Here is a 72,089-nt window from a genome sequence, read left to right on the forward strand (position 1 = left end):
GTGAAATCCATAGAATCATGGAACGATAACAATACAGATGGAAGTCATTACCTAACACGCCTGCAGAACGATGAAGTCAATTTTCATTTCTCTATTGTTGCTTTAGCCCCAATTAATTCAATATCACCACAATCAAACTTGTGTCCTCTGGAACAATTGACATCACATGGCGCACATTGTCACTAAACGATTGGGACAGTTAAGGATGATTTTATTTGTTCTTGGGATGTGAGCATCACTGGCAAGGCTAGCATTTATTGCCCATTCTTATATTTCCCATCAGAAAGTAGTGGTGAGCTGCCTTATTGAACTGAGTTATTTTGACTCAGCGACAGTGAAGGAACTATGATACCATTAGAAGACAAGATAGTGTATGACTTGAAAGGGAACTTGCAGGTGGTGATGTTCCTATGTGCTTGTTGCCCTTGTCCTTTTAGGTGGACAAGGAAACCCTGGGTTTGGAGCTGGCGTTGAAGGAGCCTTGGTGGATTGCTTCCATGCATCTTGTAGACGTGGAGGACTGGGTACTGATAAAAGGGGGTGCATTGCCCTGGATGGTGTCGAGCTTCTTGAGTGTTTTTGGAGTTGCATTCATCTCGTCAAGTGGAAAGTATTCCATCACAATCCCGATCTGTGACATGTACTTGATGGAGAGGCTTTGGGGAATCAGGGGGTGAGTTATTTGACATAGAATTCTCAGTCTGTGACCTGCTCTTGTAGCCATAGTATTTAGCTAGCCCAGTTAAGTTTCTGGTTAAGGTAAGCCCTAGGATGTCGACGGTGGAGAATTTAATGTCAAGGGGAAATGCTAGGATTCTCTCTTGTTGGAGATGTTCATTGCATGGCATTTGTATGTTACTTGTAACTTATCAGCTGAAACTTGGCTTTTGTGCAGGTCTTGCTGCATATGGACATGGACTGCTCAGTGTCAGAGGAGTTGCAATGGTACCGAACACTGTGAAAATCATCAAGGAGCATCCCCCTTCTGAACTTATGATGGTGGGAAGGTCCTTGATGAAGTAGCAAAAGATGGTTGGGCCTAGGGTACTACTTTGAGGAACTCCTACAATGATGTCCTGGTGATGAAATGATTGGCTTCCAACAACTACAGCCATCTCTCTTTGTGCTAGGCCAAACAAATGGAGCATTTTCCCCCTGATTTCCATTGATTTAGATTTTGCTAGGTCTCTGTGATGCCCATTTGGTCAAATGCTGCCTAGATGTCAAGGGCAGTCCCTCTCATCTCACCTCTTAAGGTCAACCCTTTAGTCCATGTTCGGACCAGGCTACAGTGATGTCAGGAGTTGGCCATGGGAGAATCCAAACTGAGCATCCGCTGAGCAGGTTAACTGCTGAGTAAATGCCACTGGATAACACTGTCAGTAACACCTTTCATCATTTCGCTCATGCACTGAGAGTTGATTTCCAACAATCCTGAGTTTATCAAATTATTGTTTACTATGTATAAACATATATTTAAACTAGTAAGGCAAAAGATAGAAAACTGAATCAAATCTTACACCATAACAGTTCAGTGAAATAGCAAAGTTGCTGGCATAAGGTATATTCCTTCAGTAATAAGTAATGGGGTAGGTTTCTATTTTATTAACATTGAACATCAATCCTTGCAAATGCAACTCATTTACTTAAAGCATGAATTTATCGTTTGAATGTGATCTTGTCATGGACTGACACTGGGATGGCAAGTCAGCATTCAGGAAATCAGCCATCCTTGATTTTAGGGAATATAACTGAGAGAATGCTGTTATGAATACTAAACTACCACAGAAAAGTAGAGTGAAAAAAATGCATCCTTCCATGCCTAAAGCGCTTCAACGCCAGTGTCTGCAGCAGCTCCCTATTCCAATGGTGTCAGGGAACGTGACAGCCACATATTGGAATTCCCATCCTCGGGGTCATCTTAAGTTCAAAGCTTGGAAGTTTGGGGTGACAAGTCAAATTTTCAAAATTTGAAACAGGAACCCAAGCAGCTTCGAGCCCATTCACATCTGACTGTCATATTTCCAGCCTGTCTATTGATCCGTGGTTCTCAATCCATGATTTCTTCCTGCTTCCTCTCCAGTCACAACCGTGATCTGATGGATCCCATCTCCTTTTATTTGCATTGCTTCTGGAAGCCAGGAAAACCCAGCCAATACAGTTTAAAAATCCCTGTTAGAATAGAGATTCAACAAGAATCAGAGCTACAAAAGGATATATTAGGTCAGATAGCCAAAGATTTGGTCAAAGTGATTGGGTGGTGGGATTTTCCTCTCCCAATTCTGAAGGGTGGGAATGGCAGAGGGGGCAAGAATCGAATGGTGTTGTGTTGTTCACCCTGGGGTAACACGGACTGCACACGATGCAGTTAACTGATCAAGTATACACCAAACATGGGCGTTGGTTCAATATAAGATTTATTGAACTTCAGTAACGAAGCACACAGCTGCCTGTGGGTTGACTCTCTACTACTCTAAGTAAACTAACATTAACTATCTAGACGAGGCTAGCTCTGATCCACGTGTAGAAGGTGTTGAATGATTTGTACACCCTGACTGTCACTACAGTTGTCACAGTGGAAAGAGGCAGAGTGCTGATGCCTCGTGTGTTTTATAGTTGGAAGCCCCCCTCTGGTGTCCTGTCTTGTGATTGGTCGTGTTCTGTTCTGTATGTTGATTGGCTCATCTGGGTGTCTGTCACTGCCTGCTTTTACCTCATGATGTGCATGGGTGCATATTATGACAAATGGGAGACCCAATATGCGTTTTATGCCGGTGGGAATTCCCTGTTCGATTGTCCCCGCCCATCACTAATGATGTATCAGAAATCCTCACTTTAAAAGTCAGGGTCGTCTTTTGCACCTAATTGAATATGCAGATCAGGCATTTATGTCTGATCATCCCTCCATTTTAGACTGTCCATTCATGTTGGCATGAGGGCATGTTGACATGAATTATGATAGGTCCCCCACGATGTGCACCTGGTGAACAGAACCTGTCGGAGGTGCACACGTAAGTACAGCCCCCCCAGGAGAGAGGATCATATCTGGGCAGTACCCTGGCACTGTCCCCATGGCACTGCTGTTGGCACTACCCAAGCAGTGCCGGAGGGTACATGGGGGAGGTGCCGGGGTTCTATGATCGGGGGGAGCAGTAGGAAATCCAGGCACTGCCCACATGGTACTGCCATTGGCACTACCCATTGGCAGTGCCAGTGGGTTCCATGAAGGGGGTGCCACGAGGATTCTTTGGTGGGGGCTCGGAGGGTTCCATGGTTTGAGGGGAAGTTCTGTGGTAGGAGTGTGTTCCAATTCTTGGAGAGGGGACGGGATGCTGTTGTTCTTTGTCTGGGGTGGATTTTCGTGTGTGTGTGGGGGGGGTGGAATTCCATTTCTGGGATGGATTCTGTTTCCATTGGGTGTTCAGTTATTTTATTTTTTTACATCGGGGCTCCCTTTTTAAACGGCACCCTAATTTCTCAGAAATCGTGGGATTCTCCGACCCCCGCTGGGCTGGAGAATCGCCGGGGGGGGGGGCGGCGTGAATCCCGCACCGCCGCCCTGATGCCGGCTGCCGGATTCTCCGGCGCTGGTTTTTCGGCGGGGGCGGGAATTGCGTCGTGCTGGTTGGGGGCCGTTGTCAGTGGGCTCTGCAATGGGCTGAGTGGCCGCCCGTTGTCGGCCAGTCCCGCCGGGGTAATTCAAACAAGGTCCTTACCGGCGGGACCTGGCTCTGCGGGCGGCCTGCGCAGTCCTCGGGAGGGGGGGCGCGGGTGGCCAGGCCCGCGATCGGGTCCCACCGATCCGCGGGTGGGCCTGTGCCATGTGGGCACTCTTTCCTTCCGTGCCGGCCGCTGTAAACGTCTGCCATGGCCGGCGCGGAGAGCACACGCTGCCGCTCCCGAGCATCCGCCAACTCGCGCCGGCCGGCGGAGGCCCTTCGGTGCCGGTTGGCGCGCCGCCAACCCCGCCGCCGCTGGCCTAGCCCCAGGTGGTGCGGAGGATTCAGCACCTTCTGGGCGGCCTGACGCTGGAGTGATTCACGCGACTGCTCGGTGCCGGTACGGACTGCCCCGCCGGTTAGGGGAGAATCCCTTCTGTCAGGGCTTGCCCCAGCATGACATTGTGGGACCCCGTCTCTTGGTTTTATTTGATAACGTGTCAAAATATATGGCGGGAAAAGCTGGCAGTGCAGCCGGTGGACTACACTCTGATTTTTCCACCCAAGTTACAGACTTTGCCAAAAAATGGCAAAATTCTGCCCACTGGTTTTACAAGAGGTAGAGAGAGAATTTCAGTTTGGATCTTGAGAGCCAAAACAAGGCGTCTAATGGAGGAATAATTAATATCAGCCAAAAATCGTTTCGTTATCTTCACAGGATCTGGGTGTTATTGACAGCATTTTATGCTCATCCCTAATTGCCCTTGGACTGAGTGGCTCACTCGGATATCAGAGGACATGAAGTGTCAACCACACTTCTGTGGGTAAGATTAGCACATTTCCTTCCCAATAGGCATTAATAAATCAGATTTTTTTTGCAGCAATTAATGATAGTTCCATGGCACCATTATTGAGACTAGATTTTCAATCCGGATTCTAACTAATTTAATGGATTGAATTCTGCCTAGTTGGAGATGGTTCTAGTTTAAGAATTTTAATTTTTTTGTAACCTATCTGACTCAAACCTACCCACTTTGAGGTTTGAAATCACCACCGATTATTCTGACTTTGTAAGTCAATTTTGTACAAGGGTTTTATTCCTCCACAGCAACCTTTCTGCTTAGGCTTGACTGATTTTTCCTGAGATATCACTAGCTTTATTGGTGAATATTAATAATGTCAGGAAGTTGCTGAGGATGTTTTTACGCAAGTTTTTTGAATTGAATACCATTGGTGGTGGCCCAGGTGGCAGGCTGGAAAAAGACGGTAACCCTGTCAACGGTATTTCCAGGCGTTCCAATACAGTTTTATAACCAGCAGGCAATTAACTGCCAACCTGAGCAAAGCCTGGCAGCTCGTCAGTCCCAGCAGCCCCACTGGGAGCTATGGCCACTATTGGAACTGCACTCAGAACATGGAGCTGGCCTGAAACATCAGTGAGTGGGTTGGGTTTGCTGAGGCAAGTTTGGCTGGCCGTAGTGAAATGGGGGAGCACAGCCATTGCTGAGGGTAGACAGCGGGAGGTACTTCAGCAGGGTTGGACGTCTATGGAGTGAACGTCTCTGATCAGAAGGGCCCTCCCCGAGCCCACCGGGAGCAGATAGTTTTTACTGGAATGCCAGAGGCTGCGGTAAGAGGCTCTAAGGGACCCTTAATTGGCCACTTAAAAGCCTCAATTGACCTCAAGAAACCTTGACCTTCTCTGCTCCTGACTGGAGTGCACAGAATCGGGAAGGCAAAGAGCATTTCAAACATTGCCTTTTCTCTTGAATCCATTGCACTCCCCCCCCCCCACCCCCCAACCATCTCCCCCTCGTCACTACCCGCTCCCATGGGCTGGATTAAATTCCGCCAAAGATACAAAGTGGTTGGACAATATTGTATTATTTCTATTATCTTAAAATGCTTTATACAACAGAAGTACAATTTGAAAGTATCATCGAACAATTTAAAACTTAAAGTATAGAATATTGATAACAAATTGAGGATAAGTCTTGGGTGCCAGACATGCTCTATGGACACCTCACTTTCAGCTACCATAAAGGTTACAATTGCTCTGAATGTTAATGAAAAGGGGCCATCCCAGGCCGCCACTGTAATAATAGCCAATAGCTTTGTGCATAAAGCAAATCACAGAACTATAGGTCATTACGGCGAGCTACTTCCCCATGGGAAAAGTAGCAGCAACATGGCAGGGCACTATAATTTGACAAACTGACAAAATTCACCCAGGCCCAAGGAGTCTTAGATCGAACCCGCCAGGGTCCCTTATTCCATGCCAGCACATACGTCAACAGGGAAGGCTTTGAGTTTCTCAATGTTAGTCTTGCTTGTGTCCATCAACATTACAACGTTGAAGTGAATATTTCCTTTCCTGACAGCTGCCACAATGCCTTCATTTGGAGACAATCCACTTTTACCAGCATTCATCCACCCAGGCAGCCTCCAGGTATTTAACTTTTGAAGAAGCATGAAATTACCCACATTGCAAAAAGACAATTCACAATTGGAAATGGAACTACTGCTGCGAGACCGCCTCCAGTATTAAGATTAAGCTGCAGTACACAAAGCAATGAGGTCAGCTCATTTCAATTACAGCAGACATGGCCATCCACTGTTTTTTTCACTCAAGGTTTCAATCTAGCTGAAAATTTAAGCTACATATCATATTTAGAGAGAATAATGGATACCTGGAAATAATGCCATCTAACTGCGATGTATCTAGGATGCCATAAATCATGGCAGCAAAGCTAGAATGTTTTGTAACAGTTGTCTAAACCACAGAACCTTTCTACATCCTTACCTTTATCAGTTTTCAACTCCCGAATCATGCGAAGAGACAGTTCCAAAGAACTTACATTTTTGTGGCAGCATTCATGTCGTCACTTGCTTCATAACAAGTGTAGCCACTATTTATTTGTAGTCAAATGCAGCAAAAATGTGTACAGTAAGGTTCGTTAAACAAATTAGAAGACCAAATAACATACTCTAGTAGTATTGGTTGAAGAATAAATCTTGACCAGGAAACTGGGAGAATGTCCCTAAATAGGGGGCGGGATTCTGTGATCCTGAGGCTAAGTGTTGAAGCCGTCGGAAACGCCGTCGCATGGCCTCAGGATCAGCAATTCTGGCCCTACATGGGGCCAGCAGGGCACTGGAGCGGTTCACGCCGCTCCAGCTGCCGATCCCGGCATCAACTGGGCGCCGCGAGATCCGCACATGCAAAGTGGCACCGGTACCAACCCACGCCTGCGCAGTGGCTTCCTTCAATGCGCCGGCCCCGACACAACATGGCGCAGGGCTACAGGGGCCGGCGCGAAGGAAAGGAGGCTCCCAGCCAGAGAGGCCGGTCCGCCGATCGGAGGGCCCCAATCGCAGGCCAGGCCTAATCGGAGCCCCCGCCCCCCCCGGGGTCAGACCCCACCTCCCTCTCCCATAGGAAAGTAAAGGACGTGCATTGATATGGTGCCTTTCATAACCTCAGGGCACCTTATAGCCAATAAGTACATTTGAAGTGCAGTCACTGTTGTAATACAGGAAGGACAGCAACCAAGCAGCGCATAGAAATGCCCTTCAAACAGCAATGACCAGATAATCTGTTGGTGGAAGAACACTGCGAGAGTTCTCCTGATCTTCTTCACATAATGCAATGGAATCTTTTAGGTCCATCTGCAGACTGCTGACAAAACAGGGAAGCCTCAGCACTGCAGTGAAGTGTGAGCTTAATCCTTATGCTCAAGCCTCTGGAGTGGGACTATAAACCTCCAATCTTCTGACTCAAAGGCCAGAAATCTATCACTTTGTCACAGCTGACAGCCAGAGATGGTGCACTAAAGAGTCCGGAAAGACTTGCTAACTCAGTCAAGAGTGCTCGTACTGAACCAAGACTCACACTTGACAATTGCTGTCCAGTTGGTCACTCTTCATATATGAAAATAGTCAGTGAACCCAGGACTTTCCCGCCTGCTTGTTGTTATAGCATTAACTCTGTGGTTGGTATCAGAAAAAAATGGCCAAAATTCCTGTTGGCTTTGCGTTGCAAATCGACACATTTTCGATAAGTGACGCAAATGCTCAGCCGAACTGGTGGGCAGCAAATCAATTAGAGGCCCCTGCTCTTTGGAGATCCCTACTGGGAGGCTCAACATTGAGGGAGACAGGCTCAGTTGCGTTCATTGCTTGGAGTCACATATGAAGAAACTGCACTGTGAAAAGGTTGCAGCTTGGAGCAACGCCTTCAGGAGAGGATTCGAGAAATTTGGCAAAAAAACCCCAAATGCGCTTCTTTTAAAAAAATCAATCTTACAGTTGGAATCTCCTCCATGAATCTTCAATCTTCTGAATCCATATTCATCAGATAATTCATCCCTATAATGTATAAATGGGGCATCATAGTGTAGCTACTTAAACGCTGTAGCTTCAAACATATTTCACAATTTGGAACAGCATCTTGATGTGATGTAATCTGTTTTTTTATGGCTGAAGAGTGTCTCTATGTTACTGCAACAGTGAGCACTGTATACATATCATTACAGGGTCAAACAAGCATGAGGTAGATTAAACACCAAGCCGTGAAATTTGATGAGGTCTGAAAATGGGTCTGGGGAGTCCACTGCATGATTAACCTATCGCCTCCAGTACAGACAGCACAAACAATTTGTGCTGTCTGTTCATTAAAATGGTTGAGTCAGCATTGAGTGCACTGTTGAGTGGCTGCATGCTTGGCCATGGGGTGCAAATTCCTGCACATCTTTGGACTGTGGGAGGAAACCGGAGCATCCGGAGGAAACCGAAGGAGACACGGGGAGGAAATGCAAACTCCACACAAACAGTCACCGGAGGTCGGGATTGAGCCCAGATCCTTGGAGCTGTGAGGCAGCAGAGCTAACCACTGTGCCACTGTGCCATATTAATATAGGGCTCAAATACTAAAGTGGCATTTAAAACATATTAACATCATTGACTCCTTAATGCAATTAACTACTTACCGATTTATAAACTGTATTGATTTCAGACAGTGAGGTATGTTGGTAGTTTCAGTTAGCTATTTGAACTGTTAACACCAAGACGAGTTCTTTCATCATAATAATTGTTACAAAAAATTATGTTCTTAACATGCACAACATATAACAGGAGAAATCATATTAAGGGGCGGGATTCTCCGTTGGCCGACGCCAAATCGGGAAAAGTAATAGGCGGAGAATAACCTCCGACGCCAACATCGCAGTATGCATCGGTTTGACGCCAAACTGTGATTCTCTGGCACCTCTAACATAGCGTAAATGAGTCACGTGCCGCGTGGTGTTTAAACGGTGTTTGCATATCATGAGCTGGCCTGACCCGGTAATCTCCGGGGCCTCCCCAATTCTCTGCCTCTGATGGGACGAGTTCATGACGGCACAGTTCACTTGTGGTTTCAGAAATCGTGAACCTGGCGTGGTGGCTGCTGAGAGAAAACGGAGGGACGTGACTGCGGGCTGCCGGCCGATACAATGGCTGTGCTGGTTGGGGGGGGGGGGACCCTGCCAGGGCCAGGAGAGGAGGGGAACAGGAGGAGCGGCCAGGGTGACCCCCCCCAGGGGATTGGTGCGGTGCACAGGCACTGACCAAAAGTGCGGTGGCCATCTTGTTGCGCACACACTGACAACCCACCACGGCCCCTGGTTCTACACAGTGACACCGGCCGTATCGGTGCGCCCGTCCCCGCACCCTGCCCCCCGCTACCCGCCCGTCCCCCCCTGAACTGCCACCCAACCTGCTGCCATCCAGCAGCGGTCCTCCCAGTTCCCGACCCACGGTAGCCCCCAGAGAGGGCAGTGCCAGTCAACGGTACCCTTGGCATCAGGGATGGGCGTGAGGGCTGGAGGCCCCCATGGTACCGGCCACCGATGAGGCAGGTGTGAGGTTGTGGGGGGGGGGGGGGGGGGACATGCGGGAGTGGAGCCCGCAATGCCAACCAGAGCCACTGTGTAGCCCATCTAACCTGGTTGGGCACGGGAGTAAGCACCATGCTAACATGTTGGTGTTTCACCCCTTGCAGAAAATGGCTTTTGGCGTTCGATCTGCAATGGTCCACCAGGCCAAGGAACAGGAGGGGCTAAGGAGGCGCCTGACATTCGAGGACATGCCGGACCGAGCATGCCGTCGAAGACTCTGGCTGAGCAGAGAGACAGTGCGGCACATCCGCCATATGATGGCACACCCGGCACCGCGGGGGCATGGGGGAGGACACCCGCTCCTGATGACCGTCAAGGTCGTCCTGAACTTCTACGCCATGGGGTCTTTCCAGGCGCCAAATGGGGACCTGTCCGGGATCTCCCAGACCTCGGTGCACAGGTTCATCCGCGCAGTCACGGAGGCCCTATGCCCAGCCGGATCAATACATCCATTTCAATGTGGACCCAGTCCACCATGATGCCTGGGCAGCGGGGTTTGCTGCCATCCCCTGGATGCCCCGGGTCCAGAGAGCGAAAGACTGGATGCATATCCTCCTACGGGTACCTGCAGATAACAGGCCTGTTATGGGCGAGGCGTTTTCAGAACCCCAAAATGTATCATGGAATTCAACCAACCTCCCCCTTTAATGTATTTGTTGCTGTTCTGAGCACACGGCTTGTTCCCTAGGTGTGGGATTACAATTATGGACACGTGGGTTTTTAAACACAAAACAATGTTTATTCCATGAATTCAACTTAACATCTTAAATAAACATTGGATCTCTTAACACCCCTTACTTCAAAGATAACTCTGAAAATATTACAACAGTAAATAAGTCCTCAAAATGTTCCTTCAAACTTCCAAGAGACTTAATACCTTTAAACAGAATCACATCAGGTTAAAGGCTTTACTATTATGAGTTTAAATCACCCAAATGATCCAGAGATAGTCTTTCATGGCAGAGATCACAGCAAATCCAGCTCACTGCAAACCACAGACACTCCCCAAGCTCTTTTCCTCCAAACTGCAACTAAAAACAGCAAAATAGATCAGCAAAATGGCTGATCTAAAGCCCAGCTCCACCCACACTCTGACATCACTGCATTTTCTTAAAGGTACATTGCGTAAATATCCATTTCTTAAAGGCACTCTCACATGAAAATCTCCCCCTCAAGAAAAAAAAACCCATCAACTGCAAGATGGTTTCATTTTTGATTTTTGCACCATCCACTAAGAAATGTACACAGTAAATATACCTTTCCGTTTTTTAAAAAAACAACACATGCAAACGAGGATAATAATATAGTCAATTTTTCTTTGTTCTTCTTCCTCCAATCGAAATCCTTCTCGATTGACAGTGTCTTTGAACAAAGTCTCTGCACGATCCATCCATTCCTCTACTCCTCGGCATTTCTCTTTAGAATCAGATACTTTAGTTCAATCTGACCACAGAGCCCCTTGCAATTCTCCAATACAGGAACATTGGTGATCACAGCTCCCAGGCAGTCAAATGCCTGTTGAAACTCTGCTGTCCAATGAAACTTTTGATGTTTCTTTAGCAAGTCCATCAGTGGAATAATCACGCCACAAAACTTTTGCACAAATGTTCGATCAAATCCACTCATGCTAAGAAATCGCATTATTTCCCTTCGTCTTGAGGGTATCGGAAACTCCTCAAGGAAAGTGATTCGGGCTTCTCCAAATTCACTTTCAGCTAGGTTCATCACCAAACCCGCCTCCTGAAGTCGATCGAAGAACTCCATACGATGTTTAAAATGTTCTTTCCATGGGCAAAATTCTCCTTCAATGGCGCGATGTCCGCCGACTGGCGCCAAATACGGTGCCAATCAGACGGGCATCGCGCCGGCCCAAAGGTGCGGAATGCTCCGCATCTTTGGGGGTCGAGCCCCAACATTGAGGGGCCAGGCTGGCGCCGGAGGGATTTCCGCCCCGCCAGCTGGCGGAAATGGCGTTTGTTGCCCCGCCAGCTGGCGGAAATGGCGTTTGTTGCCCCGCCAGCTGACGTGGAAATGCGGCGCATGCGCGGGAGCGTCAGCGGCCGCCGACAGTTTCCCGCGCATGCGCAGTGGGGAGAGTCTCTTCTGCCTCCGCCATGGTGGAGGCCGTGGCAGAGGCGGAAGGGAAAGAGTGGTGCCCCACGGCACAGGCCCGCCCGCGGATCGGTGGGCCCCGATCGCGGGCCAGGCCACCGTGGGGGCACCCCCCAGGGCCAGATCGCCCCGCGTCCCCCCCAGGACCCCGGAGCCCGCCCACGCCGCCTGGTCCCGCCGGTAAATACCAGGTTTAATAACGCCGGCGGGACAGGCAATTTCTGGGCGGGGCTTCGGCCCACCCGGGCCGGAGAATTGAGCGGGGGGTCCCGCCAACCGGCGTGGCCCGATTCCCGCCCCCGCCCAATCTCCGGTACCGGAGACTTCGGCGGGGGCGGGGGCAGGATTCACGGCGGCCAACGGCCATTCTCCGACCCGGCGGGGGGTCGGAGAATGATGCACCATGCCTTTCTATAGTCCACACACAACCGTTGGGTACCGTCTGGTTTAGGTACCATCATTATGGGTGAGCTCCATTGGCTGCAACCCACTTCAATTATGCCATGTTTAAGCATACTCTCAATCTCTCTCTGTTTCCCTGTGCCAATTTTAAAGGATTAAGTCTACATGGATGTTGTTTGCTAGGAACAGCATTTCCCACATCTACATCATGTATAGCCATTTTAGTACTTCCCAATTTATCTCTACAAACTTGCCCACGTGCTATCAATAACTCTTTCAGGTCAGTTCATTTTTCCTCTGGAAGGTAACTTAACAATTCATCCCAATTTTTAAGAACATCCTCATTTTCCAATTTAATTTGAGGTATGTCAAATTCACAGTCATCTGGATTTGGTTCGTCACTTTGAGATAGAATCATTAAAACCTCCTTTTCCTCTCCTTCCCTTTCAAAGTACCTTTTAAGCATATTCACATGACACACTCGGTGAGTCTTCCTTCTACCTGGTGTTTTTACCACATAATTCACCTCACTTAATTTCCTTTCAATCTGATACGGTTCACAAAACCTTGCTTTTAAAGGCTCACCTACCACTGGTAACAACACTAAAACTTTATCCCCACTGGCAAAACTACGAACTTTGGATTTCTTGTCCGCTACCCGTTTCATCACATTTTGTGCAACTTTCAAGTGTTGTCCAGCCAATTCACCTGCTCTATTTAATTGTTCCCTAAAATTTGACACGTAATCCAATCGTGTAATTTCCAATTTCTCACCCACCAATTTTTCCTTAATCAATTTATGTGGTCCTCTTACCTCATGACCAAAAATTAGTTCAAAAGGACTAAATTTGGTAGACTCATTAGATGCATCCCTAATTGCAAACAATACGAATGGAATTCCTTTATCCCAATCCTCTGGATAATCTTGACAATACGCCCTCAACATTGTCTTTAATGTCTGATGCCACCTTTCTAACGCTCCCTGCGATTCTGGATGGTACGCAGTTGATTTAAATTGTTTTATTCCTAAGCTATCCATAATTTCTTTGAATAACTTTGAAGTAAAATTTGATCCTTGATCCGATTGAATTTCTGTGGGTAGTCCATATCTAGTAAAGAATTTAAGTAACTCCTCCACAATCCTTTTAGCTGTAATATTACGTACTGGAATGGCCTCTGGAAACCTAGTAGACACATCCATTATAGTCAAAAGATATTGATTCCCACTTTTTGTTTTAGGAAGCGGCCCTACACAATCAATTATGATCCTCGTAAAAGGTTCTTCAAATGCTGGAATGGGTATTAAGGGCGCTTGTTTTATCACTGCTTGAGGTTTCCCTATCACTTGACATGTGTGACATGATTGACAAAATTTAACTACATCTTTATGTAGTCCAGGCCAATAAAAATATTTCTGGATTTTAGCTTGAGTTTTCCTTATTCCCAAATGACCTCCCACTGGTACCTCATGTGCAACTCGCAATACCTCCTTTCTATACCCTACCGGCAATACTACTTGATGAACTTCTGCCCACTTTTCATCCGCCTGCATATGTACAGGTCTCCATTTTCTCATCAAGACATCATTTTTACGGTAATAACACTCTGGTATACTCTCAGATTCCTCTTCCGTATATGCTTTCTGATATATCCGTTTTATTTCTACATCTTTCTGTTGTAACTCCGCCAATTTTCCTGGACTAAAAATATCCGTCTCATCTCCACCTGTTCTTGTTCTTTTTCAACCATCTGATCAAAAATCATTTCTGATAATTTCTGATAATTGCACTTCAACTTCATCTTCACTCTTTGATTTCTCCTCTTGTCTTAACCTGTGACTTTGCGACCTTGTTACTACACAAACTGGAAAAATCCCAGGATATTCAACCCATCAGTTGTCTGATTTTCCACTGGCTTATCAACCACAGTAGGCATCACTCCCACCTGCGACTTTTCATTTCTTTTCCACCCTCCTGGATTTCTTTTTTAATATGAGGTACACTCTCTTTATTGTCTCCCATCAGATCACCTTTACCTTTACCACTTGAGTATTTCTCATGTCCCTAGTTTCTATCCCTCACCGGCTGAAACTGATGTCGGAAACCAATCTTTGATTTATGAACTAATTCATAATCATCTGCCATTTCTGCTGCTAATCTCGCAGTTTTAACCCTCTGCTCTTCCACATGAGTTCTCACTACATCAGGAATTGAAACTTCCAAGAGACTTAACACCTTTAAACAGAATCACATCAGGTTAAAGGCTTTACTATATGAGTTTAAATCATCCAAATGATCCAGAGATAGTCTTTCATGGCAGAGATCACAGCAAATCCAGCTCACTGCAAAACATGAACTCAACTTAACATCTTAAATAAACATTGGATCTCTTAACACCCCTTACTTCAAAGATAACTCAGAAAATATTGCAACAGTAAATAATTCCTTAAAATGTTCCTTCAAACTTCCAAGAGACTTAACACCTTTAAACAGTATCACATCAGGTTAAAGGATATATACATTTCCTGTAGAATGGCAGAGATATATTAGCTTGGTTGCCTTCAGCTCCAGCAAAACAGCCAGGCACTTTTAAACTGCTCTCAGCAAAACCAGCCAGGCACTTTTTAGCTGCTCTCAGCAAAACCAGCCAGGCACTTTTCAAACTGCAAAACCAAACTGCAAAACTTGCAGATCTCTGGAAACACACACACTGCTTTTAAACTGAAACTAAAAACCTGCCAAAATGGCTGACCTAAAGCCCAGCTCCACCCACTCTCTGACATCACTGTTTTCTTAAAGGTACATTGGTTAAACATCCATGTCTTAAAGGTACTCTCACATGACAGGCCGCTGTACACAAAGTGAAAGGGGTACCACTCAATGAAGGTCCAGCTCGTCTGCGACCAACAGCTGCGCATCGTACACCTCTGTTCCCGATACCCGTGCAGTGTAGACGATTCCTTCAACCTGGAAACTCAGCGATGCCTGATATGTTCGAGGGGCACCTCCCCCCTCGGCTGAGGGGTTACCCGCTGCAGTCGTGGCTAATGACACCTATCCGGAAGCCACAGACTGAAGCGGAGACCGCTACAACAAAGCCCATGCAGCGACCGGGGATCTGATCGAGTGGTGCTTCGGAATCCTGAAGATGTTGGTCAGGTGATTGATTGATTGATTGATATTTATTGTCACACGTACCAAAGTAAGTGAAAAGTATTTTTCTGCGGCCAAGGGAACGTACACAGTTCGTACATAGTAGACAAAAGAATAATCGACAGAGTACAATGACAGTGGTGCATCAACAAATAGTGATTGGTTACAGTGTGGAACAAGAGCAGCAGAGGGCGTCGTGAATAGTGTTCTTACAGGGAACAGATCAGTCCAAGGGAGAGTCGTTGAGGAGTAACTTTGGGGAAGAACCTGTTCCTATGTCTGGATGTGTGGGTCTTCAGACTTCTGTATCTTCTGCCTGATGGAAGGGTCTGGAAGAAGGCAAAGCCTGGGTGTGAGGGGTCTCTGAAAGTGCTGTCTGCCTTTCTGAGGCAGCGGGAGGTGTAAACAGAATCAATGGGAGGATGGCCTGGACGACTCTGGAGGGGTCCTCCAGTACGAGGCTGAGAGGGTCGCCCGCATTGTGGTGGCCTGCTGCATCCTCCATACCATCGTGCAGCAGAGGGGCGATGTGTGGAGGAGGAGGAAGGGCAGGCCTTGTCCGACGAGGAGGATGCGGGGGATGGGGAGGGGGAGGGGAAGGACGAGCAGGACAAGGGTCCCGGGCAGGCATGGGAGGCTGCACCACGTGTGCCAGGGCCAACGCGCACGGGGTGCTCTGGTCGCCTCGAGATTCACCGGCAAGGAGGGAGGGGATGGAGGGGGGTGCTGGTCAGGGGCACGGACACCACATCCCAAACCCACACCCTCTCACTTCCCACCCGCCAACCCCCGCTTGCACCCCAGTCCGTTATACAAACCTACAGCGCTATGAGGTGGGGGCCCTGGGTTGGCAGTAACAGCGGGTCTGGTCAATTGGATGGAGAATGATGACAACCCATCCTGCGATGAGCTCTGGTGCTCCGCATCGTATGACAATGTCTCACTCATGCCCACGGTTGCACCGTCCACCTGGGTGATCCCTGCATACGGGCTGGCCATTCCATCTCAAAGTCCACTGAATCTCTGTGGTGGGGATGGTAGGGACGATCGGGGGGCAGGTGAGGTAGGAGGGTGGGGGGCACGGTCCACCCACAAGGCCTGCACCAATCCCCCCCCCCCCTCCCCGACCAGCCCGGACCAGCCCACCCCACAAACCCATCAGATAGAGCACTGAGGCAGGTTGTAATGGTGGTAAGGTGTAATGGTGTGAACAAATACTTACAGATATGTGCCCTAGCCCCTGTAACTAAGCTGTGCCCGGCATCCATGCCAACTGAACTGGTGTCTAACTTTCTGGCCTTACGGGCCCGAACACTATGCCTAGGTGGTTCCCCAGACAGTACTGCAGGAGTGGAGGCGGCCTGCTGTGACTCCTGCCCTGCGACAAGGGACCTTGTTGGCATGTATCCCATGGGGCAGCCCAGCCGGGATGGCATGGTGCTGCTTGTTCTGCCCGTTGCCCACCAGATGCGCCAGGGACTGGAAGGGGGGAGTCCGAGGTGCTGTGGTGTTCCGAAACCTTCCCTGCGGGAGTCACCGGCACGGGCCCGTCACCTCCTCCCCCCATGGGGTGCCCGATAGCCCGTGGATACTCCATGGGATGGGGGTGCAAGTGGAACCATCCCCTGAGGCACCTCGCCACCTGGCGCTGCCAGTCCTGGAGGCCCACTCTGGTCTCGATCAGGGTCTGCATGCTCGCGGCCATGGAGCATAAGTAGTGGCCCATCTCCATCTGGGACTGTACCACATCACGCTGTGATTGTGCCATCACCCTCTGTGTCAATGTTACATCAGCCAGTGACTGGGCCATCTCCCTCTGGGACTGGGCTACCTCCCTCAGAGTCTGTGCCATGCCGGCCAGCGCTTGGGCAATGCCGCCGACGTTCTTAGCCATGGCTCGCTGTGACTGGGCCATGCTGAGAAGCGTTGCTGCAATGTCCAGGTGGCTCTGGCACATGGCTGCCTGTGAGGGGGCAGCCCTGTCCTGAGCCTCGGCCACCGACTGCACAGGCCTTGGACATGCTGATCCACAGCCGGAACCGTCGCCCCCTAAGACCACCACCGCGGGGTCCACCATTACGGTGTTGGCCTGGATGGCACTGATGACTGGCACCACCCCCTGCTCCAGGTGCTGGATTCTCACCAACTTCCCCTCTTTGGTCCCTGGCTCTCTGACTGAATATGCATTGTGGTTAGGACTGGATGTTCCAGAAACCCGGGACCCATCTGGAAGGCAGCTGGTTCCTGGGGCAGGCCTGCCCTCCGACCGTCTCGCCCCTTGGGTGCTCCTACCTCCACCTGCTGTACCAGATGAACTGTGTGGTGTGCCCCTGGAGCCTCTTCACTAATGTGCTCAATCGAGGTGAGAGTCTCTGGGATGGTGGAGGGCGTAGGAGACAGCTGTGATGGAAAGTCAGTGTCATCCTCCGATTCGAGCTCCAGTGTGTCCTGAGTCTCGGGCGGAGGGCTGGTCTCTGGGCTGCTCTCCCCGTCATGCTCAGCTGGGGGGCACTGGCTGGGGGCAGGGGACACCGGATGGACCCACCCCATCTCCAGGTCCTGTAAGCCACAAGACAACATATATGATTAGACAGCGGGCCGGGGGGGGGGAGTGGGGGTGCGATGTGGAGGAGGGGGGTGCAGGTTGGTGGTGATGAGGGTGGTCTGGGGGTGAGGGCAGTGTGGAAGTGAGGGCGATGAGGGTGGTATGGTGTTATAGGATTTGGGGGGGGATGAGGGGATGTGGGGGTGGGGGGGGGAGTCTTGATAACGTGTCATGGGGAACCATGGACTGGATCCTCTGCCCCGCGGCGTCACATTTCTGTTTCAGCACGCCGGCAGGGTGCTCCGTTACGCCGGCTGGTCAATGGGGTTTCCCATTGTAGGGCAGCCCCATGCCATGGGGAGACCCTGGGCTGCCGGAAAAACAGAGCATCCCGCCGGTGGAGAATCCAGCCCCGCAACTCAGCAGGGTCTCACTTCCTCGCCTGTGACTGCACTCAACCCCGGCTACCTACGTTTCCTCTGGGCCGACGGCCATGTTCAGGGCCTTCTGCTCAGGCACGGTGAGGGGCCGCAGGTCTGATGGTCCCCCTCCGGTCTTCTCCCGCTCCCGGCGGTTGAGCACGGCCTTCCCCTGGGGAGTAGCGGGAGGGTGGAAATACATACAGCAAAACTTTTAGACGGTCCGCCGCATGCAGCCTAGGGGGTGGGTAGCTGGTGACCAAAGCCAAGATGGCTGGCATGGGTGCTAGCATGTGGGGCTGGGTGGGGGTTCGGCTGTTCCCGGGGAGGGGGGGGGCTGGTTACGGGTGTGTAGGAGGGGCAGGGTTAGTGCCAGGGGCATGGTGGTGCCAACTCACCCTGGCCGCCCTGAGGAGGTTGTGTAGATTTTTCCTGCACTGGTTGCCGGTCCGGATGACATTGCCCACAGCGCTGGCTGCCTCTGCCACCTGCGCCCAGGCATGGCGATCGGTGGCACCTGGCTGCCTTCCTCCCAGGCCGGGGTACAGGGTCATCCGCCTTGTAGTGTTGGGTGTTCTGATGTACAGATGAACCAACACGGTTGTATTTGGTACAACGCTGTTTTATTTCAACTTGTTATTTACAGTTCTGTCTTGATACTCTGCACGTGGTGACTCCCTGTGTGTGATGTTAATCAGGTCCTGTCCTTGTCCTGGTCTCCAGATCTACTGGCCACCAGGTGTCGTGTTTCTTCTCTTATACTGTCTCTGTCCTTGTCTATGATTGGTTTTCGTGTTGTGTGTGCTGGTTTGTCTGTTGGTGTGTCTATCATGATGTGTGTGTTTGAATATCATGATATCCCCCTTTTTTACAAAATTATGTGCCTACGTGGTTATAAATACGAATGTGTCGTGAGTGCATCTAAAAGTGTGTGTGCGTGATATTTACAGCAGGTGCATGTGGCGTAACTATATACATGGGGCGATGTCGGGTCTGTCATGCCAACGAGGTTGTACCATAACAAAACAGGAAGACGAAAAACTTTGAAGTGTGGTCCGGTCAAACGATATCTGGAATGATAAAACAGTAACATGTTACCATACAATAGTGTTTCAACTTTAACGTGTGAACAGTCTCATAAGTCCAATCCAGTAGGTGTGCGACAAATTTGGGTTGACCGTCAGGGTGGCACTCCATTCATCGGCCGGATTGATGGTGTTGACCCTGTTCACATCAATGACTGAAACCCGGAAGGCATCTTGGTCATCTGTGTAATTTGGCTGGATGTCCTGATGTACGGGCTGGACGGTCCTGACCTGTCTGCGAGGTTGTTGGAGATGTGTAGGATCCATCGGTTGAACCGCTCGACAGTAGGCAGCGTAGTGGCCCATCTTGCCACATCGTAGGTATTGTCGGTTTGTAGCAGGACATTGCCCTTTTAAATGTACAGCTCCACAGTTGCCGCACGTCATGACGTCACGGCGTTCGTTACGCCACTGCGCATGCGCAGTTCGGTCTTGCATCGGGTGCGCCTGTGCAGTGCGTCCCTCGATGTTGCCGTTGGTTTTGGCGCGCACAAGCGCGGGAGACCACGACAAGCGCGGGAAACAGCCGCCCTCGTCCGGGCCGCGGGCCGGGAGATAATCAATTGCCTGGATGCGTTCGGCCTCGTGGGCGGCCTGGCTTGTCGATTCGACGGCTAGGGACCACCTCCGTGCCGATTCGGGCGCCTGAAATTGGGCAAAACGGCTGGTTGCATTTTCATGGAGGACACAAGCTTCCATCGCAGATGCTAAGGTCAGGCCTTTACTTTTAAGAAGCTGCTGCGTAGGCCACTGGAGGCAACGCCAAAAACGATCTGGTCCCGGATCATGGATTCTGAGGTGTTGCCGTAATCGCAGGACTGCGCGAGTATGCGGAGGTGCGTCAGGAAGGGTTGAAAGAGCTCATCCTTACCTTGCAGGCGTTGCTGAAAGATATACCTTTCAAAACTTTCATTCACTTCAACGTTAAAGTACTGGTCTAGCTTGAGGAGGACCGTGTCATACTTGGATTGGTTCTCGCCTTCCGCGAACACCAGTGAGTTGAATACACTGATGGTGTGCTGACCTGCGGTGGTGAGGAGCATCGCAATCTTTGTTTCGTCCGAGGCACTCTGTTTCTCGTTGGCTCGCATGTACAGTTCAAGTCACTGCTTGAAAAGCTTCCAATTGGTGCCAAGGTTCCCAGCGACTTGCAACGGCTGTGGTTTGTTGGTGATGTCCATATCTCAGGATGGCAGGTTTGCCAGCAGGTATCGATCCACTCCTGTACCATGTAGTGTTGGGTGTTCTGATGTACAGATGAACCAACACGGTTGTATTTGGTACAACGCTGTTTTATTTCAACTTGTTATTTACAGTTCTGTCTTGATACTCTGCACGTGGTGACTCCCTGTGTGTGATGTTAATCAGGTCATGTCCTTGTCCTGGTCTCCAGATCTACTGGCCACCAGGTGTCGTGTTTCTTCTCTTATACTGTCTCTGTCCTTGTCTATGATTGGTTGTCGTGTTGTGTGTGCTGATTTGTCTGTTGGTGTGTCTATCATGATGTGCGTGTTTGAATATCATGACACGCCTCTTCTCTCCATCGCATCCAGGAGAGTCTCCAGCTCAGCGTTCCTGCACCGTGGCGCTGCTCTCCTGCCAGCCATCTTGTTGGTTGCGACGGTGTGTGTGTGGGGGGAGAATCGTTTAAGTGCAGCTGTGGCTCGTCAGCCTCACGAGTGCCAATCACGGACCCGGCGAATCCGGCACCGTTTTTAGTGGAATTTATTGTGTTCCACGTGGTGCCGGTGCTAGCCCGTTAATAATAGCGAAATTGGTGCAGATGTGGCGCCAATTTTTCTGTCGGAAAAGTCCACACGTGCTCCGCTGGTATCAACACTTAGCCTCAGAAACGGAGAATCCAGCCCAGGGATTGTATTCCCGAAGTCAGGTTTAAAAACAGATAACTGCAGACTTGGTTGCGAGTTTGCTCAAACTAAAAGGATGTACAAGTAGGTCAGCAGGGATTGTGAGCTGTCATGGAAGGTGTCAACATCAGCAGAGGCTGCATCATAATCAATGTCACCACTGTGTTGATGGGTAGGCAGCGAGCAAGAGTTAAATTTCTTTTCTTTGTAATTTGGTTAATGGCATTGAACCTTTTTCTCCATTTCATCCAACCATGTCGTGGGATCTCGGCTGGTCTACAACCTCTTCCTCATGGTGATGGAAATGTTGCTTGGAGGGCTTTCTGCTTCCTGAGGTGGAATCTGGGTTTCTCTCCTCCTGCCAGCTGCCTGAACCAGGACATCCAAAGTGATTTACAGATATTCAAGGCATTTGTTCTGTCAGAGGTGTTCCTTCCAGTCTGCAGCTAGAGGGCAACTCACCTTTAAGTGGTACTGAAGCCTTTAAGAGGCTCATGAAATTTCCCAACACTTCAAACAAACCTGTAGCCAATCAACGAAACAAATAATCGTAGATCTTGTTCCAACATGTGATGGGACTCGCACACAACATTCTGAGAATAGCACAGCCTATTTTATGGATTGCTCATCAGAGAGATACTGATATGCTGTCCTGGGTCTATAAACAATGGGAGCATGTGAGGATTCCTGGGGGGAAATCATCCTTTTTTTCATTATTAATTCACAGGATGCGAGCATCACTGGCTATGCCAGCATTTATTGCCCATTCCTAATTGTCCTTGAGAAGCTGGTGGTGAGCTGCCTTTTTGAACCGCTGCGGTCCATTTCGTGTAGGTACGCCCACAGCACTGTTAGGGAGGGAGTTCCAGGATTTTGACCCAGCGACCATGAAGGAACGGTGATATATTTCCAACTCAGGACGGTGAGTGACTTGGAGGGGAACTTCCAGGTGGTCGGGTTCCTATGCACCGACTACCCTTGTCCTTCTAGATGATAGCAGTCATGGCTTTGGAAGAGCTGCCTAAGGAGCCTTGGTGAGTTGAGCATTGTATCTTGCAGATGGTACACACTGCTGCTACTGTGTGTTGGTTATGGAGGGATTGAATCTTTGTGGAAGGGGTAGCAATCAAGCTTGTCTTGGGTGGTGTTGAGTTTCTTGAGTGTTGTTGGAACTGCACTCATACAGGCAAGTAGAGGGGATTCCGTCACACTCCTAACTTGTGCCTTGTGGAAAGTGGACAGATTTTGGGGAGTCAGGAGGTGAATTACTCACCGGAGAATCTTTAGCATCTGACCTGCTCTTGTAGCCACAATATTTAGTTTCTTGTCAGTCATAACTGTCAGGATGGGGGATTCAATAATGGTAATATTGCATGTCAGGGGGAGATGGTTACATTCTTTCTGTTGGAGATGGTCATTGCCTGGCACTTGTGTGGTGTGAATGTTACTTGCCACTATCAGTCCAAGCCTGTACATTGTCCAGGTCTTGCTGCATATGGACACAGACTGTTTAAGTACCTGAGAGGTTGCAAATGGGGAACATTGTGCAATTAGCAGTGAATATCCCGACGTCTGACTACATGGTGGAGGGAAAGTCATTGATGATGCAGCTTACGTTGGTTGGGCCCAGGGCACTGCACTGAGGACAGGTTCTCCATTGTGGTAAAGATATAGTCCTGAGTCTTGAGGTTTAGCCCAATATAATCCAGCACATATATTAGAGGCTCAGAGACATCAGGAGGCCAGAGTCTTTGGAGGGACTGGAGGACTTTGGAGGATTAGGAACACAGTGGAGCAGGGCAGAGTGCAGGGGATATTGGCGGTGTCTGCTAGGGGTTTGGCTGGGGGAGAGTAGAAAGGTCTTGTAAATAAGAGATTGTGGATTCTGGGTGTATTCGATTGTAGGGTGTGGGGTGTTGTGTTATGCTGCTTCGGATAACACAGGCTGCTACTTGATGCAGTCTTAACAAAAGGATGCTCCAGACTCTGAAACGAGTTCAACATGTTTATTGAACTATTAACACAGTTCTCAAATGAGTTCGACTCTCTGCTAATCTAACTGTAGTAACTCAGTCTAACTGTACCAGCTTGCTTTAAGCTATCTGCTGGGGTGTGATGCTGCTGACCAACCCTGTCTAACTCTCTAGATGTCTGTCTGTGGAAAGAGGCAGGGTGTGAGTGCCTCATCCCTTTTATAATGTTGATGTCATGCCCCCTTGTGGTGATGCCACCTCTGAGTGTCCTGACTGCCCATTGGTTGTGTCCAATTCTGAGTGTTCATTGGTTGCATGTTTGCATATCATGACATCTCCCCCTTTTCTTTTTCTTTTTTTAGATGTATATACATGTGAATGTGTCTGTTTAATGTGACTAACTGAGGAATACAGAACAGAACAAAAAAAAATGCTCAGAAGTCCAGTCTCTGAGGCTTGCGTCTGATCCTCGTCGACCGCCGGAGAGGTTTTTTTTTTAATCATAGAATTTACAGTGCAGAAGAAGGCCATTCGGCCCAGCGAGTCTGCACCGGCTCTTGGAAAGAGCACCCCACCCAAGGTCAACACCTCCACCCTATCCCCATAATCCAGTAACCCCTCCCAACACCAAGGACAATTTTGGACACTAAGGGCAATTTATCATGGCCAATCCACCTAACCTGCACATCTTTGGACTGTGGGAGGAAACCGGAGCACCCGGAGGAAACCCACGCACACACGGGGAGGATGTGCAGACTCCGCACAGCCAGTGACCCAAGCCGGAATCGAACCTAGGACCCTGGAGCTGTGAAGCAATTGTGCTGTCCACAATGTTACCGTGCTGCCCCACGGTGGTGGAGGGGATGACGGTTTCTTGACAGGCGAGTGGGAGGCATTTCTGGTGGCCTCGTGGTTCGAGGTGTCTGGAGATGGCAATTCGACATGTGGAAATGGAGGGGAAAGTGGTTGTGGGCAAGCAACTTTTCGCAGTGCCCTTCGATTCTGTAGTGATCTCTACGTGTGCATGTACACAAGGGGTTAATGTGTCATCAGTAGCACCACATGATCACTAGAGGGCCGGACCAACAGGGGTATAAAAGGCAGCCACATTGGGGCTCTCGCTCTCTCTTGGGTGCACGGTGATCAAAGCAACAGCAGATTAGTTTAGATAGCCAGTGGAGTTACGTATAGTTACCATAGTTAGATCTTGTTAACCTTATCACTAGTATCAAAGTTAAAGTAAAGAACTCGTGTAAATATTGTTGCAGTTACTCAATAAACCTTTTGTTACTACTGGAAGAGTTTGAATCTTCTTCATCGGGATTCAGAATACCTCATCACTAACCCAGGTTTGAGTAGCACATTTTACCTACCACGCAGGTAACAAAACAGATTCCTTTTCACAATGGAGCCATCAGCCATACGTATGACATAGGATCTGGGCATGGCCTGTCGAACAACGACAGCCGGAGAAGACCACCCACCATCCGGTATCTTGATCCTGACCGTGTCTGCCGGGGATAGCACATCCAGATCGGTGGCATGTGAGTCATAGCCCTGCTTCTGGCTGTCGCAAAGCTGCTGCATCTTCTGCAGCACCGGGAGGTGATCAAGGTTGGGCAGGTGTATGGCTGGAAGCGTCGTCTGCAGGTCCCTGTTCATCAGCAGTTGAGCTGGCGACATGCCAGTGGACAAGGGAGTCGCCCGGTACGCAAGTAGTGCGAGGTTTATGTCGGAAGCGGAGTCCGAGGCCTTGTGGATGAGCTGCTTAACGATGTGCACCCCTTTTTCGACTTTGCCATTGGACTGCGGATAGTGCGGACTGGAGGTGACGGGCCTGAAATTGTAGCTCTTGGCAAACGTGGACCATTCTTGACTGTGGAAGCACGGGCCATTGTCGCTCATGGCAGTATTCGGGATGGCATGCCATGAGAATGTCTCTTGACCCGCTTTGATGACGGTCCGTGAGGTGAGGTCTGGCAGTTTCAGCACTTCAGGATAGTTTGAAAAGTAATCGGTGATTAAGATATAGTCGCGACCATTCGCGTGGAATAGGTCAATGCCAACCTTGGACCACGGAGAGGTCTCTAGCTCATGTGGTTGGAGCGTCTCCTTGCTCTGCACTGGTTGGAACCTCTGACAGGTTTCCCAGTTCAGGACCATGTCCGTGATGTCCAGGTTGGTGCCGGACCAGTAGACAGCTTGCCGGGTCCTGCGTCTGCACTTTTCTACGCCCAGGTGTCGCTCTTGAATCTGCCGCAGCACCATGCTATGAAGATGTAGCGGGATGACTATCCTGTCCAGCTTGAGCAGGATGCCGTTGATCAGCGTCAGGTCATCCTTGACGTTGTAGAATTGAGGGCATTGCTCTTTCTGCCAGCCACTGCTGAGGTTGTAGATGACTCGCTGCAACTCGTCTCTTCTCGGATGAGATCGATCTTCTCATCTGTTGCCGGGAGAGTGCTTGCACACAGTTGTACCTGCAATTCAATGTGCTGGATGATCTCCAGTGGTTCACTGGGTGAGTTGACGGAGCGGGACAATCCATCGGCGATGATGAGCTCCTTGCCAGGTGTGTACACCAAATTGAAATCATACTTCCGGAGTTTGAGCAGAATTCTCTGCACACGAGGCGCCATGTCGTTCAGGTCCTTTTGGATGATCTGGACCAGAGGCCTATGATCCGTCTCAACAGTAAATGTCAGCAAGCCGTAGACATAATCATGAAATTTGAGGATGCCGGTGAGAAGACCTAAACACTCCTTCTCAATCTGCGCATATATGGTCTCAGTGGGTATCATTGCCTGTGACGCATATCATAGATTATCATAGAATCTACAGTACAGAAGGAGGCCATTCGGCCCATTGAGTCTGCACCGGCTCTTGGAAAGAGCACCCTACCCAAGGTCAACACCTCCACCCTATCCCCATAACCCAGTAACCCCACCCAACACTAAGGGCAATTTTGGACACTAAGGGCAATTTATCATGGCCAATCCACCTAACCTGCACATTTTTGGACTGTGGGAGGAAACCGGAGCACCCGGAGGAAACCCATGCACACACAGGGAGGATGCGCAGACTCCGCACAGACAGCGACGTAAGCCGGAATTGAACCTGGGACCCTGGAGCTGCGAAGCAATTGTGCTATCACAATGCTACCATATGCTACTGGTACCCAGGATGACGTGTCATCTCTTTGAAGCAACACCGCCCCAATGCCATCCTGACTCGCATCTGTGGCTATCTTGGTCTCTCAGTCTGGGTCAAAGAATGCAAGGACGGGTGCAGTGGTGAGCTTGGCTTTCAGCTCCAGCCACTCTGTTTGGTGCTCCGCCTTCCCCTCAAAGACGGTTGATTTTTTCACCAGGTTGCGTAGGGCCGTGGTGTGTGTGGCCAAATTCGGGATGAACTTGCCAAGGAAATTGACCATTCCCAGGAAGCGTAGTACTGCCTTCTTTTCCTCGGGGACTTTCATTGCCTTGATGGCTTTAATTTTGTCTGCTTCTGGGCGCACACCGTGTTGTGAAATCTGATCGCGCAGGATCTTTAGCGTGGATGTCCCGAAACAGCACTTGGACCTGTTTAGCTTGAGGCCATGTTCATGTATGCGTCAGAATACTTTCTTGAGTCGCGACACATGTTCCTCTGGGGTGGTGGACCAGATTATGATATCGTCAACGTAGACACGAACCCCTTCTATTCCCTCAATCATCTGTTCCATGATGCGATGGAAAATACCTGATGCCGAGATGATGCCAAATGGCATTCGGTTGTAGCAGAATCTGCCAAAAGGTGTGTTAAAGGTGCAGAGCCTTCTGCTGGATTCTTCAAGTTGGATTTGCCAAAATCCTTGGGATGCGTCCAATTTTTTGATGAAGCACGCGTGTGCCATCTCACTCGTGATTTCTTCCCTCTTCGGGATGGGGTAATGTTCCAGCATAATGTTTTTGTTTAGATTCTTGGGGTCAATGCAGATGTGTAGGTCCCCCGAAGGCTTCTTTACGCACACCATCGAGCTGACCCAGTTGGTTGGCTCAGTGACCTTGGAGATGATGCCTTTTTGTTGTAGACTTGTGAGCTCTGCCTTCAGGCACTCTCTCGGTGGAGCAGGAACAGGTCGTGGTGCGTGGACCACTTGCTTGGCATCAGGCCGCAGTAGAATCTTGTACATGTACGACAGCATGCCCATCCCGCTAAATACATCTGGGTACTGGGTTAGGATGTTGTCGATGCTGGCCTGAAGATCCGAATGGGACGGCGTTGTGGTGTAGACCCTTTGAATGAGGTTCAGTTGCTTGCAGGCGTGTGTACCTAGCAGGGACGCCCTGTCTGGGTTAACAATCTCGAAGCGTAAGCTTGCCTGTCGGTGTCGGCTGGACACCAGCAGATGGTAGGACCCCAGTGCCTTGATTGCGTCTCCATTGCAGTCCAGCAGTTTGCAGGCAGCTGGAAGGATTGTGGGGAGCTTCTTGATTCTCTTGAAGTCCACCTGCAAAATCAGGTTGGCGGAGGCACCTGTGTCCAGTTTGAACTGGATGGGGCAGTGATTGACCTTCATCACTGCATGCCATTCGTCCTCTGAATCCACGGCCAGGATTGATTGGACTTGCGATGTGTCCGGTGTGGCGTATTCGCACTTCGTAATAATGCCCACTCGGTAAGTGTTGTCCAGGTATTCATCATCTGGATCCGTCGCACTGCCTGGATCAGAGTCATGCATTCGGTGTTGCACACTTCTGGGGCGAAATTCTCCCCCAACGGCACGATGTCTGCCGACTGGCGCCAAACACGGCGCCAATCAGACGGGCATCGCGCCGGCCCAAAGGTGCAGAATGCTCCGCATCTTTGGCGGCCTAGCCCCAACATTGAGGGGCTAGGCTGACGCTGGAGGGATTTCCACCCCGCCAGCTGGCGGAAATGGCGTTTGTTGCCCCGCCAGCTGGCGCAGAAATGCGGCGCATGCGCGGGAGCGTCAGCGGCCGCTGACAGTTTCCCGGCGCATGCGCGGGAGCGTCAACGGCCGCTGTCAGTTTCCCGCGCATGCACAGTGGGGAGAGTCTCTTCCGCCTCCGCCATGGTGGAGGCCGTAGCGGAGGTGGAAGGGAAAGAGTGCCCCCACGGCACAGGCCCGCCCGCGGATTGGTGGGCCCCGATCGCGGGCCAGGCCACCGTGGGGGCACACCCCGGGGTCAGATCGCCCCGCGCCCCCCCCCCCCAGGACCCCGGAGCCCGCCCACGCCGCCTGGTCCCGCCGGTAACTACCAGGTTTGATTTACGCCGGCGGGACAGGCATTTTCTGGGCGGGACTTCGGCCCATCCGGGCCGGAGAATCCAGCGGGGAGTCCCGCCAACCGGCGCGGCCCGATTCCCGCCCCCGCCCAATCTCCGGTACCGGAGACTTCGGCGGGGGCGGGGGCAGGATTCACGGTGGCCTACGGCCATTCTCCGACCCGACGGGGGGTCGGAGAATGACGCCTCTGATGTGCTGCTGTCGGAATTGGGAGCGCTGGCTCCTGGACTGGTGGTGTAGATCTGCACAGGGCTGCATAGTGGTTTGGTTTCCCACAGTTTAAACAGCATTTGCCCCTTGCAGGGCAGTTTTTAAAAAATGGGCGGTGCCGCAGTTCGCACACATCATGACGTCGGCGTCAAGACGCTCAGTGCGTCGTTGCGCCTGCGCGGTGCGGTTCTCAGATTGCGCAAGCAGTCTAAAGTTAGTTAGATAGGAGTTGAAGGATTCGTCTTTACCTTGCATCCTCTGCTTGAAGATGTAGCGCTCGAAGATTTCGTTGGTGTCCACCTCGCAGTGGCTGTCAAATTTGTCCAGGATGGTTTGGTACTTCGTTTTGTCCTGCCCTTCGGAAAAGTGAAAGGAGTTGAAGATCTCTATCGCATGGTCACCCACAGTGGTGAGTAGAAGAGCTATCTTCCGAGCATCGGTCGCACCATTGAAGCCGGATGTTTCCACGTATGGTTAAAATTTCTTCTTGAATGATGGCCGGTTGGCACTAAGATTGCCGGTGGTCCTGAGCTGATGAGAAGTCTGTATCATGTCCATTGTGCCTGTATTCAGTAGCTGGTTGTCACGGATCTTGCTGAGTTGAACTAAATAGATTGAACAGTCACACCTGGTATCATGTTGTGTTATGCTGTTTCGGATAACACAGGCTGCTACTTGATGCAGTCTTAACAAAAGGATGCTCCAGACTCTGAAATGAGTTCAACGTGTTTATTGAACTATTAACACAGTTCTCAAATGAGTTTGACTCTCTGCTAATCTGACTATAGTACCTCAGTCTAACTGTACCAGCTTGCTCTAAGCCACGTGCTGGGGTGTGATGTTGCTGATCAACCCTGTCTAACTCTCTAGATGTCTGTCTGTGGAAAGAGGCAGGGTGTGAGTGCCTCATCACTTTTATAATGTTGATGTCATGCCCCCTTGTGGTGATGCCACCTCTGAGTGTCCTGACTGCCCATTGGTTGTGTCCAATTCTGAGTGTTCATTGGTTGCATGTTTGCATATCATGACATGGGAGAAGCCACTTAGTTGCACACATCTGGGGCGCGATTCTCCACTCCCGCGCCGGTTGGGAGAATCACCTGGCCCGCCAAAATTTCCCGGGATGCCGGTCCGACGCCCTCCCGCGATTCTCCCAAACGGCGGTAACGGCCCGGTCGCGTTTCGCGGGCCGCAGATCGAAGAATCGGCGGAGACACCCAAAATGGCGATTCTCCGGCACCCCCGCTATTCTCAGGCCCGGATGGGCCGAGCGGCCAGGCCAAAACGCCGGGTTCCCCCCGGCGCCGTCCACACCTGGTCGCTGCCGTCGTCAGCGGTGCGTGAACGCTGGGGGGGGCGGCCTGCGGGGGGGATCCTGCACCGGGGGGTACCTGAAATGTGGGGTGGCCCGCGATTGGTGCCCACCGATCGGCGGGCCGTCCTCTCTGAAGGAGGACCTCCTTCCTTCCGCGGCCCCACAAGATCCGTCCGGCACCTTCTTGCGGGGCGGACTTAGAGAGGACGGCCAACCCGCGCACGCGTGGATGACGCCCGTTATGCGGCGCCGGCCGCGTTATCTATGCGGCGCTGCCTTTATGCGCGTGACAAGGCCTGGCGCGTGTAGATGACGCGGCCCCGATCCTGGCCTATTGTCAAGGCCTGAATCGGTCGGGACCGGGGCCGTTTCGCACCGTCGTGAACCTCGACGGTGTTCATGACGGCGCGGCCACTTCGGCGCGTGAGTGGAGAATCCCGCCCATGGTATTTGGCAATACACTTACCCAAATCCAGGAGTCCTTATTTCTCTCGAGCCAATGGGTTTCCACAGGCCCTGGTGAAATTTAAAATGGAGTTTAAATCCAAGGCAACCTGAGCCATTTGTTGCAGACAAGAGAGGGATTAATTTAAACAGTCCTGATTTCACTCCTATTACCCCTCCGTGAATTGAAAGGTATTTTAAAAAAAAATTATTTCCCCCTTTATGAGGGGTGTCATAATACCCATGACCCTTAGGGCAGAATGTTGAGCCCGCACTCACTGCCCGTAAAATTGGCGGCGAGGGGGAAAACCGCGCAAGAATCGGGAACGCGATTCTCGCCGGAGGGATCGCATTTCCTAATTTTCCCCACCCCTCGCCAGCACATCACGAGATCTATGCCCACAAAGGACATGAACCTCATTATAATAAATGTCAATACATTTAAATATCATTAGCCGCCCCCCCGCCCTCCCCCCCCCACCCCCCTCCCCCCCCCACCCCACACCAAATGAATCCTCGTCACTAAATTTTCACACCTTGTCAGCCTAATTTCACATTGCCGAGGTTTACAACAAGTTTGGCCAGGCGTGAGGCAGTCGAGAGGATTTCGCCAGGGACACAGAGGTAAATATTGCCCCCGAGGGGTAGAGGGACATGCCAACCTGGCAGTGATAACCTGGTAGTGCCAACCTGTGCCGGGGGCAGTGCCAAAGGCAGTGGGAACCCATGCGGGTTGGGGGTTGCATTGATGTGTGGTGGGCGGGGGGGGTTGGGGAAGAGCGGAGACTAAGGGGGCTTTGCCGGCGATGAATGTTGGGGAAGTGGTGGTTGCCGATGATGAATATCAGGGGGAGCGTTGCCAATGATGATTGTCAGTTGGGTGGGGTTGGTTGCCACCAATGAATGTCGCCAGGCGGGGGGGGGGGGGGGGGTTGTTGGTGATGAAAGTCAAGAGTGAGGTGCGGGGGATCCCCTAAGACCTCCGTGATAGGGGCTGGGGGCTGTTCGGCTGCAGGGCAGGTTGGGTCAGCCTTTAAAGATGGCACCCTGCTCTGTTCAGAGCCACTTGCAAGCTCTAGGAAGCTACGCCCACCAGAGTGATGGCGTAAACCATGCCCACTCATTTTTCTTTGGCAAAGAAGCTCAAATTTTGTGGGAAAATTGGTCAGTGTAACTGGAGAGTTACACACCAGCTTTCTGTCTGAGCCTAACACGGCCAAATTCTGGTAAAATTCTGCCCTTAAATATGGAGTGTTCCAATCTCTATGAATAACTTGAACACAAGGTATGATAAAATAAAAAGGGTTTGTTTATTTCAAAAATATACCAAAACATGGAGATGCATTTCGCAATGTCCACCCGTTTTGTGCTCACACATTCCGAACTGAAAAGGGGAAGGAAGTATGTTCAGGGCAAGACTACGAATAAAATGCAATTTAGGGTTTTATGTGTGTCTAGACATCAGAATCAAAAGTGTAATGGAATGTTTCTTCAGAGACGAGGCTGACTGTTGCAGGGTGATGGGTCTGTCTAGAAAGGGGAGAAGGCACTTAGAGTTGAGTAAGTCCTGTAGGCAAAAGCTCCAACGTTCCAGTAGTTGACCTTATGATGGAAGGAAGGTCATTAATGAAGCGATGGAAGGTGGTTGGACGTAGGACAATCCCCTGAGGAACTCCCACAGTGTTGAGCTGGAATTGAGATGACTTGCTTCCTGTAGCTCTGCTTCTATCCAGAGGGTGATTGATAGAAGGACCCCCACAATGGCCAAAGCCCCTTAAGAGTTGAGAGCATTGTCCACAGAGACACACAAACATTTTGAAATGGTCAAAGTGGATAAAAATCATAATAAAATCAAAGCAAAATGATTTTCCAACATTTACTGGACAGCAGCTGAAGATCCCTCGAAGCAGCTTTAAAAATGACATCCTCATGGCTCGGGGTTGGTAGCATGCCACACCATAGAAAGTGAGTTTGAGAAGTTTATAATGGAAAATAATGGGATGGCAGATGAATTAAACAGATATTTTGCATTGGTCTTCACTGCATAGGATAGAACTAACATTCCAGAAATCCCAACGGCCAGTGCGGACTCAAAGGGCCAAGTGGCCTCCTTCTGCACTGTAAATTCTACGATTCTCTGAAATAGCTGGAAAACAGGAAATGGAAGGGAGGGATGAACTAGGAAAAATTACAATCATTAGGGAAGTGGTACTGAGCAGATTATTGGAGATGCGGGTTGATAGGTCCCTGAGCCCTGATGGACTTAAACAATAACACCATAAGATGTATGTCGGGATTTACTGGCCAGACTGCCGCTAGCGGGATCTACTGGTCCCGCTGTTGTCAACGGTATTTCACATTAACAGCACCCCTCACCACGTGAACAGCTGGTATATCCCGCCCGTATGAGCAGAAGTAGGCCATTCAGCACGGAGGAGGGGCCTCATGGGCGGCCGGGGCAGCGATCAGGCAGCTCAGATCCGCGGGAGCGCGCCATCTCGTGGGGGCATACATTGTCGATGTCGGTCCGCGTTCGAGTCCGCCATGGTGCACGACGCAGCCACTGCAGGCCGCCGCCATGCGCACGCGTGGATTTCCGACCGGAAGTGCAGAGGCACATATCCGCAGCCAAAGCTGCGAGAAGTACTCTGGGTCCCTGCTAGCAGGTAAGTGAATCGCTCTTGACTTTTTTAAGGAAAGTCAAGAGTGAAACGGCAGCATTTCTACGCCGCCGTGGGGACATAGCCCCATTTTTGGAGAATCCAGCCCGAGATCCTTAGAGTTCTTGACAGGCTGGATATGGAGAGGATGTTTCCACTTGTGGGAGGATCTAGAACTAGGGGTAACTGTTTAAAAACAAAGGGATGCCCATTTGAGATAGAGGTGAGGAGAATTTGTTCTCTCAGAAGGTCATCTGCCTTTAGAACTATCTTCCTCAAAAGGTCATGGAAGCAGAGTCTTTGAATATTTTTAAGACAGAGGTGGAATTGTTCTTGATAAGCAAGCGGGTGAAAGGCTGTTGGAGGTAGGTGGGAATGTGGAATTGAGGTTACTATCAGATCAGCCATGATCTTATTCAATGATAGAGCAGGCTTGAGGGCCGAGTAGACTATTCCTGCTCTTAATTCATAACTTTGTATTCACTAGAAAAAAAGTGTGTCACACAATCCTTATTTTAGTTTAGGTTTTGCTTTCAGAAGAGCACATACGCAGATATACTCAAAGCTCTGAAGCTCTTCAAACTTCAAACTTTATATCCATCTATATCTTTTCACCCACAACATGTTTATCCATTCCCTCATGTGTGATTGGTGCCTTTATAACATTTTTAACATATGTATTTGTGGCGAGCATGGTAGCACAGTATTTAGCACAGTTGCTTCGCAGCGCCAGGGTCCCAGGTTCGATTCCCAGCTGGGTTACTGTCTGTGCAGTGTCGGAACGTTCTCCCCGTGTCTGCGTGGGTTTCCTCCGGGTGCTCCCGTTTCCTCCCGCAGTCCAAAGAAGTGCAAGTCAGGTGGATTGGCCATGATAAATTGCCCTTAGTGTCCAAAAAGGTTACTGGGTTACGGGGATGGGGTGGAGGCGTGGGCCTAAGTGCGGTACTCCTTCCAAAGGCGGGTGCAGACCCGATGGGCTGAGTGGCCTCCTTCTGCCCTGTAAAGTCTATGATCACAACATGACAGCAACCGGGTGCTAAAACTGAAAATAAAACAAAACTCAAATATAACGCTTATTTACAAATATGTATCGGTTTCCATAACATCTGCTCCCTTTTTAGTTTTACTTTTCTTTTCTTTGCTTGTTTTTTTTTGTCTTTGTAGAAGTGCTGGTTTCCAATGACTGTCGCCCAAGGACTTATAACAGCAAGAGTTTATTCTGTACACTGATCAGCTCTTAGATGCTGTAACTCTGCCTGTACTCCGGGGAGGACACCCATGCTCCTGGTACAATAAATAGCCCCTTAAGTAGCCGTATCATCACGTCATAATGCGACCACTCATAGTCGACATTGTTTTCTCTTTATTCCAAATTTATTTTATTTTTGGACGGCAGCTCTTCTTTATCCTGCCATTCAGCACTCCTCTGCATGCATATTTTGTTTCTTTGTTGTCCCATTACCACTCCTTTTGGCTTTGTACCATTAACCCTTTTGTCATTTAATCTCTCCTGCCTTCCACCTTATCACAGACTTTCCCTTTTGGGTTTTTTTTAACCACTCTGCTGCTTTCACTTGCTCATCTGACATTGCTAATGTTTTACAGTTCTGATGAAAGATAGTGGGTGGAATTTTCTCATTCTCTTGCAGTGTCGCAGCAGGCAGGAAAAACGGTGCGGAAGAGGCCTGGCCCAAGAGTGATTTCCTTTACTATAGGGAATTCATTAAAAATAAAGTTAAAGAGGCAGACCCCACGACGACACACCGATGAGCCCACCCCACCAGCAACTTAATTTTTAAAAGATTGGAGTGCACTTTTTAAAGGGCGCACAAATAGAAATAATTTATAAATAGAACCCCTCCACCCCCACCTGGAACACTCGGCTCCCACAGAACACCCACCCACAGAAGGGGAATAATTAAAAATGGAACCCCTGCCCCATGAAGCAGCCCCGTCCCCCCATGGAACACCTAGCCCTGCAACACCCCCCAAGGAATTCCCCAGGCACTGTCCCCCTGGCATTATTCCCCTGGTACTTTCCCCCTGGCACTGTCCCTTGCACTACCCCTAGCACTTCCTGGAAGTGTTGCTGGGACATGTTTCTCTCCCTCCAGGGATGCATTCTGTGTGCCTCTGGGGGGTTCTGCTTGCCAAGTGCACATCATGGGGACCTGTCGTAATTCCTATCGATGTAAAATGGATAATCTAATGGAGGGGGAACAATCAGACATAAAGGCCTGATAATTATATTTAAATGTATTCCAATGGGGATCCCAACGTTCAATGTCAGGATTCCCGTTTTGACATTGGTACAGGGCGGAGACAATCCGAACAGGAAATCCCACCGTCGTGTACTCCGTTTTGGCACTCCCGCGGGATTTCCCTGTCCCACTGCTGATCCTGCCCCCCGAAACATTGAGTATTTCCAGCATTTTCTGTTTTTACTTCAGCCCTTGCTTGTTTTGGGTGGGTCATTGGCCACCTCAAATGAGAGTTGCTCCTGATGCAAAATCAGCCAGACACTTGTATTTTTTGCCCTGAGACTAGAATTTCTACAGTGAAAAAAATGGTTGGTGGGCAAACAACATACCCATATAATTTTCATTGCTGATACACTCCCTGCACTTGTCCAAATCTGCACCTGGCACTATGCTAAAGAACTAACATGGAAAATTGGCCAAACAGAACAAACTTACATTCTGGCCTGTTTAAATCTGTCACTTAATACTCTGATTTAAACTACACAAATAGTGAAGTATCTAAATTCCCGTTCATGTGTGAAATGACTGCTTTTAGTTGTCTTTTGTTGTGAGACATAAATAGCATGATGAAGTGTGATGAGGGAGTGCGATGAATAAGAAATTTGTACTAGACATGCCATTTTTATTTAATAATTGCACATGGATAGATATTGATGAAGTTGTTTGTTATAACCTATATACAGTGATGAGAAGTGGAAATCATAGCATCGTGAAAATAGATGAAATGTCTATTGCACGTCCCTCGCACACGTACCTCATTTTTAAAAATGTGACAGAAGCCCAAAAAACCCAAAATGTTGCTTCAGAAATATTTTCATGTATTTCATAGAATCTCTACAGTGCACAAGGAGGCCATTCGGCCAATCAAGTTTGCACTGACCTTCTGAAAGTGCACCCTATCTAGGCCCACTCCCCTGCCTGTAACCCCACCTAACCTTTGGACACTTAGGGCAATTTAGCATGGCTAATCAACCTTAGCTGCACAATTTTAGGCTGTGGGAGGAAACCAGGACACCCGGAGGAAACCCACGCAGACGCAGGGAGAAAGTGCAAACTCCACACAGGCTCCGAGATCAGAATTGAACCCGGGACCCTGGCGCTGTGAGGCAGCTGTACTAACCACTGTGCCACCGTGCTGCCCTGAACAAATCTGTTTTGCTATTTGTTTCAATGTTAATTCATTGCTTCCTTATTCAAAAAGAAAATGCTTTTTCTAAATGTTTACATTTTCTTTCTTCTAGTGGCTAATAATGATTTTTCCCCTCTCCTTTCTGTTCTGTTCTCTATTAATAAAGCAACAGGCGGGGCAAGCCTCAGATTCCTGACTGTATTCACGACTCTTCAATTATTTTACTAATGTTCATTCATAGAATCATAGAATTTACAGTGCAGAAGGAGGCCATTCGGCCAATCGAGTCTGCACCGGCCCTTGGAAAGAGTCCCCTACCCAAGCCCACACCTTCACCCTATCCCCGCAACCCAACCCAACCATTTTGGACACTAAGGGCAATTTAGCATGGTCAGTCCACCTAACCTGCACATCCTTGGACCGTGGGTTGGTATGGCATTTTGGATATAGAATGGTGAGATTGGAATTTATTGTACCAATGCAGTAGGACACAGCACACTATACTGTGACTACAGAAGCAGAGTGGTGATCACTCAGTATGTTTATTAAATCGTTTTATAGTCAGACATTATTTCAAAGGCAATGACAGAGTTATATAGCTCTTCTAATGTAGAAAAATCATTCCAAGGAGCTTCACAGAGTGGTAATCAAAAACTAAAGATGCTGAGCCAATGAGGAGATATTACAAGGTGCAGGGGGGTTGGGGGGGGGGGGGGGTGTCTCAAGCTGATCAAAGAAGCCAATGAGGTTTTTAATGGAGGAAGTTATGTCCTGATATCCAGTCCAAGAATGAACGTTGAACAAGCAGATTGACAATACAGATCCAGCGGTGGGCTCAAGCGGTGGAGTTGGCTGTCATTGGTGTACATTTGGCAGCTGTCTGTAGATGATGGCGCCAAGGGACACCACCGGGAGTTGGGAGCTTGTCATGAAAAATGGCTCTCAATTGTTACCCCTGGGCTATTTTTTTTGAATGTTTTCCCACCACTGATGTTAAACTGGCTGGCCCGTGATTTTTAGGTATTTCGTTCTCCCCATTATTGAACTGAGGTGTAACATTTCCAGCCCTTTGGCAACGCCCTGTCGCTAAGGAGGGTTGGAAAATTATTTATTTTTAAATTGAGAGTGCCTCATTCATTTTTTCCAATTCAGGGGCAATTGTAGTGTGGCCAAGCCACCTACCCTGCACACCTTTGGGTTGTGGGGGCGAAACCCACACAAACACGGGGAGAACGTGCAAACTCCACACGGACAGTGACCCAGAGCCAGGGTCGAACCTGGGACCTCGGCAACGTAAGGCAGCAGAGTAACCACTGTGCCACTTTGCTGCCCTGAGGGTTGGAAAATCATTGTCAGTACTCCTGCAATTCCTACCCTTACTTCCTTCAGCAACTTAGGATGCACCCCGTCCAGATGGATTAACTCATCTACTTTAAAAAATATATATTTTTTTAAATTAAAGTTTTGCAATGTTTTTCATAATAAATAGTAATAATCCTAACACAGCAAAATAGAGTGAACATTAACATTGTGCAAAAAGGGAATATACAATAGCAATTGATTCGACATAACCCCACGCGCCTCAGTCTTCCCACACCCTCCCAACGGAGCACTCACCCCCACTCCACTATGGGTCGCTGCTGTTGCTGACGTTTTAATTTTCCCTGAGAAGCCATCGGACGGTATTATGCCCCCGCTCAACAGCAGCAGCTCTGTACACTTGGCAAAATTATTTACACACATAAGTAGGCATCTATTCATGGTGCTGGCGTCCCTTGCTTCTCCCAGACGGAGTTCGTTGCTGTTGTCGTCTCGTTCCGCTTCTGCGCACTTCCGCTTCTGCGGCCCTCCCGTCTTCCCCGTTTTCTCTGTTCCTGTGGACGTTAAGTTTGTTAACATTTCCCTGCCTCCCCCCTCCCTCTCCCTGGTCTCCTCTATTGGTCCATCTCTCCCCTCTAACCCCCTCTCCCTGCTCCTGCCCCCCCCCCCCCCCCCCCGTGGCTCGCCTTTCCTTCCTCTTAGATTTAGTTGTCCCCCCCACCCTCCCCCACCTACCTCTCCCGGTCTATCTCTCTCTCTCATGCTTTGACTACTCTCCCCTGTTTCTTGGCTACCTGGCTATGCTTCTGCTTGTTTGTTGGTCACAAACAGGTCTTGGAACAATTGGGTGAATGGCTCCCACGTTCTGTGGAAGCCATCGTCTGACCCTCGGATGGCAAATTTGATTTTCTCCATTTGGAGAGATTCCGAGAGGTCGGACAGCCAGTCTGCAGCTTTGGGTGGTGCTGCTGACCGCCAGCCGAACAGGATTCTACGGCGGGCGATCAGGGAGGCAAAGGCAAGGGCGTCCGCCCTCCTCCCCAGGAATAGATCTGGCTGATCTGAAACCCCGAAGACCGCCACTTTCGGGCATGGCTCCACCCTCACCCCCACCACCTTGAACATTGCTTCGAAGAAGGTTGTCCAGTACTCCACAAGTCTGGGGCAAGACCAGAACATGCGGGCGTGGTTGGCTTGGCCTCCTTGGCACCGCTCACATCTGTCCTCCACCTCCGGGAAGAACCTACTCATACGGGTTCTTGTTAAGTGGGCTCTATGTACCACTTTTAGCTGCGTCAGGCTGAGTCTTGCGTTAACTCATCTACTTTAAGTACTGCTAGCCTTCCTAATACACAGAACAAAGAACAGTACAACACAGGAACAGGCCCTTCGGCCCTCCAAGCCTGCGCCGATCATGATGCCTGTCTAAACTAAAACTTCTGCCCTGGGACTATCTCCTTATCTATTTTTATCTCATCAGATCCCAGCAAACTCTTTGTTAACCATAGCTTTGGAAAAGTTCACTTCCTGAGTAAATATAATCCAAAGTACTTATTTAGTACATCAGCCACGTCTTCTGTTTCTACCACTAAATGTCCATCTCCGTTCCTAATTGACTCCACCGTTCTTCTGACAACCCTATTACTGTTAATAAAAACAGACGGTGCTGCAAAAACCCAGCATCTGTGCAAAGAGAAACACAGCTAGCATTTCAAGTCCAACATGATTCTTCAATGGAACAACAAATGCTCCCAGACCCACTGAGTTCTTCCAGCACTTTCCATTTTTTATTTCAGATCTCCGGCATGTATATTATCTTCCTTTTACTGTTAATATGTTTATAGAAGACTTATAGATTCCCTTTACTCTTAGCCATCAATCTATTCTCTTTGTCCCTCTTATTTCATTTTTAATTTGACCTCTTCACTTTTTTTATTCAGTCTGATTTTCCCTTGCATTGATTATCAAACTGACATCTATCATACACACTCTTTTTCTGCTTTATCCTATACTCTAACACTTTCATCATCCAGAAAACTCCAGCTTTGGTTGTCCACCTTTAACCCCTTGTGGGAATGTACCTAGACTGTACCTGATCATCCATCTTTTAAACACCACTCATTGTTCTGTTGATGATGTTGTTATTGAAAGGGGAAAATTAGATATGAATGGGGTCAAAAAGCAGAAGATAGGTCTCAGGTTCATGATGGGTTTGAGGAAGACATTAGACTAGAGGCCATTGAAGATGTAAGATTGAGGTTGAATGTCAGTAGGACATTTTATATGGAGGGAATGCAATCAAATAAGAGGAGAGAGCAGAGGGTAGATTGAGTTGGAAATTGAAGTCAGTGAAATGAAAAGGCAATCAGTGCAGAGATGGGACGGAAAGGAAGGCGATATCTCAGGGTTAAACACAGGGCGAGAGAGGAGTATTGGTGTGGTGGCCAATGAGGAATTTAAAAGGAGAGGAGAAGAATTGAACATTTTTTTATGAATGAGGGAAGTACTTAGTTGGCCATTGAGTGCTGTAAAATACACTGAGGTCGTGAAAGGTGTGGTAAACCACAGTATTATATTGTACATACTGTTCTTACTTATTGTACTTACTCTCCTTACTGTTTGTTACATGTCTGGGTTTGTCCCTGCTGGCTCCGCCCCTCGGTCTCAGGTATAAAGGTAGCTAACCTCCAGCCCTGCCTCATTCTGGGACCGCCTGCCAGCAGGTGCCTTTTAGCTGATTAAAGCCACAGTTTACTCTTCCAACTCTCGTCTGTCGTCATTGATGGTACATCAAAAGGCTCCCCATAAATACAAGGGAATGGATTCTCCGTTTCTGAGGCAAAGTGCCGGCGCAAATGTAGAATCCGTGCTGCTGCACAACAGGAAATTTGGCGCGAAACCATCACTGATTCCGGTGAGAGGCTAGCACCGGAGCCACATGAAACACCCACGGAACGTGCGGAAAACAGCTGGTGAATCGCCGGGTCCCGGGCCCTACATGCACAGGGCTGACAAGCTGCAGTCACGCACGCCTACAGCCGCACCGGTCATGCCGGAAAACATGGCGCCGGCTGTGCTGAACTGCGTACCCGGCATTCCTGACCCCACAGCCCACTTCCTCGCCACCCCCCCTCCACTCCCCCCAGCCCTAACAGAAGCCCCCTGGCATGGATATCGGCTGAGTGTAGCGGCGCTGGACACTGTCCGCAGCCGGCACATCAGACTCCCGACAAGTGGGACCACATGTGGCCCGCACCGTCGGGAACTTGGCCCATCGGAGGCGGAACATCGCGGGTGGGCTGGCTGATGTCGTTCCGACAAGGTTGAGACTGCGCGCGGCGCATGTCCCAATGACGCCTATTTAGAAGGGGCGGAGAAACGCCAGCCGCCGTCTGACTGGCATCTGCCCCGATTTCGTGGTCGGGAGCCATTCTCCACCCAATCGCCGTTCTCAATTTCGGCATCAGGCTACGGAGATCCCCGTCCATATTTTTTCAATCTTTAATTTGTCACTAAATGGCAATCGCAATCTATGTCGCCATAAAATGGTTGATGTGGGTCTTGGACCAATGTCACACTTGTGCACTGGGACACTATTTTGAATTTCAGGTTTATTATTGGGGAGTAAAGGAAATTTTGTCTACGTATAACCCTATTAAACCCGAGTGGACATTCGTGATGCTGACATCAAGGCTCAGATTAGATTAGAAAATATTCTATTCTGAATACTAATATCAGCTCACGCTAAATATGTTTTATCAAATTAACAATTGAAATTCATGCAAATAGTAATATCAATAAAGTGGAGAGAGAAAAAAAAGTTAACCCTGAAGTGTGAATGCACTGTCCTTTTTATACTTACATCGAGTCCCTAATAGCTGAGATGATTAAAAATGGATGTTTGATGTTGAACACTGAAACCTTTTGCTTCTAAATTGCGAGATTCACAATTCTGATTTATTTATTCATTCTGCTGGTGATCCAAGAGGCTAAATTCCTCCCTCCCCCAATTATAAAAAGCTGATAGTTAACCATCCATCAAAATAACAAACAATCGTTAAAACCATACACTTCACAATAAATGGTTGGGCCGACCTTAGAAGATTGATGGGCTTTTTATTGTTAATTCATTGATTTGATTAAGGTTGAGGTTGGAGGTTGCTTCATGTATTAATAAATGAAAGAAGCTCAATTCATTTAGCCTGCAAATACGCCTTCTTTTTTTACAGTGATGACCTATCTATTTTTGATCAGAATACCAAATTTGCCTTCAATAATGTGACTGTAAAGATTATCTGATTAAAACAAACACACCAACACACCTTGCAAAGCAGAAACAAGATATACAATGAAGTTTCCAAGATCAACTGGAAAAAAGTATATAAATTGCAGCAACATTCCATCCATTATGTCCTTGGTATTTCTATATATTTATTAAGCCAAATGTTAGAAGATCTGAACCTTTGAAATAATGGGTTTCTTTTTGCTAAATTATGGAGAATAGATTGGATTGCAGGAGTGACTGGACTAAAGTATGATTAATGTTATTCATTCAGTATTAATGCAATGTTGAGGTCTGTGGAGCCAAACAAAGAAACATCAGGGTTTTTTTCATGGCTTTCCAAAGACACGCATAGTGCTCACTGTGCTGATAGCCCTCCTTTCCAAATGTCACCAACTTACCTGAAGGAAACAACACATCATAGATTATCATAGAATTTACAGTGCAGAAGGAGGCCATTCGGCCCATCGAGTCTGCACCGGCTCTTGGAAAGAGCACCCTACCCAAGGTCAACACCTCCCCCTATCCCCATAACCCAGTAACCCCACCCAACGCTAGGGGGAATTTTGGACACTAAGGGCAATTTTATTATGGCCAATCCACCTAACCTGCACATCTTTGGACTGTGGGAGGAAACCGGAGCACCCGGAGGAAACCCACGCACACACGGGGAGGATGTGCAAACTCCGCACAGACAGTGACCCAAGCCGGAATCGAACCTGGGACCCTGGAGCTGTGAAGCAATTGTGCTAACCACTATGCTACCGTGCTGCCCCGCACAATTATAACACATGCCTATGTTATAATTCCTCTGTGCGAAAGAACTGCCCAATCATGTTGCTAGGTAACTGAATGCCTCGCACGCCTGTCGTGAGCTATTCTCATTGTTGCAAAGGAGTTTGAAGTCAACAGTTTTCTAATTTGAATCAGATGAGATGACCATTTTTAGTTTTTTACCATTAGTGGTACTTGCGTGAAGGGTGAAAAACTAATTCTCCTAACACAGGAAGCCTCAACTGCAAGTAAAGATGTAATGGTAAAGTGGTGCCATGGTAATATTCTTTCATTCCTGTACATTCTAAGCAGCACACATGAGAGCTTACATATTCCACAGCTGGCATAGAAGCTCCTTCAATGTGAGTTTGTGTTCGAGATTTTGTCAGTTTTCTAACACACACTTACTGCTAGTGAAGCTCCTCATACTTTGCTCGGCAACAGAGCCTCTAAGATCTGACCTTTCTATTTTCTCTGGCGGTCAATGGGTGAATGATGACTTCATGCCAATAGAGTCAATTAGTAATATTGTGCTGGAAACAATTGCATTATGTACCATCTAACACTAGTGCATTCACATACCAGCACAATTATTCACGACCAGCTTTGTGTCGCTTGAATGCATTGATCATTCAGGCCCATTCAGCCCACTTTTAGCCATTCCATCTAACCTGTGTCATGTTGGTTGCTCTGCTACACAGATGAACCAACACGGTTGCGGAAGGTACAACTCAGTTTTATTACTAACAGTATTAACATTTGTAAACTGGTTACTGTGGTTCGTTCATTACCCTCTAACCTGTGGACCTAGCCCGAACACTATCTTGGAGAAGCACTCAGCACATGGTGAATGTCTGAATGACTTGCTGTGAGCTCTGTGCCCTGAGCTGTCTCCTGCTGGAATGAATCGGAAGTGTCGTGTTCCCCGTTTTATAGTGTGTCTGCTCTTGCTTGTGATTGGCTGTGATATTGTGTGTGTATTGATTGGTCCGTTGATCTGTCCATCAGTGTGTATGTATGTTTGCACCATGATGTTTATCTGAATATCATGGCAACCTGAACATCTTTGGATTGTGGGAGGAAACCGGAGCACCCGGAGGAAACCCACGCAGACACAGGGAGAACGTGCAGACTCCACACAGACAATGACCCAAGTGAAGTGATTTGGCAAATTGTGACACTACTAAGTCATATTTGAACCAGAGCTTAAGCATGCACTAGAAATAAATTGGTAAATCACAGAAAAATTGGTTTAAGTCTGAGAACACCAATGTTTCCATTAATTTGCCAGTTAATTGTTTTACTTTAAATTATTTAGTACCTTTCTTAAATATAGGTAAAATGTATCTAGGAGGAAGAGAAACTTGCATTTATGTGGCACCTTTCGCAACTGTGAGTTATTTCAAAAGACCCCTCAAAGCCTGTCCTCCATCTGCAAAGGACTGTAATGGAATACTCTTCACTTGTCTGGATAGTGCAGCTCCAACAACACTCAAGAAGCTAGACACCATTGAGGACAAAACAGCCTGCTTGATTGCTACTACTTCCACAAAAAACATGCAATCGCTCCACCACTGATGCTCAGTGGTAGTCGTGCATATCGTCTACAAGATGCGCTGCAGGAACTCACCAAGGCTCCTTAGGCAGCACCTTCCAAACCCACAACCACTACTAGCTAGAAGAACAAGAGCAGCAGATACCTGAGAATGCCACCACCTGGAGGTTCCCCTCTAAGTCACTCACCCCCTGATTTGGAAATATATCGCCATGCCTTCACCGTCGTTGGGTCAAAACCCTGGACTTCCTTCCCTAACAGCACTATGGGCGTACCCACACTTCAGGAACTGCAGCAATTCAAAAAGGCAGCTCACTGCCACCTCCTGAACAACAACTAGAAATGGGCAATAAGTGCTGGCCGAACAGTGATACCCATATCCCGTAAATGAATTTAAGAAAAGACAGGATCTGGTGTCCAGTCCAACTGAAATAACATGCATTAAAGGTATTGTGTGGGTTACCTGATCTACCCTGATCTGATCATTGTTTGCTGTATATCGTGCAAACTCATGAATGGACCAAACGTTGTCACTTATGGTTCTGAAAAGTGCCCACTCTACCTTAGATTGCCCTGGAAGGGTAAGGTGTCTCAAAGATTTAAGCAACAGGTAAAGCCAGCTAATTCACGCTGCTACTATACAGTAGCAACATGAGTGGTATTCTCCTCTAAGGAGAATGCCAACAAAAAATGGACCGAATGGGCCTGAATGATCAATGCATTCAAGCGACCCAAAGCTGATCGTGAATAATTGTGCTGGTGTGTGAATGCACACAACAGGATGCTGCTGTCAAGCCAAAAGGACATTCTGCCTCCCACACAAATGAGTGATGTTATGTATGTATTTCAGTGCCACTGGGATGCCAGATATAGGGGCCATACATCCCAATGACTAGTGGATTTTATCAAACTACATGCCACTTTGGCTGTTTGCAACAGTCAAAGTAATAACCATGTTCAAACAGACTGGGAGGGATTCTCCGACCCCCCATCGGTGCGCCGGTCGGCGGCTGCTGGCAGTGCCCCACCCCCCCCCGGCGATTCTCCGGCCCGCGATGGGCCGAGTGGCCGCCCGTTTTCGGCGGTCCCGCCGGTGTAAATCACAACAGGTCCTTACCGGCAGGACCTGGCTCCACGGGCGGCCTGCAGGGTCCTCGGGGGGGGGGGGGGGGGGATCTGGCCCCAAGGTCTGCCCCCCGGTGGCCTGGCCCGCGATCAGTGCCCACTGATCCGCGGGCGGGCCTGTGCCGTGGGGGCACTCTTTCCCTCCGCACCAGCCGCTGTCAACCTCTGCCATGGCCGGTGCGGAGAAGAACCCCCCTGCGCATGCGCTGGTGGGATGACTCCAGCACACACTGGCGCTCCCGCGCATGCACCTGCTGGCGGACGACCTTCGCCACCGGTTGGTGTGGCTGCAAGCCCTTCTGCGCCAAACACTCCGGCGCCGGCCTAGCCCCTGAAGGTGCAGAGGATTCCGCACCTTCGGGGCGGCCCGACGGCGGGTGGTTCACGCCGGAGTGGCCCGTCCCGCCGGTTCGCGGAGAATCCCGCCCCGTGTTCTTGCAAAACTCAGAATATAGCGTCCAACATTACATGTGTCTCTGCAATTGGGCAATACTTATTAAACAATCCTGATTGTCTTTGAGTTACACTAACAACCAATTTAAAATGATCAATCAGGCTCACCATGTGGCTCAGTTACGTCTTACAATCAGAAAGAACATTCCACGCATTGCAGCTTTTTCAACTAAAATGGCTTGAGAAACAACAATTCCCTGGTTCATTCCCCATGGCGATGCCTTGACCAATTAGAGTCATCTGCCTGGTTTGAATTTAAATAAAAACTTCAGAGCCAACTGATGCATTCTCCATGACACGCCTCTACCAATGCCTCTACCACTTGCCAACCAATCAGCACCTTCTCCTCATGCAATATAAAGTATTGTTCCTTTGAGATTTGTTATTCTTGCGGACCTGTCTTGATGAGTGTAAGTCTCCTTTTTATTCAGATCCCGTCCTATCAAGTGACTACGTCGAAGTTTTCATTAGCTTGTGACATTTTGAACACTCTCATGTTAAATTTATTTTCTGCTCTATTTTCTGGCATCTTCCGAATTCCTGTTAAGTATTTTGGGATGCTCATTCAGGCCACTGTATCAAATTAGATAAAGCAATTGTTCTGCTCATTCTGGAAGATCACTGTATCTGTTTTTCTGTACAATAGATCAGTGTCAGCTGTGGGTCAATTGGTAGCACTTTGTGAAGTGCCTTGAGGTGGCCAATCAGCGTAAAAGGCGCTATATAAATGTCAGACTGGAATTTTAAGGCACCACTGTCAGGTGTGGGGGTGGGGCTAAAATTAGGGGCATTGGTGTCAGCACTGTGCCTGTCACCTGCCCCCTCCACTGATATTTTACCAGTTATGGTGGGTGACATGCCCATGTTTGGGTATTGTACCAGTGGCCAGAGGTATCCATGCCACGTTGTGAGCCCATTGGGTGAAAAATAGAACATAGAACATAGAACAATACAGCGCAGTACAGGCCCTTCGGCCCACGATGTTGCACCGAAACAAAAGCCATCTAACCTACACTATACCATTATCATCCATATGTTTATCCAATAAACTTTTAAATGCCCTTAATGTTGGCGAGTTCACTACTGTAGCAGGTAGGGCATTCCACGGCCTCACTACTCTTTGCGTAAAGAACCTACCCCTGACCTCTGTCCTATATCTATTACCCCTCAGTTTAAGGCTATGTCCCCTCGTGCTAGCCATTTCCATCCGCGGGAGAAGGCTCTCACTGTCCACCCTATCTAACCCTCTGATCATTTTGTATGCCTCTATTAAGTCTCCTCTTAACCTTCTTCTCTCTAACGAAAACAACCTCAAGTCCATCAGCCTTTCCTCATAAGATTTTCCCTCCATACCAGGCAACATCCTGGTAAATCTCCTCTGCACCCGCTCCAAAGCCTCCACGTCCTTCCTATAATGCGGTGACCAGAACTGTACGCAATACTCCAAATGCGGCCGTACCAGAGTTCTGTACAGCTGCAACATGACCTCCTGACTCCGGAACTCAATCCCTCTACCAATGAAGGCCAACACTCCATAGGCCTTCTTCACCACCCTATCAACCTGGGTGGCAACTTTCAGGGATCTATGTACATGGACACCTAGATCCCTCTGCTCATCCACACTTTCAAGAACTTTTCCATTAGCCACATATTCCACATTCCTGTTTTTCCTTCCAAAGTGAATCACCTCACACTTCTCTACATTAAACTCCATTTGCCACCTCTCAGCCCAGCACTGCAGCTTATCTATATCCCTCTGTAACCTGCTACTTCCTTCCTCACTATCTACAACACCACCGACTTTAGTATCGTCTGCAAATTTACTCACCCACCCTTCTGCGCCTTCCTCTAGGTCATTGATAAAAATGACAAACAGCAACGGCCCCAGAACAGATCCTTGTGGTACTCCACTTGTGACAGAACTCCATTCTGAACATTTCCCATCAACCACCACCCTCTGTCTTCTTTCAGCTAGCCAATTTCTGATCCACATCTCTAAATCACCCTCAATCCCCAGCCTCCGTATTTTCTGCAATAGCCTACCGTGGGGAACCTTATCAAACGCTTTGCTGAAATCCATATACACCACATCAACTGCTCTACCCTCGTCTACCTGTTCAGTCACCTTCTCAAAGAACTCGATAAGGTTTGTGAGGCATGACCTACCCTTCACAAAGCCATGCTGACTATCCCTGACTATAGTGACATTTTTGAAGCCAATGGTACTTCCTCCACCGCCACCGCACCCCTCCCCCCATTCCCCCCCCCCCCCCCACCCCTACCCCACCACTCCCAATCCGGTGCCCCCCCCCCCCACCCCTACCCCACCACTCCCAATCCGGTGTTCCCCCTGTCCTGGCTGATCGTTGCCTCATATCACCAGCCCCAGTCCTGCGCCAGAGTTTGGCAGCCTGGACACGGCAAAACCCCAGACTTACATTGGGTACCCGCAAGACTAGCCATCGGGGTACTCCAGCGCTATAGATTAGGAGGGACACTCCTGACCAAGCTCTCAAGAAGGACATCAGAATTCACAAGGCAGTGTCACCACATGGTGCAAATCCCACCCACCACTGGTAAAATGCCAGCTGAGACAGAAAGAGGTCATCCTTTGGCAACTTATGAGACTCAATAATTACCTCTAAGAAGAAAGGTCATTCTCCACCTACCTTGCTGTTAAATGACAGGGTCATAGGAAGATGTTGGGCACTCTAACCCCCACCTTCTTTCACCATTTTATGGACCCCTGCTTCCTTACTAGTCCTCCATAGTGCTGGCAAAATCCAGCCCATAGAATTGTGGAGTTCTAGCAAATGACGAGGATTGCTGAGGCATCGCTCAGTTGGAGTGGCATTGATGCAAAACCTCATTTTCCTCTCTCAAGACGGCACTGATGCTCCCACAAATGCCACTCCAAAAGTGCCTTTGCAGTTGCCCATCTTCCAACCACCTTTTGCCTATGCTAAGGTGGTGCAGCCCAAAGCTGGCAGAGCTACTTGAGGTTGCCCTGCAAGGCCATCTGCAGTCTCCCCCACTGAAAGTTAACAACTTTCACCAATCATGCTGCAACCTTGGGGTTAGCAACATTACAACAGGCAGAACTAAAAAAATAGGCACTAAGGGAATGCACAAGGATGAGTCGTTCAGTTTTAGATGCATTATTGGAAGTGTTGCATTACTGGAAGTGTTAGGATAATTGGAGTCCAGCTGTCCACTCGTGGGCAGTGTGGAATGAAGGAGTCCAGGATGCTTCCTATCTTATTCTTCCTCTTCTTCTGTCTCCTTTCCTTCCTCCTCTGCTTCTACCTTCTCACAAGGTCCTCGCCAAACGCTTGGTGGCAAAAGGCCTTCCAAGAGTTAGGTTATGGAGGACACAACAGAGGGATTTGGAGACACACTCCGGTGAGTACAAGAGGGCTCCTCCGAAACGATCCAGGTAAAAATCATTGTTTTAAGTCGCTTAACAGGAGTGTTATAAACAACATTTAACACCAAAAGATGAGATAAAAGCCTTTTATAATGGAAGAAAGAGATGAAGAAATGCATTGGGAAGGAATTCCAGAGCTTAAAAGCTTGGCAGGTGTAGACATGGTCACCAATGGCAGAGCAATTAAAATCAGGAAGCATCTGGAATTATATTTGTGCAGATGTCCCAGAGCTTTATGGGGATGGTGAAGGTGACAGAGATTGGGAGGGGACGGAAGGTTCAGAAAACAAGGTTGAGAATTTTTAAATTGAGGTGTACGTAATTGGGAACCAAGGTGGATCAGCGAGCACCAGTTTGATCTGGGTGAGGGCACAGGCAGCAGTTGTTTTGAATGACTTCAAGCTTCCGAGGAGTAGAAGTTAGAAATGGGAGGATGGCCAGGTGCGTGTTTAGTAGGGTTTAGAGATAACAAAGATATGTGTGATGTTTTCAGCAGGAGGTGAGTTGAGGCAGGGATTGAGTCAGGTGGTGTCACAGAGGTAGAATTAGGCAGTCTTGGCATTGATATGGATATGATGCCCAAGTTGTAAACAGTCTGTTTCAGCCTCAGAAGGGGCAAGGTGGCACAGCTAGTGAATGGAGATTTGGGCAGAAACCCATTCAACTTGTCAAGTTTGTTTCGACTCAAAGGTCATATGCAGTTTATATTCTCATAGTTCATCGTACTGGCTCACTAGCTGCTGAGGATCAGGAAGACTGTGTTCATCATTTTAGTAAGGGTTCTTGTGGTGGCTCGAGACATACACTGGAGGCTTCCAGTAATCTTTTTACTCTAATTTAGAGTACCCAATTCATTTTTTTTTCCAATTAAGGGGCAATTTAGTATGGCCAATCCACCGACCCTGCACATCTTTGGATTGTGGGGCTGAGACCCACGCAGACATGGGGAAAATGTGCAAACTCCTCACGGACAGTGACCCAGGACCAGGATCGAACCCGGGTCATCAGTGCCGTGAGGCAGCAGAGCTAACCATTGCGCCACCGTGCCGCCCCTGGAGGCTTCCAGTAATAAGCAAAGGGGTTTATTGATGAAAGACAAAGCCAGTTAGTAACAGGCACAGAAGAGCATACAACAGGTCTTTACACTTCAGCTCCCTGGTCTACACTGCCCGGGGTCCTGCTCCCAGGGCCCCGTGCAAACTGCTCATTGGCCGGAGTCGAGCCAGTCACGTGGTCCGTGTAGCCCGCCTCCTTAAAGGGGTGATGCGACCAGATTCCTCGCCCATTAAGTCCCTTATTACAACTATCCCAAAAACTATATATATAAGGTATAAATGAGAGCAGAGACAACAGGATAAGAGAGTCCGTTAAAAGGTCAACCGGTCCAGAGATCCCGCATTCTCCCGGACCGCTGTAGCCCAGCCACAGGCTCGGCACTCTTTTGGGTGATGGAGCAGTCAACAATCAGTGCCACCTCAGGAGGCACCATTTTAACATCAGGCACACTGGCCACACCCAGCTCAACAGACGCAGCAGAAATGGGAGTCCCTGGCTCCTCTTGGCTGGGCAGAGTTACAGGAATATTCACAATGCTCACTGGACTTGTCGACTCCAAGAATACCATGAAAAAGCAATCTGATAAACCCCTTCACCAGAGGTTGGCTTTTTTTTGTTGTTGTACACTCCAACCCCTTATTCAATCACAGGGGTCACACCAACTGACCTGCTCATGGGCTGACGGTTGAGAACCCGATTGGATTTTGTGTTTCCAGATTTGGCGTGGAGGGTCAGGCACGCCAGGCCTCCCAGAAGAGTCAGCACTGAGAGAAGAGGAACAACAGGTCATTCCGGGTGGCAGACTCAGCATTTGCCACTCCTGGCACGGTTGTACTAGTTCTTCAATGGCTTTATCGATGCCTGGCCAAAAGGCATTACTGCTTCACCTTTGTCCTGCTGAGCGTGACATAGCTCTTGAAAGGGGGCGGCCCAGCCTGAAACTCGATGACCATCATGATCCTGACAGAATCATGCCACCCTGATGAGTGATGCCAGTCAAACTATCATTTGTTTAGCCTTTGAAAGAATTAGGGTCTCTTTGGGTCCAGTTGCGGAGGTGCCCCACAGATGCTGGCAGAGTGTCTCGAAAGTTTATAGCTAGAATGATCTTCTGGGGTTCAGGTGGTGGCATAATGCTCTTGGGTAGGGGCAGGTGACTTAATGCACCGCATTATAAATTTGCATCTCAGGCCATACTGAAAAGCATAGTTGTAGGCCGCTAACAACAAAGCCCAACGCTGCATCCTCGCCGAGGCTGTGGGCAGTATGGGCTTATCATCCCCCAAAAGGCACAGTAACGGCTTGCGGTCAGATCATTATGTCGAACTGTCGATCGTACACATACTGGTGGAATCTCGTCACACCGAGTATAACAACTAAGCCTTCCTTACCAATCAGGGCAGAGTTTCGTTCTACGTCATAAAGGGTAATTGAGGCAAAGCGATAGGGTGTTCCAACTCATCTCCCATTTTGTGGGATAAAACTGCTCCTATAATTTAAGGGGACACATCACATACATGACAGCATGATTGGTTTCCCCGGGTCAAAATGGATCAAGAGATTTGAAGACTGTAATGCTTGCTTCATGACTTGGAAGGCTTCCCCTTGGGGAATGTTACCAAGGTAAACCATCACCTTGGGAATTCCCTGGAGGACATTTTCCATTGTGCGTTAGAAGATAACCCAGGCTGAAGTGATGCTGAACAGCAATCTGGAATACTGGAGGAGACCTTTGAGGCTATTGATTGTAGGAAACCTCTGAGACTCCTCATCCAACTCTAGTTGCAAATAGTGACTCAGTCCCAATTTTAAATAGGTGAGGCCCCCTGACAGCTTAGCGTAGAGGTCCTCAATTCAGGGAACTGGATAACTATTGACTAGGGCAGCCTGATTAATGGTCAGCTCATCGTTCCCACAAATCCTCAGCAGATGATCAGGTTTAAGGACAGGGACTATTGGCACCACCCACTCTGAAAACTGGACCGGCTTGATTATACCCAGCTCTTCCAATCTCTTTAGCTCTGCTTCAACCTTCTGATGCAATGCATATGGCACTGGTCTGGCTTTGAAGAATCTATGTGTTGAATCTGAATTGATATATATCTATACCCTTAAACTGGCCTAATTCCTTGCGGAAGGCGTCTTCATACTTCATTAAGACCTTGGATGACACCGTTAGATATTTTGAAGATTTCCAACCAGTTGAGCCTAAACTTCTGTTATGAGTCTCTTCCCAACAAACTGGATCTATGCCCTCTCACAACAACCAAAGGCAGATTGGCCTTCTGCCCTTTGCATGACAATATCACTATGCCAGTGCTTCCCCTGAATAGTTTAGACAGCTGCTACGTAGACCTTCCTCTATTCTGCCTCAATAATGCACAATGTGGAGATGCCGGTGTTGGACTGGGGTGAGCACAGTAAGAAGTCTTACAACACCAGGTTAAAGTCCAACAGGTTTGTTTCGATGTCACTAGCTTTCGGAGCGCTGATCCTTCCTCAGGTGAATGAAGAGGTATGTTCCAGAAACATATATATATAGACAGATTTAAAGATGCCAGACAATGCTTGGAATGCGAGCATTAGCAGGTGATTAAATCTTTACAGATCCAGAGATGGGGTAACCCCAGGTTAAAGATGTGTGAATTGTGTCAAGCCAGGACAGTTGGTAGGATTTCGCAGGCCAGATGGTGGGGGATGAATGTAATGCGTCATGAATCCCAGGTCCCGGTTGAGGCCACACTCATGTGTGCGGAACTTGGCTATAAGCTTCTGCTCTGCGATTCTGCGTTGTTGCGTGTCCTGAAGTCCGCCTTGGAGAACGCTTACCCGGAGATCAGAGGCTGAATGCCCTTGAATGCTGAAGTGTTCCCCGACTGGAAGGGAACATTCCTGCCTGGTGATTGTCGCGCGATTTCCACTCATTCGTTGTCGCAGCGTCTGCATGGTCTCGCCAATGTACCACGCTTTGGGACATCCTTTCCTGCAGCGTATGAGGTAGACACCGTTGGCCGAGTCGCACGAGTATGTACCGCATACCTGGTGGGTGGTGTTCTCACGTGTAATGGTGGTATCCATGTCGATGATCTGGCACGTCTTGCAGAGATTGCCATGGCAGGGTTGTATGGTGTCGTGGTCACTGTTCTGAAGGCTGGGTAGTTTGCTGTCAATAATGCACATCAGCCAGAACCCAAAAGAGCACCCTGCAACCTCCACTGCAACAATATGCCAAATTGCCATTTTACAGCCATCTTATATACTCCTTGAATAAAATTGTCAAATCAATGTTGAAGTAAGAAAATTATTTAATCAGTGGGATAGTCCTGAAGGAATGGAATTGAGTCAATCCAAACACATTTCACTTTTGTATCAGTGTGTAATTCATTGACACTCTTCAAAAAATGCCCACCATGGAGAGGTTCTACTCTCATCTCCGATAGGGCTTCCATTTGTCTCTTTTACTTTGTTCATCCTCATTGCCTTCTGCCTCTCTCATTCTGGTGAAAGGTCATTGACCTTTTCTTTCTCCACAGATGCCAGCAGATCTGCTGGGTATTTCCAGTATTTTCTGTTTTTATTTCAGATTTCACATATTCATTATATTTTGCTTTAGTGGACATTTTCATTCCATCAGGTTATCCATCCTGTCAGCTGCGCATTCAGTACAATTTGTAAATGTATTAAGCCAGTTTCAAGGAGATTTGTGTTCTTTATTATTTGTATTCCAAATAATGGGTTTTCACTTCTCTAAGCTTTGAAGAATGGCTTGAACTTTGAAGTCACCTTCAGTAAGTATGATGAATGTTGTTTATTCAATATAAAAACAAAGTTGAAATTCTACAGGTGAACAATATTTGAATAGCTATTTCTTTACAAATATTAACATGGACATATTGCTTGCTTTACCTAAGACAACCTCATATTGTACACGGTCAAATCTCAGAGAAGTTTAAAAATAACAGAATAATAGTAGGTGATATTAACTTCCCCAATATTAATTGGGAAAAGCAAAGTGTGAAAGTTTCGAGGGAAGGTCGACATCAGAGCAGTGGGAGTGATTAAAAAATGAAATAGAGAGAGTACAATGCCAATCATTTGCCCGTAATGATAAAGGGTGGGACCAACAAGTCCAGAGAACCCTGGGTGCCAAGGGTACACAGCATTGGATAAGAAAAAAAGGGAGGCTTATGGCAGATTATGGGGCTCAAAACAATGGATGTCCTCGAGGAGTATAGAAAGTGCAGAGGGTTACTTAAAAATAAATCAGAAGAGCAAAGGGGGGGGGAATAAAACAAAATGGCGGACAAAATAAAGGAAAACTCCAAGGTGTTTTATAAGTATATTAAGGGCAGGATGGTAACCAGGGAAAGACTCGGCCCATTAGGGACCAAATTGGCAACCTGTGTGTGGAGCCAAAAGACGTAGGTGAGGTATTAAATGAGTATTTTGCATCTGTGTTCGCTATGGGGGAAGGATGATGTAGATATAGAAAGCAGGGAGAGGGACTGTGATATAATTGAACATATTAGCATCAAGAGGGAGGAGTTGTTAGTGGTTTTAGTTGGTCTAAAAGTGGGATAAATACCCAGGCCCAGATGAGATTTCTTTTGTATGTATGCATAGATGGATCCTAGGCTGCTGTGTGAGGTAAGGGAGGAGATTGCAGGGGCATTAGTGATAATTTTTAAATCCTCTCTGGACACAGGACAGGTGCCAGAGGACTGGAGAACTGCTTACTGTGGTACCATTATTCAAGAAGGGAAGTGAGTCTAATATCAATGGTAGGGAAATTATTGGAAAAAATTCTGAGGGACAGAATTGATCTCCACTTGCAGAGGCAAAGATTAATTAAGGATAGTCAGCATGGCTTTGTCAGATGAAGATCATGTCTAATAAATGTAATTGAATAATTCCACAATCATGTCTGACCTATATGCCACTACCCTGACAGTGCTCTTGGAATGTCCACAAAACATAAACATTATTGCAGTGTCAATGTAAGCCTACTTGTGACACTAATAAAGATTATTATGATTATTGTGAAATGCAACCATTCCTAATGAGGCTGGTGCTGGGTATTCTATTTGTTTGTTTGCTGACCAATCCCTCCCCATGTTGAGACTCATCACGCGTTACCCGCTTGACAGCCACAGTGCGCTCATTATTCACTCAGACTTACCTTGTCAGTGCAGAGGAAGTTGTTGAACTGCTTCCGACATAGAGCCCAGTTGAACTGGTGGACCCATGGTTGCTAACCTCCGCCCAGGCTTCCTTGACCAGGTGGAATGGTTGCTTCTCGCCTCCTGCTGTTCCCGTGCAGCCTGGAGAAGAACCAGCAGGGAGGCATCACAGAATCATCTCCAGTTGTCTTCCCTGCAGCATTCCATTGGTGACAGCCTCCTGGTCTGCTCCATGGACTGAGTGCTGCAGACATCGGAGATGAAGGCTTTTGCCTGGATGAGGAGGGATCTATGTATTGGAGCTTGATGGGTATAAGTCTTGGAGAAGAATGCTCTATGTCTTCGAGATGAGGGCCTTTTGTCTGTGCTAGGCGATGGCTCACGGTGGCTGGCATATCAATGCAGGAAGCTTTGAAGCACTGTCGACAGATATGACTGCCATTTAAAAATGGTGTAGATGGTTTAGTGATTCCACTACCAGCAAACTTGTCGATGGGATGGACAAAAGAGTAATTGGAGAGGACAGCTGTATGGAGAGAGTCAAAGTATTCAAAGTTCAATCAGTTGTGTAATTTAGGATTGCTCAATTATCTGAGAATCTCCATTATTCACTGAGGCGGCTCTATTGCAGCAAATAATCAATACATTGCTTCATAATATTCTTAAAATACGGCAAACACTAGTAATTGCGCTAATTGAAATTTAACAGGTCTTAAATTCACAGGGCAATACAAGACAATTTCATCAGCTTTGTACAACTTTCACCTTTACAAGTAAGAATAATCCTGTGTCAGAGAAACCATGAATGTATGAATAAATTAGAATGTGTGAATCTACACCAATCACACTGTCAGCCTTCTTTCGTGTCTTTTCATTCAAATGTCTCCACACCTTTGCTGACACTGTCAGCAATTACATTGGAAGCCATCAGGTAACTTGCCCCACTAGTTAATATTTATGTATACGTGAACCTTGTTGAGGACCGAGTGAGGAGAACTGCTAAATTCCTTGTCCCCTTTCCCTACAGCCTGTAATCAGTGAATTGCTGAGAGGCAGGTGTGTGTGTGTTTTAAACCCTTTAATGTGTGGACAGTTTGAATAACCAGCTTTTTGTCGGTTTAAACAAGTAAGGTGATTATTTATTTAAGCGCTTACCCAAGATCTAATGCAATGGCGTCCACTCATACAAGCACACGCACAAAAGAAAAGTACTGCTGAAGAGATTAGGACACTTTTACGTAGATTCTGCAGTGCAGTAGGAGACCATTCGGCCAATCGAGTCTGCACCGGCTCTTGGAAAGAGCGCCTTACTTAAGCCCACACCTCAACCCTATCCCGTAACCCAGCAACCCCACCTAACATAAGGGCAATTTAGCATGGCCAATCCACCTAACCTGCCCACCTTTGGACTGTGGGAGGAAACCGGAGCACCCAGAGGAAACCCACGCAGGCACGGGGAAAACGTGCAGACTCCACACAGATAGTGACCCAAGTCGGGAATGGAACCTGCGACCCTGGGACTGTGAAGCAACTGTGTTAACCACTGTGCTACCGTTATAAACAAAGTAATAATTCACACTTAAAGTGATTAACTTGTTCTGGAAAAAATACATTGCAAGATATCTTCATTGTTGACGTTTAGTTTGGGTGAATACAACTGAGGTCTAATGCCGTAGTCTTTTTCAGGATTCCTGAAGAGATGGCTTTCTGCAGGTAACTGACATAATCAGGTTCACACCTAACCAGGGCATGAAACTGATGAACATCAATTTGAATGGATTTACAAATGCCACGCCGTGTCTTCCGGGGTCATCCAATGTTCCCCCCTCCTCCAGCATGACATCATAACGGAAGTATTCAGTACTTCTCTCCAGAAATCGAGGTGACCAAACCGAGAGTGTGGAGGCCATTGTAGCCCTGCGATGGTAAGGGACATGGCAGGCTGAAAGTACCAGATTGGCAGTGCCAGGCTGGTGGGGACAGGGCTAGGAGGAGGGCTTCCAGGTAACCAGGTAAGCCCTGCTGCCAAGGATGGGGGGAGGTGGGGAGGCCTTTACTTCCACACTGAGATCAAGGCACTCTTTAAAAATGTAGAGCCAGGCTTGCCATCGTCTTTAGACCCCACCCACCTCTCAAGAATGACGGCACTAAACTACTTTTTTTTGCACAAAGCATTAGATCTTCTCTGGGGAGAAATGTGCCAGGTTTCAGTCAGAACCCGACGTTTTGCCATTTTGGGGGAAAAGTCCACCCACAGTCTTCGGTTCTTAAGGCAGAAATGTTCTTGCCCTGTCTGCCCAGTCCCTCTTTCTGTAGACAGCATTTAAAGTTTTAAAAGAGACAAAGACAGATGCCCTGACATGTGACTCTTCACAGTTGCTTTTCCAAGTATAATGGTGGGTTTAGGTTGATTCCCCACAGACTGGTCTATTGTTTTAAGACATTCATCCTGAAGGATTAAGACAATCAGCTTCTTTGTTTCAAAAGAGACCCATTCAAATCATAAATGTCTTCTGATGGTTTCAGGAGATGTGTAGTGGATGCATTTTTCATTTGGAATATACTCTTTTGTCTCGTTTAGACAGTGAGACAGCTTTTGAATATGCAAGTGTTACGGACACTTCCAGACACAGAGAGAGGCAAAACTGAACTCCTTTAATCTCTCTCCATCTATCCAGAACAAATTGTGTTTTTAATTGTTTGAAAATACCAAGTTTCCTCAAACCCTCAGTTTGTGAAGTCTAATTTTCTAATCGACTCGCAGCAAACTATCATAGAATTTACAGTGCTGAAGGAGTCCATTCGACCCATCGAGGCTGCACCGGTCTTGGAAAGAGCACCCTACCCAAGGTCAACACCTCCACCCTATCCCCATAACCCAGTAACCCCACCCAACACTAAGGGCAATTTTGGACACAATTCAGGATCCATCCCCGGGGGGGGGGGGGGGGGGCCGCCACGGTGGCCTGGCCCGCGATCGGGACCCACCGATCTGTGGGCGGGCTTCTTCCTTCCACGCCGGCCCCTGTAGTGCTCCGCCATGGCCGGCGCGGAGAAGAGAACCCCCCATGCTCCATGCTCCACGCGCATGCTCCAAAATACGCTGGCCGGGCTGTGTATGCGCGGAACCACGCTGGCCGTTCCGCGCATGCGCGAGATCACACTGGCCCTTCCGCGCATGCGCAAACTCGCGCTGTCCCTTCGGCGCTGGCTGGAGTGGCGCCAACCCCTCCGCCGTCCACCTAGACCCCGAAAATGCGGAGAATTCCGCACTTTTGGGGGCTGTTGACGTCAGAGTGGTTGGTGCCGGTTTTCCCGCCAGCGTGTGGACTTAATCCCCAGAAGGGAGAATTCCAGCCCAGGGTCCCCAAGTTCGATTCCCAGCTTGGGTCACTGTCTGTGCGGAGTCTGCTCGTTCTCCCGGTGTCTGTGTGGGTTTCCCCGGGTGCTCCGGTTTCCTCCCACAGTCCAAAGATATGCTGGTTTGGTGGATTGTCCATGCTAAAATTACTCTTAGTGTCCAAAAAGGTTAGGTGGGGTTACTGGGTTACGGGGATAGGGTGGAGATGTGGGCTTTAGTAGGGTGCTCTTTCCAAGGGCCAGTGAAGACTTGATGGGCCGAAAGGCCTCCTTCTGCACTGTAAATTCTATGATTCTTTGATTCTATGAATAACATAACAGTAAAAGAACTACAGAAATTGATACCAGTTCACCTAATTTCCATAGAGAGCAAGTCAAAGTCCAGAGAGAGCCGTTAACAAAGAAGTTCCAGTTCAGTGGATTCCTGGCAGACAACAGCAGTGTAGAATCCTTTAAAGTGGAGGGAAATACAGAAAGAAGGAATTGCTGTACATAGATCTTGATTCTTGGCAGGTGATGGTCAGAGGCTTCCAAATACACAGGCTTCAAGGGGCTGAACTTTGATGGGAGTTGCTTGATCAATTAGATTCCTGCAGTTGGTCTTTCAGGTTGCAATTAACTCAGCAGACTGCTTGTTTCTGATTTCTCAACTGAGTATGGAGATTTCAAAATAGCCTCTCGAGTCATGTGATCGCCTTCCTCCACCGCTTTCATAAAGGAATGTTTATCTGATGTCTGGACCGGGACTTTGTTTTCTGGTTACCATGTCCCAGTCGTTAGCCTCTGAAAGAGTCATTATCATGTTAACGAGACTGTTCTGGGTCGCTATTGTCTTGGTGGATATTCAAACTCCCCTAGAGTGGTAAGCTTGTTAAGATGCAAATGACATCCATCTCCCTTCAATTGTTCCTTTTTGAAATGGATCTTGGCAATCCCAGGTGTGAGATGGTGGTTGTTATCGCCTCTGCAGGTATAACGAGTTTTGATATCTCTCTCTTTATTATAGTTTTAAAAAATTATAATGGGTCCTTACAATGGGGTGTAAGATTCCACAACGATGGTGGTGAAACTCCTTTGTCCTTGTGAGACATGTGACCCAAAGCCGCCAACTTTTGCTCAATTTTTAAAAAACATCTATTTACAGGAATTTTCAATTCTTTCAAAAAAGTTGCATCAAACATTCAAAAGCAGAAAGCTCAGAAAGTCAGCTGTAGGTATCAATGTACAGCAGGCACAGCATAAAAAAATAGTCATTACATAATTGGCAACAAATAAGACCAGATAAATTCCGAACAAGTTTCTTCCATGGATAAATGACCTGTCTGCGCCCACTCAGGATACAAGCAATATTATAGACCTACATCTCACCCATAGCGACAGAACTAAAGGAGAGAAGAAAACAATATCACGAGAACCCCAGAGCTAAACGGCAAACGACTAACTCTTAGAGAGTAATTTAAACTCTTCTCCAGGTTCAGATTGGAACAGCCAGCCATCCAAAACCTTCAAGATGGCAAAATGACATAAACAAAGACAAAGAGGACTGGCGCAACCAAACCTTAACCCTCACCCTAGAGTCTCCCACAGAAGTAAAAAGAGCAAGAATCCGAACTTTGACAATCCCGTCTCCCAGCCCAGATCAAAGGACAAAACAGGCCATCGGACCACCAGCATCAGTATCTTCCTCAGGGAACAACAGGATATCGTGGGGCAAAAAGCCAATAGGGATTTAAACTGGTCCCAATCGTAAAACAGGGGGAGACACAATTCTGGCCGTCAGAGTGATCCCCAAACTGGAGAGCACCCTGGGAGAGAGGGCTAACCCACACTGCCCCATCTCCCCCCCATAAACCGCGGGACCACCCCCCCCCCAACAAGGACCACTCAAAGAAGAAAGAATTAGGCCACCAAAATCCAAATGCAGGTCTGTATCCGCGTGTTCTTGACACTAAGGCTCACCACCCAACACCACCACAGCCAGCACTCACAGGCACCAATATAGTCAATGAGGGAGACTCACATCAGGAGAAACAACTGACTCCTCCCTTAAGGGCGGCATGGTAGCACAGTGATTAGCACTGTTGCTACACAGCGCCAGGGTCCCAGGTTCAATTCCCGGCTTGGGTCACTGTCTGTGCGGAGTCTGCACGTTCTCCCCGTGTCTGCGTGGGTTTCCTCCGGGTGCTCCAGTTTCCTCCACAAGTCCCGAAAGTCGCACTTGTTAGGTAAATAGGGCATTCTGAATTCTCCCTCTGAGTACCCGAACAGGCACCGGAGTATGGCGACTAGGGGCTTTTCACAGTAACTTCATTGAAGTGCTAATGTAAGTCTACTTGTGACACTACTGTCGATTATTAAAGGGCAGCCCGACAAATCCCAGTTTCCCTGGGCGTGAAGAAGAAAAGGAGCAGCCAAAAGTTTTTAAAAGCCATCACTATAGGAGATCCTTCCTCGAATGTAGCAGGGTCAATCTAACCTTACCACCCACACACATCACCCCTCCCACCACTCTGACACTGATTATCCTCCCCCACCCACCCTCCCGCCACCCAAAATATAGGATAAGAAACTGTGCACAAATCCCAAAATCTACATTCAGCTTAACATGATAAAACCTTATTAAAACAGGATAATCAACAGTGCAGGACATCACACTTGAAATATTTACTTTATTTCATACAGATAAGTTAACAACATTAACAGACAGCAACATGATTATCATGAAGTAAAGTCCAGGGTAACAACTGAGAGACGAGGCAGTCAGGATAAAGACCATTCCACTGGCACACAAAGAAAGTAGACATCCAGGATAAAGGAAAGCACTCTTCAAGACCTTCCAAGGAATCCAACGATCAGTACACGAACCTCATTACTTCCAACATGCCGACTCAATTGAGCCCAGGTGGTCAACTACCTAGCCTCCAGCAGGAGGGGAAGGCCCGGCTGGCTCAGGCGATCCCAACCCCTCTCGACTGACAACAGGAACAAGGCCACACAGAGAAAGAAGTTGGAAGGCCAACCTAACCCCAGGCCTTGGAGACAGGATTAAATGTGTTCCATTCACTTTGAGCTGCCCGGCCACCAGACCGAGATCACCAAAACATGGCAGTCAGTTCTCAAACTCGGCTGGAAACTACTCCGCCATGTCACTAGAGACACGAGGCTCAGGCTCATCAGTTCCCCTTCATCCTCACCCAAAACCCCCAGGATGGATGACAGACCAAGCAACAGGAACTTGACCGTGCAGAGGTGGGCCTCCACCAGGGACAGTGCTCTCTCTGCTACAAGAACCTTCTCGTGGTCGCCATCACTTCCATAAAGATGCCTCGCAACTCTTAAACTTGGGCTTCAATATCCTGCACCACAGAGCCAAGATTATCGGATGGATCGACCTCATCGCTAGCAGCCATCGTACATCAGTGTACACCATATCGTCAGGACGGGAAACCTCTCAAAGGCAGGTGCATCACCAAATACAAGGCCACACCCCAGCTCCCTCCAGCCAAAACGAATCAATGAGGATTAAAGCATATTGTCTCGACTTCAAAATGCTGAACCGTTGACCAACAATTATCCGTACACAGTTTAAGTCATGTATACAGAAAAAAGACATCATAGAGATGTTCACAAGGATTAAAACAAAGATTGAAAGATGAGCAGAACCGGAGCTCACGGAAATGCAGCTGTTCCCTCACTCACAATGCGTGGCCCGCCTTTCGGTCCATTTTTAAATAGGCAAAAATAATAACTTTTGATTTACACAGTTTATGATTTATTTAATGTTTCATGAAATCATGTTAAAAGATGCAAAGCTTCCATGATTGAATATTTTAAAACGCGCAGGAAGTAATTTTGGCATCAGCTGGTCGGGGCTGTTTAGCACAGGGCTAAATCGCTGGCTTTGAAAGCAGACCAAGGCAGGCCAGCAGCACGGTTCAATTCCCGTAACAGCCTCCCCGAACAGGCGCCGGAATGTGGCGACTAGGGGCTTTTCACAGTAACTTCATTTGAAGCCTACTTGTGACAATAAGTGATTTTCATTTCATTTCATTTCCTGATGGTTTACATGGACCTCCGCTTGTTTATGCCCATGTTTAAGTTCTGGCGCATGCTCATGAGATTGACAGGAAATTTGGGTGTACATAGGCTTTGGCAAAATGGACATATTTAGAGATGTAACCTCTTGATTATGCTTCACAGGAAATTCCATCCCTAATCCCAATTCTTCAGGGCTTCATGGTTTACTACAGTATTAACTAGTGTCTTGACCATGCAAGGGAGCGAGCAGTAGCCTTTTTAGTTGCTGCTCGAAAGGTCATGTGCAGCTGCAAACAACACTTCCTCCAACAGTGATGAAGAAATAGTTTTGTTTGCAATATTTAACAATTTTCTAGGTTATGAAAAACTGGAATTATATCCTATTAATAATCAAACCACAACCCTGTATTCTTGAGAGATTTTGGAGATCAAGATAGGCTTGTTCTTTTAGAATTAACATAGAGCATAAGAGAAAGGGATAATTAATCATTCTGACAACAGTTCCCCTGTTGATTGACCCACTTGCATCTGCAAGCTCCAGTGGTGACTTCTTACTGTTAGCAGTTGGAATGACATTCTTGTTATATATGTGCATATATGGCTTGTATACAGAAAAAGGTGCCACATATAATGTGAAAGGCATACCTGATAGAAGCTAGGGAATACATTCAGTCTTATATGCACCTAATAGCAACATTTTTATTGGGCCACAATATCCATTTGCAATTGTGACAAATTCTTATCTGGGTATTCACTTGAACAGAAACTGGTCATTGATCTGAATTGATAACTTTATTTCTCTCTCCACAGGTGCGGTCTGACCTGTTGAGTATTTCCATCATTTACTCTTTCTAACTCAAGTCTGTAATTTTGCAGAGAGAACTTTAAACAAAAAAAATCATTTATGAGATGTGGGTGCCACGGGCGAGGCCAGCATTTATTGCCCATTCTAAGCTGCCCAGGGGTGGTGATCTGCCTTCTTGAACCACTGCAGTCCCAGAAGTGTAGGTACATTGACAGCGCTGTTAGAGAGGGAATTTCAGGATTTTGACCCAGTGACAGTGAAGAAGCGGTGACAGATAGTGAGTGACCTGGAGGGGAACATCTAGGTGGTGGTGTTCAGAGACATCTGCTGCTCTTGTCCTTCTAGATGGTAGTGGTCCTGGGTTTGGAAGTTGCTGCCTAAGGAGCCTTGGTGAGTTCCTGCAGTGCATATGTAGATGGTACACATGGTTGCCACTGATTATCGGTGGTGGAGGAATTGAATGTTTGTGGAAAGGGCAGCAATCAAGGGGGCTGCTTTGTCCTGGATGGTGTTGAGCTTCTTGAGTGTTGTTGGAGATGCACTCATCCAGACAAGTAGAGAGTATTCCATTACACCCCTGACTTGTAACTTCTAGATGGCAGGCAGACTTTGAGGGGCCAGGAGTTAAGTTAATCACCACAGGATTCCTAGCTTTTGACCTGCTCTGGTAGCCACAGTATTTATATGGCTAGTTTTGTTCCGTTTCTGGTCAATGGTAACACTCAGGATGTTGTTAGTGGTGCAACTTGTTAATGACAAGTTAATCAAATTTGACGATGAAGGGAGCAGTACAGACCCAGGAGTCTACCATTGGCTGATGTACGTAGCTCCGCCCTGAGAGGCGGAGTATAAGAACCGGTGCCGTCCCAGCAGCCTTCACTTTCTGTATCAAAGCTGTTGGGGAAGAGTTCTAGCAGATTAAAGTCTTCAGTTATGAATCACTTCGTCTTGAGAGTAATTGATTGCGCATCAATCTCAAAGAGTTCCATGCAGTGATGTCATGTACAGACAGAGAGGCTCCCAATTAAAGACAGCGCTTCAAGGTGCAGGCCTGGAGAAGTCAGCGAATGCGATGGTGATGCCTTCATACAGCCTGTGAAGCTGTGGTTTTCTGTTGGCATGGCTGGGTACCTGAGAAACTTGAATGCATATGGTGATCCAGGGCAGCAGAATATCAAATGGAGAGACTGAAACCGTGGATGTGATTGTCACATGTGATTTTCCAAACTCCACTCTCAGAAGACACCCTTTTGAATCTCCTTACAAACAATGCTTTCCCCCAGCTATTTACAGCAAGGATCCACCTCCAGGATTTCCATCTCTTCTTTCAGTTTTCCTTTGTCTTGAATTGCCACAAGCATTCAAGCTTCCACACAACATGCTGCAAGGGGCAGACTTTAAGTGAAGCAGGCCGTAGGGGCAAAAGTACCCTTTTGGAGCAATAGGATTCCACTTGGCACAGCCGAAGATCTAAATTTGTGCCTTTACTTTGGTGTTTGACTGCAAACGTGGGAATCTGGGGAAATGGAATCTCCCAAGACGAGGTTCAAGACCAGGGTGGGCCTTTGTTGGTGTTGCCTGAGCCTGGTAATGGAAGAGGGCTCAGGAGATACCCTGAATATCCAAGAAGGCAGCAAAATGTTGATGACTCTGCACTGCAGACCCCTGTGCTGAGGTAGAATACTGAGTAATGATTCATGTGTGATACTACAAATAACATTACTAGTTTGATGATGATGCCACAGCAGAAGGAACCAGGAGCCAACCCAGCACCAAAGGTTTGATGGAAATACTTTTGGGGATAAAGGACAGAGATGGACAAGGATGGGCATAGAAAATAAGAGCTCAATATGGAGCTGCTATCGCAGATGACATCTTGAATGTTCTCCAAGCCAACAATTTACTGCAGAAAACTGTATTTAATTTGCGCCGAACAGCTATGCTAATACGGTCCTGACCAAAATCCATGTTAATCAGACAATCTTCATGTTAATTGGATCCCAAGCCAGATGGTGAAGTGTGAAATTAGATGCAAATACTTTTCTTCATAGTTGTTTAATTTACAAAATGCAACATTACATATCTCTGCCTCCTATCTCCTATGTGGGCAGCACAGTAGCATAGTGGTTAGCACCATTGCTTCACAGCTCCAGGGTCCCAGGTTCAATTCTGGGCTTGGGTCATTGTCTATGTGGAGTCTGCACATCTTCCCAGTGTCTGCATGGGTTTCCTCCGGGTGCTCCGGTTTCCTCCCACAGTTCAAAGATGTGCAGGTTAGGTGGATTGGCCATGCTAAATTGCCCTTAGTGTCCAAAAAGGTTAAGTGGGGTTACCGGGTGTGGCGCACAAAGACTCCATGAGACAAATAGAGTGAAGTCGATGAGGCTTTATTAAGCGTGTCTGTTCCCCAGCAGCCCGATAGTAAACTGGCATGCGGGGGAAGGCACCGGCTTCTTATACTTCGCCTTCAGGGCGGAGTATGAGGTCAACGGCCAACCAGGACCCGGGATCTGTCAGCCAATGACATTAGGGCTTCCAGTCCCACATGACCCCCAATACATACTACCACATTCACCCCTTGTCAAAAATGAACCCGGCGGGGTGATGCTTCGTATGGTGGTAAGGGTTTACAGTACTGGTCCTGGGAGGAGAGAACAGTTACATGGTAGTACCGTATTGGACAGTATCGTCCTGTTACAACTATTTACAGAGGATATAGGAAAACAAAATGTTCATTGGACAGTCCATCTTTGTTCTACATCGACGCCACGAGTCGGTCGGGCAGTCTGGTCGTCCGTGTCGATCGCCTCGGCCCCGGCGGTGGTGGTAGTGCTTGTACCAGCGTTGTCGCCTCCGGGAGCCGCACGGTTTTAGCTGTCAGTGCAAAGGGGAGGGGGACTGATCCTCCTGGGAAGGGGGCGGTCGCGGGGTGCGGCGGTGGCAGGAAGGGGGGCGGTTGGGTTGATGGTGCCGGGGGGGGTGTGCGTGGTGCCGGCGGGCGCCAGGGAGACCGTGTCCTGTCGGCCGTCGGGGTACTCCACGTAGGCGTACTGGGGGTTTGCGTGGAGGAGGTGAACCCTTTCGACCAACGGGTCCGCCTTATGTGCCCGCACGTGCTTTCGGAGCAGGATGGGTCCTGGGGCCGCCAGCCAGGTCGGCAGCGACGTTCCAGAGGAGGACCTCCTAGGGAAGACAAGGAGACGCTCGTGAGGCGTTTGATTAGTGCTCGTACATAATAACGACCGGATGGAATGGAGAGCGTCCGGGAGGACCTCCTGCCACCGTGAAACTGGGAGATCCCTGGACCGTAGGGCCAGTAGGACGGCCTTCCAGACCGTGCCGTTCTCCCTTTCTACATGCCCGTTCCCCCGGGGGTTGTAGCTGGTCGTCCTGCTTGAAGCTATACCCTTGCTGAGCAGGAACTGGCGCAGCTCGTCACTCATGAAAGAGGACCCCCTGTCGCTGTGGACGTATGCGGGGTAACCGAACAGTGTGAATATGCTGTTCAGGGCTTTAATGACTGTGGCCGCGGTCATGTCGGAGCAGGGAATGGCAAAAGGGAAGCGGGAGTATTGGGATCTGTCAGCCAATGACATTAGGGCTTCCAGTCCCACATGACCCCCAATACATACTACCACACCGGGTTACAGGGATAGGGTGGAAGTGTGGGCTTGGGCAGAGTGCTCTTTCCAAGGGCCTGTGCAGACCCGATGGGCCGAATGGCCTCCTTCTGCACTGTAGATTCAATGATACCTACCAATACCCAGTGTCCCAGAAGTCTTTCTTCACACTCTTTTGATAAATCAATATACCAATTAAGTTAAATAAAAAATGATCAACTCCTTCATGTTATTGTAACAAACACAAAATTTTCAAAGCAAAATAATTCATGAAATATCAATTTGGCATATAACAATGTCCTCTTGTACCCCCCCCCCCCCCCACCCCCCCACCCCAAGCTCCATCAAGGAAAGGTCTTATTTTATATTCCTTTATATTCTCTTTTAAAGTAAAACAAATCATCAATAAATTAAACTATTGAGAGAGGGTGATAGTGTCGGTTGGGGAAGTCTTTCTTTGTATGTATTCAAGGTACTAAATAAATACCTGCGTGTCCTTAACCATGATGCTACAATTATTATACATAGTGGCATGGTAGCACAGTGGTTAGCACTGCTACCGTACAGTGCCAGGGACCCGGGTTCAATACCGGCCTTCGGTCACTGGATGTTTGGAGTTTGTACGTTCTCCCCGTGTCTCTGTGGGTTTTCTCTGGGTGCTCCGGTTTCTTCCCACAGTCCAAAGATGTACGGGGTAGGTGGATCAGCCATGCTAAATTGCCCCTTAGTGTCCAGGGATGTGAAGGTTAAGTTATAGGGTTGCAGGAATAGGGTGCGACATGGATTCTTGCAGACTCGATGGGCCGAATGGTCTCCTTCTGCACTGCAGGGCTTCTATGATCTATGAATCTATGATACCATTAACAATCCATTCTGTCTCTTTCATACAAAATGGGAACAGACAATTGTACAGAGGGGGCAGCCAATTTAATATTGCTCATTCTGAACAATCACCCAACACCAATTTGACCTCCACTGTGTGAGTGTCTTTTTGTAGAAGCTGAGATATTTAGCTGGACTCTTCTCCCTCCTTAAGCGAATGCAGACTCCACCATTTTTGCATGCCTCCTCTTTCCCAGAGTCTTATCAATTGCTGGGCTACGTTCCAAGTCTTGTTTTCCAAGCAATGGGAACTAATTCCGTGTAGGATTTGTTCTGGAGGTTTTATTGAGCCCATTCGACCCCTAGTGGACACAACCTCACAACCTGTAACCATGGATATTGGGATAGTCAAACATTTGAATGTAACATTATTGTGTGGGGCTAAAACTGAGCATGATCCTAATAAGTAATCCACCAATTATTGTTACTCCCTGAGTGCACACACTATGACTAACTGTTCTCTCCAGCAGAAAACACACTTTATCCATTCCCTTTTGTCCTATGCTGCCACAAGAATCTCTAATCGCTCATTTTCTGAAAGCTTCTGAAATCAACACCTCCTCATAAAAGGTGCCACCATTGGCTCCCCTGGAACAGACATCTCCCGCATGAATCAAATCTCTTCTGATTGGTGGGATAGGGCATCCAGTTGGGTTTGGATCATTCCTGTCCATATACAATTGTCCTGATGGTTTTATGCAGGTTGGGTGTGGGAAAATGTATAAACATTGAGTAAACGTAACAGTTTTAATGTGTTCTCTAAGGATGTGTTAACCTGTGAAAATCTCAAAGGCTGCAGAGCATCTCATGAGATCATGAGAAGTCTAATTTTACTGAGAAATTGCCGCTCTTACAATTTGGCATGTCATGGTGAAAAGAACCATTAGTTAGTTTCTCCGTTCCTGTTGTGTTGATGCTGGGGCATGAATTGTGAAATTTTAATGACAGCAAAACTGGCGCCGCACCTGGACCGATTCAGCGACCGTTGAGTGGCTAGCACCAGCACAACATGGAACATGGACTGATTCCAAGGGTCTGATTCGCTGGTTCCATGATTGACACTCAGGAAACTGACAAGCTGCAGCCGCATATACAAACTTCCCATGCACACTCATCCCAGCCAACAAGACGGCCATGGTTGCACTGGAGCACACCCATCCCATTGATGGGTCGGCTGGGGCCAGAGGGCACCTATGGAGTGGCCTAGGGAGGTACACCCAGGCACTGGGTTCACAGTGGGCAGTAAGCGGCGTGCGCAACTGCATGGTTGCCTTGCAGGCTGCGGTAATGGTGTTCTGTGCCCGTCCACCCCAACCCCACAACCAATCTCCTGGCCAGCCCCCGCTACTCCCCCAGCCCCAGCAGAAGCCCCTGGCCAGTGGTACATCTGGTGGAGGCGGAGAATCACGGAGACCGCAGAGAATACCGGGTCAGGCCCCCTAATGATATGCAAAAGATGTTTACTGTACTTGTGATGCCCCAGGGCTGACTGCCTGATTTCAAAGATGGCTACTCAACTCCTCACAGCAGTCAGTTTGCCAGCTTCACATTTTAAGATAGGTGTACTGGATGCACATATGGTTATCTTTCAAAATTCTATTGATTCTGGAGAGGTTCCTGCAGACTGGAAAGCAGCAAGTGTAATTTCACTATTTAAGAAGAAAGGGAAGGAGAAAACAAAGAAATACAGACTATTAGTTTGACATCAGTAGTAGGGAAACTCTTAGAATCTATTGTAAAGGATGTGATAACTGGACACTTCAAAAATTATTATATCATTGGAAGGAGTCAACATGGATTTATGAAAAGGAAATCACGTTTGACAAAACTTGGAGTTTGTTGAGGATGCTACCTAGATAAAAGTCAACCAGCGGATGTGGTACATTTGGATTTTCAGAAGGCTTTTGAATAGGTCCCACACAGGAGGTTTATAAATAAAATTAGAGCACACGAGATCGGGGGTAATATGCTGGTTTGGATTGAGAATTAATAGACAGAAAACAAGGAGTAAGAATAAACGTGTCATTCTCAGGATTACAGATTGTTAAAAGTGGCGTAACAACTGTTCACAATCTATATAATGTGGGGATGTGGGGAACCAAATGTTATATTTCCAAATTTGCTGATGACACAAAACTAGGTGGGAATGTAAGTTGTGAGGAAGATGCAAGGAGCCTTCAATGGGATTTGGACAGGCTTAATGAATGGGCAGGAACATAGTGGGTGGAATATAATGTGAATAAGTGTGAAGTTATCCACTTTGGCGGAAAAAAACAGAAAAGCAGAGCGTTTCTTAAATGGCGAGATGGTGGGAAGTGTTGCTGGCCAAAGGGACCTGCTTTCCTTATTCATGCGTCACTAAATGTTCGGAGGTCGGTGCAGCAAGCAATTCAGAAGAGAAATGGTACGTTGACCTTCATTGTAAGATGATTTGAGTACAGGAGTAAAGATGTCTTGCTGCAATTGTATGGAGCATTGATTAAATCACACCTGGAGCATTATGTACAATTTTGGTCTCCTTATCAAAGAAAAATATACTTGTCATGGAGGAAATGTAACAGAAGATCACCAGACTAATCCCTGTGGTGGCAGGATTGTCTTTTGAGGAGAGATTGAGAAAACTGGATCTTTATTCTCTAAAGTTTCAAAGAATGTGAGATGATATCACTGAAACCTATAACATTCTTGCTGAGATTGATAGGGTAGATAGGATGTTTCCCTGGCTGATGAGTCTGGAACCAAGATACGCAGTCTTAGAATAAAAGGCAAATCATTTAAGGCTGAGATAAGGAGGAATGTCTCCACTCAGAGAGTGGTGAATCTTTGGAATCCTCGAGGGACATAGCAGCTCAACCACTGAGTATGTTCAAGACAAAAATCAATAGATTTCTGGATACAAATGAAATCAAGGGACTGGGGGTAGAATGGGAAAGTGGCATTGAGGTAGCTGATTAGACATGATCTAATTGAATGATAGAATGGACTCGACGGGCCTGTTCCAATATTCCTATGTTACTATGGATTAAACTCAACAGAAATTGTTTGGGAAAGCCACCCATTAACACTGGGGGAGGGGATTTTCCAGCCATTCTCGCCAGGTCCCGCCGAAGGCGAACCCCCACCATGGGTTACTTGGCGGCGTGGGTTGGATTCAATGGGAAATCACATTGACTGAGGTGGGAGCAGAAGATCCCACCACCAGCCAACAGAAGGCCACCTCCCGCTGCTAAGAAACATGCCACAGGGGGCCCAGAAAATCCCCCAGCTTTCATTTGCTGTGCAATTTGCCTCTTAGATATGCATCTGCCTCTGAATATGTCTTATCCTCATGACTAATGCAAATTCTCATTGTATATTATCCTTAATTATTTGGCAGAACTCATCACTGAATCAGAAATCTTCAACTTTCAGGCTCACACAGGAGATTAGGGGCGAAATTCTCCGGAAACGGCGCGATGTCCACCGACTGGCGCCCAAAACGGCGCAAATCAGACGGGCATCGCGCCGCCCCAAAGGTGCGGAATGCTCCGCATCTTTGGGGGCCGAGCCCCAACCTTAAGGGGCTAGGTCGGCGCCGGACGGATTTCCGCCCCGCCAGCTGGCGCGGAAATGACATCTCCGGGCGGCGCATGTGCGGGAGCGGGAGCGGCCGCTGACAGCATTCCCACGCATGCGCAGTGGAGGGAGTCTCTTCTGCCTCCGCCATGGTGGAGACCGTGGCGGAGGCGGAAGGGAAAGAGTGCCCCCAT

This window comes from Scyliorhinus torazame, chromosome 5 (assembly GCF_047496885.1).
Source record: "Scyliorhinus torazame isolate Kashiwa2021f chromosome 5, sScyTor2.1, whole genome shotgun sequence".
Taxonomy (NCBI): Eukaryota; Metazoa; Chordata; class Chondrichthyes; order Carcharhiniformes; family Scyliorhinidae; genus Scyliorhinus; species Scyliorhinus torazame.